The sequence below is a fragment of the Manis javanica genome, chromosome 12 (assembly GCF_040802235.1).
Source record: "Manis javanica isolate MJ-LG chromosome 12, MJ_LKY, whole genome shotgun sequence".
NCBI classification, from domain to species: domain Eukaryota; kingdom Metazoa; phylum Chordata; class Mammalia; order Pholidota; family Manidae; genus Manis; species Manis javanica.
The window spans coordinates 43,494,769-43,566,857 of NC_133167.1; positions in this window are offsets into that span (position 1 = coordinate 43,494,769).

Sequence of the window (72,089 nt, forward strand, 5' to 3'; positions counted from 1 at the left end):
AAGGCATCCTATAGTATGGGAGAATATATTCATAAATGACAGATCCAACAAAGGGTTGACATCCAAAATGTATAAAGAGCTCACACACCTCAACAAACAAAAAGCAAATAATCCAATTAAAAAATGGGCAGAGAAGCTGAATAGACAGTTCTCTAAAGAAGAAATTCAGATGGCCAACAGACACATGAAAAGATGCTCCACATCTCTTGTCATCAGAGAAATGCAAATTAAAACCACAATGAGCTATCATCTCACACCAGTAAGGATTGCTACCATCCAAAAGACAAACAACAACAAATGGTGGCGAGGTTGTGGAGAAAGGGGAACCCTCCTACACTGCTGCTGGGAATGTGAATTAGTTCAACCATTGTGGAAAGCAGTATGGAGGTTCCTCATAATGCTCAAAGTAGAAATACCATTTGACCCAGGAATTCCACTTCTAGGAATTTACCCTAAGAATGCAGCACTCCAGTTTGAAAAAGACAGATGCACCCCTATGTTTATTGCTGCACTATTTGTAATAGCCAAGATATGGAAGCAACCTAAATGTCCATTAGTAGATGAATGGATAAAGAAGATGTGGTACATATACACAATGGAATATTACTCAGCTATAAGAAAATAAAACAGATCCTACCATTTGCAACAACATGGATGGAGCTAGAGGGTATTATGCTCAGTGAAATAAGCCAGGTGGAGAAAGACAAGTACCAAATGATTTCACTCATATGTGAAGTATAAGAACAAAAGAAAACTGAAGGAACAAAACAGCAGCAGAAGCACAGAATCCAAGAATGGACTAACAGTTACCAAAGGGAAAGGGACTGGGGAGGACAGGTGGGAAGGGAGGGATAAGGGCAGGAAAAAAGAAAGGGGGCATTACGATTAGCATGTATATTGTTGGGAGGGGGACAGTGAGGGCTGTGCAACACAGAGAAGACAAGCAGGGATTTTACAGCATCTGTTGTTGGACAGTGACTGTGAACGGGTATGTGGGGGGAACTTGTTGAGGGGGGGACCCTAGTGAACATAATGTCCTTCATGTAATTGTAGATTAATGATACCAAAATAAAATTTTTAAAAAATGTAAATGGACTAAATGTTCCTATCAAAATATGTAATGTGACTGAATGGATAAAAGAACCAGACCCATCCATGTGTGACTACAAGACTTACTTCAGACCTAAACACACACACAGACTAAAACTGAAGAGATGGAAAAAGATATTAAGAATGAAAAAAATAAGTCAGAGCAGCAGCAGTTATATCAGACAAAATACACTTTAAAACAAAGACTACAATAACAAAGAATGACAATATATAATGATTATGGGCTCAATCCAGCAAGAAGACATAATGATTGTAAATATCTGTAAACCCAACAGAGAAGCACCTAAATATATAAAGCAATACTAATAGACATACAGAGAGAAACTGACAATAATATAATAATATTAGGGGATTTTAACACCCAATGTAATCGATATATCATCCAGCAGAAAATCAATATGGAGAAAGTGGCTTTGAAGAACACATTACAAATATACACAAAATATTACATCCAAAAACAGGAGATTATGCATTATTTTCAAGCGCACAGGTAACACTCTTCAGGATAGATCACATATTAGGCCACAAAACAAGTGTCAATAAATTTAAAAAGACTTAAATTTAAAATATTAAACATCTTTTCCAACCACAATGGTATGAAACTTGGAATTAACTACAAAAAAAAAACCTGAAAAAAAAACCCATAAATCTGATGCTAAATAGCATGGTAATAAACAACCAATGAGTCAATGAGGAAATCAAAGATGAAATAAAAAACACTTAGAGAATATTAAAACAGAAAACAGTGGTTCAAAATCTTTTGGATATAACAAAAGCAGTTTGAAGAGAGATTTATAGCAATACAGACCAATCTCAAGAAAAAAAATATCTCAAGTAAGCAATCTAACCCTACACCTAAAGGAACTAGAAAGAGAACAATGAAAGCCCAACGGTAATAAAACAAAGGAAAAAATAAATATCAGAGCAGAAATAAATGAAATAAAGAATAAAAATATATATAAAAGATCAATGAAACTCAGAGCTGTTTCTTTGAAAATGTAAAACTGATAAACCTATAGCTAGATTCAAGTAAAAAAGGACTTAAATAAATAAAATCAGAAATTAAAGAGAAGTTACAACTGATGTCACAGAAATTCAAAGGATTATAAAATAGTTCTATGAAAAATTATTCCAATAAGTTGGGCAACCAGAAGAAATAGATAAATACCTAGAACAAGCAATCTTTCATAACTGAGCCATGAAAAAAAAAGATCTGAAGACACCAACTACAAGCAACAAAATGACCAGTAATGAAAAAACTTCCCAACAAACAAAAGTCCAAGAACATACGATTCACATGAAAATTCTACTAAACATTTAAAGGAGAATGGATGCCATCATCATGATTCCAAAAAATTTAAGAGAAAGGAAAACTTTCAAATTCCTTCTATGCAAACACTACCCTGACCAATACTAAATAAAGGCACTACAAAAAAAGTATAGCCCAATATACCTGATAAACATAGGTGCAAAAATCCTCAACAAAACATTAGCAAACCAAATTAAAAATACATTAAAATGATCATTTAGCACAATCAATTGAGATATATTCCAGGGATGCAAGGATGATTCAATTAATTATAAATCAATCAACATGATACACCACATTAACAAAGAGAAGGATAAAAACAGTATTATCATCTCAATAGATGCAGAAAAAGCATTTGACAAAATGTCATCATCCATTCATGATAAAAACTCAACAAAACGAGTATAGAGAGAACATATATCAACACTATAAAGGCCATATATGACAAACCCACAGCTAACACCATGCTCAAGAGTGAAGAGCTAAAAGCTTGTCCTCTGAAGATATCCAATCTCACCACTCTTATTCAACATAGTACTGGAAGTCATAGCCACAACATTAAGAGAATAAAAAGAAATAAAATGCATCCAAATTGGTAAGAAAGAAATAAAATTGTCACTATTTGCAGATGATATATTACTATATATAGAAAATCCTAAACACTCCACTAAAAATCTATTAGAAATAATAAATGAATTCAGTAAAGTTTCAGGATACAAAATTGATATACAAAAATATATTCCATTTTTATATATTAATAATGAACTGGTAAAAAGAGAAATCAAGAAAACAATTCTATTTACAACTGCATCAAAATGAATAAAATACCTAGAAATAAATCTAGCCAAGGAGGTTTTAAAGACCTGTGCTCTGAAAACTTTAAGACACTGATGAAAGAGATTGAAGACAACACAAATAAATGGAATGATACAACATGCTAATGGATAGGAAAATTAATATTACTTAAATGGCCATAGTACCTGAAGGAATGTACAGATTCAATGTAATCCCTATGAAAATACCAAAAGCATTTTTCACAGAACTTGAACACATAATTCTAAAATTTGTTTGGAACCACAAAGGATCCCAAAAAGCCAAAGAAATCTTGAGAGAGAAAAACAAAACTGAAGGGATCACGCTCCATGATTTAAAACTGTACTAGGAATCAAAACAGTATTATACTGGCACAAAAATAGACACATAGATCCATGGAACATAATAAAAAGCCCAGAAATAAAACCGTGCTTGCCTTTATGGTCAATTAACATATGAGAAAAGAGGCAAGAATATATGAGGGGTAAAAGAAGGTCTGTTCAGTGGTGTTGGGAAGACTGGACAGCTACATCAAAAGAATGAAATTAAAACACTTTCTTACACCATACACAAAAAAAAACTTCAAATGGATTAAAGACCCAAATATATGACCCAAACCATTCAAACTTCTAGAGGAAACATCGACATCAAAGTTAGATCTTGAATGTTGGCATTAGTAATTTTACTGGTTATGTCTCCACACGCAAGGAAAGTAATAGAAAAAATAAACAATTGGGACTACATCAAACTAAAAAGCTTCTGTGCAGCAAAAGGAACCAACAAAATGAAAAGGCAACAGTGTACTGACTGTGAGAAGATATTTGTAAATGATATATCCAACAATGAGTTAATATCAAGAATATACAAAGAACTCATACAACTCAATACCATAAAAACAAATAACCCAGTTAAAAAACAGAGAGGATGTGAATAGGTATTTTTCAAAAGAAGATATACAGATGGCCAACAGGCACATGACGATGCCCAACGTCACTCATCATCCGGAAATATCTAATTACAATAGCTGATAAAAAAAAATAGCAAATGTTGGTGAGGATGTGGAGAAAAGGGAACTGTTGTGTGCACTGTTGATGGGAATGTAAATTGGTGCAGCCACTATGGAAAGCAGTATGGAGGCTTCTGAAAAAACTAAAAATAGAAATATCAAACAATTTAGCAATTCTTTAGATAAATTCTGGGGATTTATCCAAAGAAAACAAAACACAAGTGTGAAGCAGTATATGCACTCCTATGTTCATTGCAGCATTATTTACAACAGCCATGGAAAGGAAGCAACCTAGTCCTTTGAAAAAGGAAATCTCGCCATTTGTGATAACATGAATGGAACTGGAGGGTATTATGATAAGTGAAATAAGTCCAACAAAGAAAGTCAAATACTGTATAATTTCACTTAACTGTCAAATTGAATAAAACAAAACAAATAAACAAACAAACAAATGAAATAGGCTCCAACAGAGAACACAAATTGATGGGTGCCATAAGGGCATGGGATGAAATAGATGCAGGGGATAGAGATACAAACTTCCAATTATAAAATAAATTAGTTGTGGGGATGAAAGTACAGCATAGGGAACATAGTCAATACTGTTGGAATATCTTCATATTATTGACAGATGGTAACTAGACTTATCATGTTGAGCATTTAGTAATGCATATGATTGTCAAATCACTATCATTATATATCAAGTATATTTCAGTTAAAAACAAAAACAAAAATAATGAATTCCTACTAAATGTATTGTTTTAACTTGCTTTTGTTTAATACTATGTTTGTGATTAAATCTTCCCTTTCCACAGTACAAATAACTTTTTAAGAGTAAGCTCTCACTCTGATATCCCATAACTCCAAATGCGACAGTGTGTATTCTACCAGTACATTCTCTACGTAATCACAATATACTCATCAAAATCAGAAATGTAACATTGATACATTAACAGCACCTACTCTTTAGAAGTTATTAAAGTTTTGCCAATTATCTGAAAATGTTTCTTATAACAAATGATGCCAATATAAAAATTACTTCTTACCCTTGTGAAGTCTCTAGTCTGGTTTAGAAGGCTTGTCTAATGATTCTTCATAGATTCAGGTTATACACCTTTGCAGAAATATCTTAGAAGTAATGCTATGTTCTCATTGCACCTACCAGTGGAGCACAGTTTTGATATGTTCCATTTCTTATACCTACTTTGGCCACTTGAATAAGTTGGTCTCTGACAGTTTTTTCTACTGCAAAATTATCTTTTTTATCCTTTTAAAATTAGTAAGTATTTTGTAGGAAGTACTTTCAAACTATGTACTTATACTATTCTTTATGAAACTTTCAATATATTCATTAATGTATATAAATCAGTAATGTATTTAATCAGAGTCCTGTTTTACTTAGCTATATTCTTTCTTTTGATGCCAAATTTTTCTAATTTCGTAATGTGTCCTTGTTCAAGCTTACTTCTGCATCCTTTCTCGTGTTTCCAAATTTCTTTGAGATCCTCCTTGTTTTCTGGCAGAAGGTATTGTAGCTTTCTTTTGTAATTTCCCGGCCCCAGACTTAATATCAACCACTTTTCCATGAAGTCTGTATCTAAGCACCAGATGTGCTCAGCTGCAAGGTTCTCAGAGTAGACAGAGCTAGGGAATATATATGTTTACATCAGAAGAACATATTCATGTAAGATAGCTAAGTAGCTAGGTGGATAGATATAGAAGCATTACAAAGTTCATTCCAGTTTATTATTTCATTTCTGTATGTGTAACTTTATTTTATACAGTAAGACACTGGCTCTGATATCTTTAATTACATATTTTTTTTATCATTCCTCCTTTCCCTCTCACCTCTTATTGCTCTAGAAGCCTACACAAGACCACATAGGGATGCCTTCCTAAACTTCCTCAGGCCCTGTTGGCCCACACCAGACTGTCCCTTATTGCCGGGAAAATGCAGTGAATTCTCATATACTCCAGTTTCCTCTCTATTAACATGTCACATTAGTATAATATATTGTCAACAGTTTATGCACCGATACATTATTATTAAAGTCCACATTTCAAACTTCCTTAGTTTTTATCTAATGCCCTTTTTCTGTCCCAGATCCAGTCCCAGATACTACATTACATTATTAGTCATGTCTCCTTAAGCTCCTTTGGTTATGAGAGTTTTTCAGACTCTCATTGCTTTCAATGACCTAGACAGTTTTGATGAGTGTTTTATCATTGATCAAACATTTTGTAAACTATACACAGTGATTTTTTTTTGAGAGGGCATCTCTCATATTTATTGATCAAATGGTTGTTAACAACAATAAAATTCTGTATTGGGGACTCAATGCTCAATGCACAATCATTAATCCACCCCAAGCCTAATTCTCATCAGTCTCCAATCTTCTGAAGGATAACGAACAAGTTCTTGCATGGTGAACAAATTCTTACATAGTGAATAAGTTCTTACATGGTGAACAGTACAAGGGCATTCATCACAGAAACTTTCGGTTTTGATCATGCATTTACATAGTGATTTTTTTGTGCTTTTCTAATGATTACACAGGAGTTAGGCATTTTGTGGAGGAAGAAAGTAAAGTGCTATTTCATCACATCAAATTAAGGGAACATGATATCAACATGACTTACTAATACTGATACTGACCATAATTACCTAAGTTTGTGGATGCCAGATTTCTCCACTGTGAATTTACTCTTTCCCTACTTTCCACATTGAACTCTTTAGAAATAATTAACTATACACAGCCCAAATTAAGGAGCGGGAAGTTACATTCCACCTCCTCGAGTGATAAGAATCTACATAAATTATTTGGATTTTTCCTACACAGGTATTTCTCTATTTTTCCCAGTTTGTTTACTTATTCTGTCACTTATTTATAACAGCTAAGGACTCATGGATATTTGTTTTATACTTTGAGTTACAAATCAATACTTGTACAAATAAATGCAAGTTATTAATTGTAAAAATACAGTTTATTTATACTTTGCTCAAATTGTCTAAGTCTTGGCTGTTGGAAGCTCTTTCTGTTCACCTGCTTGTCTCTGATTCTTTGACATATATCTCCCCATCATTCAGTGTGGGTTCTTCTTCCCTCCCCTCTCCTTTCTTCCTTCCTGTCTTTTGGAAGACTTTGTTTCTTTCTAGCAGGGCAAGATCCTCCAGGAACATCTGTATTTCCTTCTCTAGTCCTAGAATCGACCCTTTCTTCAAAAACATCTGATTTCTTTTTAGTATCTGAACCAAGATTTAAGTGCTAGGTGTGCTCATTGCTTCTAGGCCTCTCAGTTGACAGAGCTTAGAAACGTATGTGTGTATAGTAATTTGTGTATACACAGATAATCTATAAATATTTCTGTACATAACCATCTATGTCTATATTAAGTGAAGTGTAAGTTGACATCTCTCCAACTATAATCCATTACCACATGGATTGTTCTTGCCTCCTCACTCATCTGTAACCTCCAGCTACAGCAGTGAGAACCCTGACTCCACCATCCACTATCTGTTAACTTAAGTTGTTCAGTCCCAGCATACATTTAGAGCAGAATGAGAATACTTAACCCACAAAGAAAAGTAATAGCATATTATAATTTCTTTCGACTTTAGTTTCACCTACTCTCTACTCAATTTCAAAGTTACTTGGTCCAGAATCCTGTTCCTCACTCCTTTCAGTGAGGTGATTTCATAAATTTACTATATCATGTGTTTCATCACATTCTGCATTCCATCCTGGTAACCTATGACATCCAAAATGATACTTTTAATTTGTACACATTAAAGTTCACTCTTCATGTTCTAAAGTTCTGTGCACTTTGTTAAATGTATGGTGTCATGTATCCACCAGTATAGTATCACATAGAATAGTTTCATAGCCCTAAACAATCCTGTGTCTCATGTATTCAACTCTCTTACAGTTCCTTGAAACCCTGACAACCACTGATCTTTTTATTGTCTCTATACTTTTACCAGTACCAGTATATCATATAATTGAAATCCTACAGTTTTTAACCTTTGCAAACTTGCTTATTTCAGACAACAATGTGGCAGTTAATGTCTCTGTATCTTCTTATTGCTGAATAATGTCCCATAATATGCATGTGCCACAGTTTGTCTATCCATTCACCTATTGAAGGACATCTGGTTACTTTCAATTTTTGGTGATTTTCAGTAAAATTGCTATACATTTTTGCATGCAGGTGTTGTGTGTACATAGGTTTTCCAATATGTTGCATAAATAGCTAAGAGCGATTATTGGATCATATGGTAAAGACTTTTTAACTTTGCAAGAAACTACCTGTCTTCCAAAGTGGTTATAGTAATTTGTGTTTGCATTGGCAGTGTTGAGCTCTGCACTGTCCTTACAATTGATATTGCCAGTTTTCTGGTGGAAAATGACATTTTAGTGGTATGTAGTGATATCTCCTTTCGGTTTTAATTTGAAATTCCTTTCTGGCAAATGATGTTGAAAATCTTTTCATATACTTATTTACCATTTGTGTATCTTATTTAGTGAGGCATCTACTCAAGATCTTTTACCCGTTTTTCAATTTTTTTCCTTATTATTGAGTTTTAGGGTTTTTTTTGTATATATTAGATACAAGTCCTTTATCAGAAATATGCTCAAAATATTTTCTGCACGTCTCTGGCATTGTCTCTTGGTCTCCTAGCATTGTCTTTCAGAGAACAGAGGTTTTTAATTTCAATAAAGTTCGTGTAATATTTTTCTTTCATGGATTATTTATATGTATATAAAATAGTATATTATAAAGGTGATATATATGTGAGGTTTTGAATACTAATATATTTCTTACCATAAAAAATTAAAAATAGAAAATTGTGTAAATTGTTTTCATTTTCCAAATATGATTTATTTTCTTTCTGTATGAGTATTTCTCACTTTATCTTTCCTCCTTTCTCAGTGACACCTTTCCCTTATAACTATAAATTTCAGTTTGGGATATTGTTGTGATAGTCTCCAGAAGTGACGAGTTCCTGAAGATGTCTCTGGTTTGGGTCTCTCTTTCTGCATTTGCACATGATATCTTGGTGGCTGGAAACTTAAAAATGATTCTTCTAATCACCTTGAACTACAGTACAATGATAGAAATTTGACAGATGGTCTAAATGGATTATGTACTCTCTCTGTAAATGAAATTACAGAGAGGTTGGCCTATTTACATGCACAGGAATACAATGGAATGTGTCCATGTATATCTTACTAACTTTGGAATGATTTTTAGAAACTTCCAGAATAAGCTGAAATTTTTTTTTAAGAACACTATGTTTAATAGGCTCTCCCCTACCCAAAGACCACCCCACAAACCTCATTACAGTCAATGTCCATTAGCATAGTAAGATGTTGTAGAATCACTATTTGTCTTCTCTGTGTTGCAAAGCCCTCCCCTTTCCCCCACCCGCCTCATTATACATGCTAATTATAATACCCCCTTTCTTCTCCCCCACTCTTATCCCACCTGACCCTCCCATTCTTCCTAGTCTCTTTCCCTTTGGTAACTGTTAGTCCATTCTTAGATTCAGTGATTCTGCTGCTGTTTTGTTCCTTCAGTTTTTCTTTTGTTCTTATACTCCACAGATGAATGAAATCATTTGGTATTTGTCTTTCTACGCTTGGCTTATTTCACTGAGCATAATACCCTCTAGCTCCATCCATGTTGTTGCAAATGGTACGATTTGTTTTCTTCTTATGGCTGAATAATATTCCATTGTGTACATGTACCATATCTTCTTTATCCATTCATCTACTGATGGACACTTAGGTTGCTTCCATTTCTTGGCTATCGTACATAGTGCTGCGATAAACATAGGGGTGCATCTGTCTTTTTCAAACTGGAGTGCTGCATCCTTAGCGTAAATTCCTAGAAGTGGAATTTCTGGGTCAAATGATAAGTCCATTTTGAGTATTTTGAGGAACCTCCATATTGCTTTCGAAAATGGTTGAACTAATTTACATTCCCACCAGCAGTGTAGGAGGGTTCCTCTTTCTCTGCAACCTCGCCAACATTTGTTGTTGTTTGTCTTTTGGATGGCGGCGATCCTTACTGGTGTGAGGTGATATTTCATTGTGGTTTTAATTTCATTTCTCTGATAACAAGCAATATGGAGCACTTTTCCATGTGTTTGTTGGTCATCTGAATTTCTTCTTTGGAGAACTGTCTGTTCAGCTCCTCTGCCCATTTTTTAACTGGGTTATTTCTTTTTGTTTGTTGAGGAGCATGAGCTCTTTATATATTTTGGATGTCAAGCCTTTATTGGATCTGTTAATTATGAAAATATTCTCCCATAATGTAGGGTACCTTTTTGTTCCATTGATGGTATCCTTTGCTGTACAGGAGCTTTTCAACTTGATAAAGTCCCACTTGTTCATTTTTGCATTTCTTTTCGTTGCCCAGGGAGATATATTCATGAAGAAGTCACTAATGTTCACATCCAAGAGATTTTTGCCTATGTTATTCTCTAAGACTTTTATGGTTTCATGACTTATATTCAGGTCTTTGATCCATTGCAAATTTACTTTTGTGTATGGGGTTAGACAGTGATCCAGTTTCATTCTCTTACATGTAGCTGTCCAGTTTTGCCAGCACCATCTGTTGAAGAGACTGTCATTTTCCCATTGTATGTCCATGGCTCCTTTATCGTATATTAATTGACCATATATATTTGGGTTAATGTCTGGAGTCTCTAATCTTTTCCACGGGTCTGTGGCTCTGTTCTTGTAACAATCCAAAATTGTCTTGATTACTATGGCTTTGTAGTAGAGCTTGAAGTTGGGGAGTGAGATCACCCCCACTTTACTCTTCTTTCTCAGGATTGCTTTGGCTATTTGGAATCTTTGGTGTTTCCATATGAATTTTTGAACTATTTGTTCCAGTTAATTGAAGAATGTTTTTGGTAATTTGATAGGGAATTGCATCAAATCTGTATATTGCTTTGGGCATGATGGCCATTTTGATGATATTAGTTCTTCCTAGCCAAGAGCATGGGATGAGTTTCCATTTTTCAGTTTCCTCTTTAATTTCTCTTAAGAGTGTCTTATAGTTTTCAGGGTATAGGTCTTTCACTTCTTTGGTTAGGTTTATTCCTAGGTATTTTATTCTTTTTGATGCAATTGTGAATGGAATTGTTTTCCTGATTTCTCTTTCTATTGGCTCATTGTTAGTGTATAGGAAAGCCACAGATTTCTGTGTGTTAGTTTTGTATCCTGCAACTTTGCTGTATTCCGATATCAGTTCTAGTAGTTTTGGAGTGGAGTCATTAGGGTTTTTTATGTACAATATCATGTCATCTGCAAATAGTGACAGTTTAACTTCTTCTTTACCAATCTGGATTCCTTGTATTTCTTTGTTTTGTCTAATTGCTGTGGCTAGGACCTCCAGTACTATGTTGATTAACAGTGGGGATAGTGGGCATCCCTGTCTTGTACCCGATTGCAGAGGAAAAGCTTTCAGCTTCTCACTGTTCAGTATGATGTTGGCTTTGGGTTTATCATATATGGCCTTTATTATGTTGAGGTACTTGTCCTCTATACCCATTTTGTTGAGAGTTTTTATCATGAATGGATGTTGAATTTCATCGAATGCTTTTTCAGCATCTATGGAGATGATCATGTGTTTTTTGTCTTTCTTTTTGTTGATGTGGTGGATGATGTTGATGGATTTTCGAATGTTGTACCATCCTTGCATCCCTAGGATGAATCCTACTTGGTCATGGTGTATGATCGTTTTGATGTATTTTTGAATTCGGTTTGCTAATATTTTGTTGAGTATTTTTGCATCTATGTTCATCAGGGATATTGGTCTGTTGTTTTCTTTTTTGGTGGAGTCTTTGCCTGGTTTTGGTATTAAGGTGATGTTGGCTTCATAGAATGAGTTTGGGAGTATTCCCTCCTCTTCTATTTTTGGAAAACGTCAAGGAGAATGGTATTATATCTTCTCTGTATGTCTGATAAAATTCCGAGTTAAATCCGTCTGGCCCAGGGGTTTCGTTCTTGGGTAGTTTTTTGATTACCACTTCAAATTCTTTGATGATAATTGTTTGTTTAGATTTGTGTTTCTTCCTTCGTCAGTCTTGGAAGGTTGTATTTTTCTAGGACGTTGTCCATTTTTTCTAGGTTTTCCAGCTTCTTAGCATGTAGGTTTTCATAGTAGCCTCTAATAATTCTTTGTATTTCTGTTGGGTCCGTTGTGATGTTTCCTTTCTCATTCCTGATTCTGTTGATGTGTGTTGACTTCTCTTTTCCTCTTAATAAGTCTGGCTAGAGACTTATCTATTTTATTTATTTTCTCAAAGGACCAGCTCTTGGTTTCATTGATTTTTGCTATTGTTTTATTCTTCTCAATTTTGTTTATTTCTTCTCTGATCTTTATTATGTTCCTCCTTCTGCTGATCTTAGGCCTCATTTGTTCTTCTTTTTCCAATTTTGATAACTGTGACATCAGACTATTAATTTGGGTTTTTTCTTCCTTCTTTAAATATGCCTGGATTGCTATATACTTTCCTCTTAAGACTGCTTTCACTGCATCCCACAGAAGTTGGGGTTTTGTGTTGTTGTTGTCATTTATTTCCATATATTGCTGGATCTCCATTTTAATTTGGTCGTTGATCCATTGACTATTTAGAAGCGTGTTGTTAAGCCTCCATGTGTTTGTGAGCCTTTTTGCTTCCATTGTACAATTTATTTCTAGTTTTATGCCTTTGTGGTCTGAAAAGTTGGTTGGTAGGATTTCAATCTTTTGGAATTTACTGAGGCTCTTTTTGTGGCCTAGTATGTGGTCTATTCTGGAGAATGTTCCATGTGCACTTGAGAAGAATATGTTTCCTGTTGCTTTTGGATGTAGAGTTCTGTAGATGTCTATTAGGTCCATCTGTTCTAGTGTGTTGTTCAGTGCCTCTGTGTCCTTACTTATTTTCTGTCTGGTGGATCTGCCCTTTGGAGTGAATGGTGTGTTGAAGTCTCCTAAAATGAATGCATTGCAGTCTATTTCCTCCTTTAGTTCTTTTAGTATTTGTTTCACATAAGCTGTTCCTCCTGTGTTGTGTGCATATATATTTATAATGGTTATGTCCTCTTGTTGGACTGAGCCCTTTATCATTATGTAAGGTCCTTCTTTATCACTTGTTACTTTATTTTTTTTAAGTCTATTTTGTCTGATACTAGTACTGCAACACCTGCTTTTTTCTCCCTATTGTTTGCATGAAATATCTTTTTCCATCCTTTGACTTTTAGTCTGTGCATGTGTTTGGGTTTGAGGTGAGTCTCTTGTAAGCAGCATATGGATGGGTCTTGCTTTTTTATCCATTCTATTACTCTGTGTCTTTTGATTGGTGCATTCAGTCCATTTACATTTAGGGTGATTATCGATAGGTATGTACTTATTGCCATTTTAGGTTTTAGATTCATGGTTACCAAAGGTTCCAGGTTACTTTCCTTACTATCTAAGAGTCTTACTTAACTCACTTAGTATTCTTTTACAAACACAATCTAAAGGTTCTTTTCTATTTCTCCTCTTTTTTCTTCCTCCTTCATTCTTTATATATTATGTATCAGATTCTATACTTTTTCTCTATGTCTTGATTGGCTTTGGTGATATTCAATTTAATTTTGCATTTGCCTCGCAATCAGCTGCTCCACCCTCCCTACCATGGTTTTACTACCTCTGGTGACAGCTATCCAACCCTAGGAACACTTCCATCTATAGCAGTCCCTCCAAAATAGACTGCAGAGATGGTTTGTGGGAGGTAAACTCTCTCAGCTTTTGCTTATCTGGAGATTGTTTAATCCCCCCTTCAAATTTAAATGATAATCTCGCTGGATAAAGTAATCTTGGTTCCAGGTCCTTCTGCTTCATGGCATTAAATACATCATGCCACTCCCTTCTGGCCTGTAAGGTTTCTGCTGAGAGGTCTGATGTTAGTCTGATGGACTTTCCTTTATATGTGATCTTATTTCTGCCTCTGGATGCTTTTAACAGTCTGTCCTTATCCTTGATCTTTCCCATTTTAATTACTATGTGTCTTGGTGTTGTCTTCCTTGGGTCCCTTGTGTAGGGGGATCTGTGGATCTCCATGGCTTGAGAGACTATCTCCTTCCCCAGATTAGGGAAGTTTTCAACAACTACCTCCTCAAAGATACTTTCTATCCCTTTTTCTCTCTCTTCTTCTTCTGGTTTCCCTATAATGAGAATATTGTTCCACTTGGATCGGTCACACTGTTCTCTCAATATTCTTTCATTTTTAGAGATCCTTTTTTCTCTCTGTGCCTCAGCTTCGTTGTATTCCTCTTCTCTAGTTTCTATTTCATTTATTGTCTCCTCCACTGTATACACCCTGCTTTTAATACCCTCCATCATGTTCTTTAATGATTGGATCTCTGACCTGAATTCATTCCTGAGTTCTTGGATGTCTTTCCGTACCTCCATTAGGATGTTGATTATTTTTATTTTGAACTCCCTTTCAGGAGGAGTCATGAGGTCCATATCATTTAAATCTTTCTCGGGAGTTATATTAACAATTTTACTCTGGACAAGGTTCCTTTGGTGTTTCATGTTTGTATATGGCGCTCTCTAGTGTCCAGAAGCTCTATTCTGGAGTTGCTGAGCCCCTGAAGCAATGTCGGAGGTCACAGGGGAGCGGTACTGGTGCCTGGGAGGAGGAAAGAGCTGTTCCCCGCCTCCTGGCTGCTGTGCCTCTCTCCACTGCCTGAGCCAGTGGGCCAGTCACACTGGTATAAGTTTTTGTCCCAGAGCAGCCAGATATGGATCCCTGCTTTCCACAAGCAGCTGGAATCCCAGTCTCCCCAGGAACTCTGCCTGTATTAACTTTCCAACCCGGTAGTCATGCAAGTCTCATGAGAGCACCATGAAATGTAGGTTTGTGCTACCAGCGCAGATTTCCAAAGCTGGGTATTCAGCAGTCCCAAGCCTTCCACTCCCTCCCTGCTCTGTTTCTCTTCCTCCCACCGGTTAGCTGGGGTGGTGGTGGGGCTCGGGTCCCATGGAGACACAACTCTGGTACGTTACCCCATTCACTGCTCTTTTCTCCAGGTGTGTGCAGTCTGAGGCCGTCCTCTTTCCTGTTGCTCTCTCAGGATTAGTTGCACTAATTAAATTTTCTAATTGTATCCAGTTTTAGGAGGAGGCCTCTGTCTCTCCTCTCACGCTGCCATCTTTCAGCTTCTTTTCTGGAATATTATTGATATATGATTATGTCAGAAGAATCAAATTTGTTTAGCTTTATGTTTAAGTTGGCATGAGAAACATTTTTTTATATAATATTAAAATTAAGTATGAGCTTCTTTATGAACTTTAGTGCTAACTTTAGTAATTTTGTTACTGTTTTCTCCACAAAAAGAAACATTGGCTTATTATGCATTTTAAAAAAATATAAATTGTAGTTTAGAATCAAAGTTTCAGGTATAATAAGTTGAAGTTGAAAGCATCATTTTAGGCATGATGTCTTAGATAATATGTCCCCTTTCCTACATTATCCTCTCAGTTAAGGCTGCCTTATGACCTAACGTGAAAACTGCAGGTGTACTTGACAATTTAATAATGCTAAGCAACATGCATGTCTCCCATATCAAGTTGATAGCACACAAAAAAATATGTAACCCCTGTAATGCTTATGATGTAAAATGATAGCAGTGATAAAAATTGTTTATAATTTGGGTAGTTATGTTGAAGAATACTAAGCCAACAAGCATATAATCTTTCTTTTTTTCCTTTGGGTACATGAATCTTCTAAAAAATATTTCTAAGGTTAGTTTGTACAAGGAGGCAACACATTATTTTTGCATACTTTTAATAGAGTATATAGTGCCCATAAATGATGAGAATAAGCCAAAATTTAGAAAACTCCCCAAAACATGGTTGAACAGTCGCATCTTCAACATCTGAAATTACTATTCATGGGTAAAATCTATTTTGTTGTCACATTGGTGGGCATAAAAATATCCAGTCACACCCTTCTCTGATAATAGACCCTTTCTATTTGAAAGACTGTTATAAAGTCAAACTGTAACTACCCCAATTTCATTAATCTTTATCAATTTCATTTTCAAATATAAAATACTGGATTTAAGAGAAAAAAAATTGAAAGATACAATTCAATTCAGCAAATATGTATTCAGTGATGACTTTTTGACAGGTACAATAGCAAACACTAAGACTTCAGTTGAATGTGGTATTATCTAACTCTACTTTCCAATAAGTGATTCACTGGCAACTTGAACAAAGTGTTTTAAAATCACAGAAAAGAAAACAATCATTCTTTCAGATTCATCAGGAATTTTCATTTTGAACTGCATCTTAAAAGATGAGTAGGGTTTGGTCACACAAAGAAGTGAACAGAGTTATAGAATTCCATCTGAATGTCTCTCATACTCATTTTTCATTGCCCTCTACTCTCTTATTCCAGGTGTTTATCATCTATCATTTAGATTTCTGTGCATCTCTAATTCAGTATCAGTCCTGCTACAAGGGTGTAAAATACACAGTCACCACGGAGGAACAGTTATTATAACAGGTCACATTTCTTTTTGTTGGTGTGTTCACTTGATATTTGTTTATTTCTCCAGCTATAGTGCTAAGTCCTTTGAAAGCATAAGAGGGTATGCATTTTCCTAATTTTTTCCTCTTAGTACAGCATTAGACATTCAACTCTTGACTACTTGATTGTTAACTCCAAACAGGTAATAGGCTGTCTTTTCAAGGGCCTTCAGGAGTATATCCTACCCCAAACATAAATATCCACAAGAAACTCAGCCCTCTTGTTTGACTTCAGAATAGTTTCTAAGAAATATGATTATCCTTTGAATAATGCTACACAAACCTAAAGACTATTGTTCAAATACAACATTCTGCTTCTTTATCTTCTCATCCCAGCTAAGAATTCAGTTTTAATTCAGTTAAAAATTCAGAATTAAAATTTAATTATTTAGATCAGATTCAGTTTTTGGTACTTGAAAGCTTCAGTTTAATTAATTCCTTGAGTTGTATATAGAAAGAGTCTTGAGCTGTGAAGAAGCACAGGGTTCTAATGGAGGCTCTAGTGCAAACCAACACCTTTGGGCAAGTCACTGAACATTTCTAAAACAGACCACATCTTCTACAGGACGGTTTGTCAAAGCTAAATCAATTTCTAATAAGAGTAGGGCAAATGAATTAGATAGGGAATTACTCTTTCTCTCTTTTTTCTGCTCTGTACAAAACTGGACTCTGAAAACAAGGGGTAGACATGGGGGAGAATTTGTTCTCAGTTCACATTATAGGATTTGTTCTAAATTTCTTCCAGTTGTAAAACAACTAATTATGATTTGCATATAAGCTTCAAGTCAACTACTTTTAGTAGACATTCCTCCTCTTAAAAATGATTGACACAAATTTCATATTTTCAGTTATTTCTACCTCAAGTTTGTTAAGATTCATTCAAAGGTATTTTAATGCATATTTGGAAAAAGAAAGATAAAGCAAAATGTGTCTTTACACCATTAAAGCAACATTTTAGTACTTGAAAATTCCTCAATAATTTTTACGGTATCCTGTTTTTTTTTTCTGAGAAGGCATCTCTGATATTTATTGATCAAATGGTTGTGAACAACAATAAAATTCTGTATAGGAGAGTCAACGCTCAATGTACAATCATTAACCCACCCCCAGCCTAATTCTCATCAGTCTCCAATCTTCTGAAGCATAACGAACAAGTTCTTACATGGTGAACAAATTCTTACATAGTGAATAAGTTCTTACATGGTGAACAGTAGAAGTGCAGTCATCACAAAAACTTTCGGTTTTGATCACTCATTATGAACTATAAAAAATCGGGTCAAATATGAATATTTGTTTGACTTTTATACTTGATTAATATGTGAATCCCACATTTCTCCCTTTATTATTATTATTATTTTTTTTAATAAAATGCTGAAGTGATAGATAGATGTAAGATAAAGGAAGAAAACATAGTTTAGTGTTGTAAGAGAGCAAATGTAGATGATCAGGTGTGTGCCTGTAGACTAAGTGTTAATCCAAGCTAGACAAGGGCAATAAAACATTCACAGATGCAGGAGATTGCTCTCAAAATAGGGGGGGTGAGGTTCTAAGCCTCACCTCTGTTGATCCCCAATTTCTCACCTGATGGCCCCCCTGCGACTGTGCCTATCTTAGGTTGTTCCTCCCTTGAGGAATGTTACCCGTCTCTGGCTAACCAGTCATCTTCCAGGGACATACAGGGAAATGTAAAGTTGGCAAGTGAGAGAGAAGCCATATTGTTTGAAAAGGTTAGCTTTTTACTTCTTTACAGATTTATGCCCTGTGGCTTCTATGCCCAGCATTTGTCTTGAGGTATCTTTACCACTTGGAGGAATTATGATACTCAGTGAATTCGACTTGAGGCACGAATTCTATTTAAGGGTTGTAATTAGGAAGGAAGAGAAAAGCTATAGAGGTAGCAGATGGAAGAAAACATGGGAAGATTGATTATTTCTTTGCATATCTTCTTGTACGGTAACTTAAGCATGTATAGGCTTTAAACTACTAATTAAATTGTGCACACACATTAACATAATAGGAATACAGTTACATAACCAAAGCAGATCTATAATTACCAGCCATCTCCAGTGAATCCAAGAAAACCAGTTAGGCACCCTAGGCATTTGTGAAAATTTGTCTATGATATAATATTGTCCAACTGTACTTGAACACTCTGAGAGAAATCAGACAAATTAAAACAACCCATTCCTGGGAACTGTTCACATCCCATATGTTCTTTTAACAGTAGATAGTCTGTAGTCGTAAGATTTTGGAGAGCTACAACTTGCACTTCTCCTAATTCTTGGTTGAGTTCCAACAGCATAGATTCAGTCAAATTTGTTGTTTTACTGAAAGCACAGGCCAGCTTAGATATCTCCTCATTCTTCATTCCAATGGCAAGTCCTGGGAACCGGTGGGATGGATGCAGCTACAACTGCAGCATCCCCTGGATCTTTGTTGAGGTTTTTTGATGATCATCTTCTGGTATGACTCTTCCAGAGAGTGCTGATGTTGGAAGTTCTTTTTCGTATCGCATCTTAGTTCATTTTCTGGGTAGCCAAATTAGGCTTTGATCCTCTGTATAAACACAAACAGACCCTTTGCCCACACTTTGATATGCCCTTTATACCATTGTGTAGAACCCATTGGAGGTCACCATACAGGAACTGCATTTTTTTTAAGAGAAAGGAATATTATCACAAAAGTGTACCTCCATAGCTGATCATCTGACACCCTTTAAGTGATCAAAATTAAGGATATTGAAAGCATGCATTAATCATTGATTTACAGTTAGTTTTATCTTATCAGGGAGTAATCCCACTTCTCTTTCATTCTTTTTTTTTTGTTACTTTTAATCTACACTTACATGAAGAATATTATGTTTACTAGGCTCTCCCCTATACCAGGCCCTCCCCATAAACGCCACTACAGTCACTGTCAATCAGCACAGCAAAATGCCATAGAATCACTACTTGTCTTCTCTGTCTTGTAAAGCCCTCCACTTTCTCCCACCCCCCTATGCATGCTAATCTTAATAACCCTCTTCTTCTTCCCCCCACTTATCCCTCCCTACCCACCAATCCTCTCCAGTCCCTTTCACTTTGGTACCTGTTAGTCCATTCTTGGGTTCTGTGATTCCGCTGCTGGCTTGTTCTTTCAGTGTTTCCTTTGTTCTTATACTTTACAGATGAGTGAAATCATTTGGTATTTCTCTTTCTCTGCTTGGCTTATTTCACTGAGCATAATACCTTCCAGGTCCATCCATTTTGCTCCAAATGGCAGGATTTACCCTCTTCTTATGGCTGAGTAGTATTCCATTGTGTATATGTACCACATTGTCTTTATCCATTCATCTACCGATGGACTTTTAGGTTGCTTCCAATTCTTGGCTATTGTAAATAGTGCTGCGATAAAAATAGGGGGGCACCTGTCTTTCTCATACTTGATTGCTGCATTCTTATCTTAGGGTAAATTCCTAGGAGTGGAATTCCTGGGTCAAATGGTAAGTCTGTTTTGAGTATTTTGATGAACCTCCGTACTGCTTTCCACAATGGTTGAACTAATTTACATTCCCACCAGCAGTGTAGGAGGGTTCCCCTTTCTCCACAGCCTTCACAACATTTGTTGGTATTTGTCTTTTGGATGGCAGCCATCCTTACTGGTATGAGGAGATACCTCATTGTAGTTTTAATTTGCATTTCTCTGATAATTAGTGATGTGGAGCATCTTTTCATGTGTATGTTGGCCATCTGTATTTCTTTTTTAGAGAACTGTCTGTTCAGTTCCTCTGCCCACTTTTTAATTGCATTATTTGATTTTTGTTTGTTGAGGCATGTGAGCTCTTTATATATTTTGGACGTCAAGCCTTTATCAGATCTGTCATTTACAAATATATTCTCCCATACTGTAGTGTTCCTTTTTGTTCTATTGATGGTGTCTTTCGCTGTACAGAAGCTTTTCAGCTTAATGTAGTCCCACTTGTTCATTTTTGCTGTTGTTTTACTTTCCCGGGGAGATATGTTCAAGAAGAGGTCACTCGTGTTTATGTCTAAGAGGTTTTTGCCTATGTTTTTTTCCATGAGTTTAATGGTTTCATGACTTACATTCAGGTCTTTGATCCATTTTGAATTTACTTTTGTATATGGGGTTAGACAATGGTCCAGTTTCCTTCTTCTACATGTAGCTGTCCAGTTTTGCCAGCACCGTCTGTTGAAGAGACTGTCATTTCCCCATTGTATGTCCATGGCTCCTTTATCAAATATTAATTAACCATATATGTTTGAGTTAATGTCTGGAGTCTCTAATCTGTTCCACAGGTCTGTGGCTCTGTTCTTGTGCCATTACCAAATTGTCTTGATTACTATGGCTTTTTAGTAGAGGTTGAAGTTGTGGAGTGAGATCCCTGCCACTTTATCCTTCTTTCTCAGGATTGTTTTGGCTATTCGGGGTCTTTGGTGTTTCCATATGAATTTTTGAACTATTTGTTCCAGTTCGTTGAAGAATGTTGTTGGTAATTTGATAGGGATTGCATCAAATCTGTATATTGCTTTAGGCAAGATGCCCATTTTGACTATATTGATTCTTCCTACCCACGAGCATGGGATGAGTTTTCATTTGCTAGAGTCCCCTTTAATTTCTCTTAAGAATGACTTCTAGTTTTCAGAGTATAGGTCATTCAGTTCTTTGGTTAAATTTATTCCTAGGTATTTTATTCTTTTTCATGCAATTGTGAATGGAATTGTTTTCCTGATTTCTCTTTCTATTGGTTCATTGTTAGTGTATAGGAAAGCTACAGATTTCTGTGTGTTAATTTTGTATCCTGCAACTTTGCTGTATTCCAATATCAGTTCTTGTAGTTTTGGGGTGGAGTCTTTAGGGTGTTTTATGTACAATATCATGTCATCTGCAAATAGTGACAGTTTAACTTCTTCTTTACAAATCTGGATTCCTTGTATTTCTTTGTTTCGTCTGATTGCCATGGCTAGGACCTCCAGTACTATGTTAAATAGCAGTGAGGAGAGTGGGCATCCCTGTCTAGTTCCCGATCTCAGAGGAAAACCTTTCAGCTTCTCGCTGTTCAGAATAATGTTGGCTGTGGGTTTATGATATATGGTCTTTATTATGTTGAGGTACTTGCCATCTATTCCCATTTTGCTGAGAGTTTTTATCATGAATGGATGTTGAATTTTGTCAAATGCTTTTTCAGCATCTATGGAGATGACCATGTGGTTTTTGTCTTTCTTTTTGTTGATGTGGTGGATGATGTTGATGGATTTTCGAATGTTGTACCATCCTTGCATCCCTGGGATGAATCCCACTTGGTCATGGTTTATGATCCTTTTGATATACTTTTGAATTCAATTTGCTAATATTTTATCGAGTATTTTTGCATCTACATTCATCAGGGATATTGGTCTGTAATTTTCTTTTTTGGTGGGGTCTTTGCCTGGTTTTGGTATTAGGGTGATGTTGGCTTCATAGAATGAGTTTGGGAGTTTCCCTTCTCTTCTATTTTTTGGAAAACTTTAAGGAGAATGGGTATTATGTCTTCCCTGTGTGTCTGATAAAATTCCGAGGTAAATCCGTCCGGCCCGGGTGCTTTGTTCTTGGGTAGTTTTTTGATTACCATTTCAATTTCTTTGCTCGTAATTGGTTTGTTTAACTTTTGTGTTTCTTCCTTGGTCAGTCTTGGAAGGTTGTATTTTTCTAGGAAGTTGTCCATTTCTTCTAGGTTTTCCAGCTTGTTGGCATATAGGTTTTCATAATAGTCTTTAATAATTCTTTGTATTTCTGTGGATTCTGTTGTGATTTTTCCATTCTCATTTCTGATTCTGTTGATTTGTGTTGATTCTCTTTTTCTCTCAATAAGTTTGGCTAGAGGCTTATCTATTTTGTTTATTTTCTCCAATAACCAGCTCTTGGTTTCATTGATTTTTGCTACTGTTTTATTCGTCTCAATTTTATTTATTCCTTCTCCAATCTTTATTATGTCCCTCCTTCTGCTGACTTTAGGCCTCATTTGTTCTTCTTTTTCCAATTTTGATAATTGTGATGTTAGACTTTTCATTTGGGATTGTTCTTCCTTCTTCAGGTGTGCCTGGATCGCTATATACTTTCCTCTTAGGACTGCTGTCGCTGCGTCCCACAGAAGTTGGGGCTTTGTGTTGTTGTTGTCATTTGTTTGTATATATTCCTTGATCTCTGTTTTAATTTGTTCGTTGATCCATTGATTATTTAGAAACATGTTGTTAAGCCTCCATGTGTTTGTGAGCCTTTTTGTTTTATTGGTAGAATTTATTTCTACTTTTATACCTTTGTGGTCTAAAAAATTGGTTGGTAGAATTTCAATATTTTGGATTTTGCTGATGCTCTTTTTGTGTGCTAGTATGTGGTCTATTCTTGAGAATGTCCCATGTGTACTTGAGGAGAATGTAAATCCTGTTGCTTTTGGATGTAGCGTTCTATAGATGTCTATTGTTTCCATCTGCTCTACTGTGTTGTTCAGTGCTTCTGTGTCCTTACTTCTTTTCTTCCCTGTGGATCTATCCTTTGGGGTGAGTGGTGTGTTGAAGTCTCCTAAAATGAATGCATTGCAGTCTATTTCCCTCTTTAGTTCTGTTAGTGTTTGTTTCACATATGCTGGTGCTCCTGTGTTGGGTGCATATATATTTAGAATGGTTATATCCTCTTGTCGGACTGAGCCTTTTATCATTATGTAGTGTCCTTCTTTATCTCTTGTTACTTTCTTTGTTTTGAAGTCTATTTTGTCTGACATTAGTACTGCAACCCCCGCTTTCTTCTCGCTGTTGTTTGCCTGAAATATGTTTCTCCTTCCCTTGACTTTTAGTCTGTACATGTCTTTGGGTTTGAGGTGAGTTTCTTGTAAGCAGCATATAGATCGGTCTTGCTTTTTTATCCATTCAATTACTCTTTGTCTTTTGATTGGTGCATTCAGTACATTTACATTTAGGTTGACTATTGAAAGATATGTACTTATTGCCATTGCAGGCTTTAAATTCGTGCTTACTAATAGTTCAAAGTTAGCCTCTTTAGTATCTTACCACATAACTTAGCTTGCTTATTGAGCTGTTATATACACTGTCTAGAGATTCTTTTCTCCTCTCCCTCCTTATTCCTCCTCCTCCATTCTTCATATGTTGGGTGTTTTGTTCTGTGCGCTTTCTAGGAGTGCTGCCATCTAGAGCAGACCATGTAAGATGCCCTGTAGAGGTAGTTTGTGGGAAGCAAATTCCCTCAGCTTTTGCTCGTCTAGGAATTGTTTAATCCCACCATCATATTTAAATGATAGTCATGCTGGATACAGTATCCTTGGTTCAAGGCCCTTCTGTTTCATTGCATTAAATATATCAAGCCATTCTCTTCTGGCCTGTAGGGTTTCTGACAAGAAGTCTGATATTAACCTGATAGGTTTTCCTTTATAGGTGACCTTTTTCTCTCTAGCTGCCTTTAAAACTCTTTCCTTGTCCTTGATCTTTGCCATTTTAATTATTATGTGTCTTGGTGTTGTCCTCCTTGGATCCTTTCTGTTGGGGGTTCTGTGTATTTCCATGGTCTGTTCAATTATTTCCTCCCCCAGTTTGGGGAAGTTTTCAGCAATTATTTCTTCCAAAATACTTTCCGTCCCATTTGCTCTCCTTCTTCTGGTACCCCTATAATACAGATATTGTTCCTTTTGGATTGGTCCCACAGTTCTCTTAATATTATTTCATTCCTGGAGATCCTTTTATCTCTCTCTGTGTCAGCTTCTATGCGTTCCTGTTCTCTGGTTTCAATTCCATCAATGGCCCCTTGCATCTTATCCATTCTGCTTACAAATCCTTCAAGAGTTTGTTTCATTTCTGTAACCTCCTTTCTGGCGTCTGTGATCTCCCTCTGGATTTCATCCCATTTCTGTTGCTTATTTCTCTGCATCTCTGTCAGCATGTTTATTGTTTTTTATTTTGAATTCTTTGTCAGGAAAACATTTTAGGTCTGTCTCCTTCTCTGGTGTCTCTGTGATCTTGGTTTGCCTGTAATTTTGTCTTTTCATGGTGATAAGAATAGTTTGTAGAGCTGGGACTAGTGACAGCTGGAAGAACTTCCCTTCTTGATGGTTTGTGGCCTTCCTTTCCTGGGAGAATAGCGACCTCTAGTGGCTTGTGCTGGGTAGCTGCATGCACACAGGGCTTCTGCTTCCTGCCCGGCTGCTATGGAGTTTATCTCCGCTTTTGCTTTTGGCATGGCCTGGCTCGGGCTGCTGCTCCAAAGTGGTGGAGTTGCGTTGGAGGGGGAGCGGCTGGGAGGCTATTTATCTCTATAAGGGGCCTCCATGCTCCCTGAAGTCCATGGGATTAGGGTTCCCAGAGATCCCCGGATTCCCTACCTCTGGACTAAGTGTCCCACCCTGCCCCTTTAAGACTTCTAAAAAGCACCCGCCAAAACAAATCAATGACCACAAAAAAAAAAAAAAGTTGTCGATCATTTTTCTTTATTCTCCGGCACCAGCCTCAGGCATCCGCTCACCAGTCTTGCTGCCCTGTTTCCCTAGTGTTGGGATCCCTATCCCTTTAAGACTTCCAAAAAGCGCTCACCAATACAAAACAACAAAACAACAACAAAAAAAAAAACAAAAAATGGCTGCTTGCTTTGCTTTTGTTCTCCAGCACCAGCCTCCGATACCCACTTGCTGGTCTTGCTGCCCTGTTTCCCTAGTATTGGGGTCCCTGTCCCTTTAAGACTTCTGAAAAGCACTCACCACAACAAAACAACAGAAAAAAAAAAAAAAGATGGCCGCTCACTATTCTTTTGTCCTCCAGCGCCAGCCTCCAGTACCCGCTCACTGTTCTTGCTGCCCTTTTTCCCTAGTATCCAGGGCCCCGCGCATGCACTGTGTCTGTTCTCTGGTCCGGATGGCTGGGGCTGGGTGTTCAGCAGTCCTGGGCTCCTTCTCCCTCCCACTCAGACCTCTCTCCTCCTGCTGGGAGCTGGGGGCAGGGGCACTGGGGGCAGGGGCGCTCGGGACCTGCCGGGCCGGGGTTTGTATCTTACCCCCTTTCTGAGGTGCTCAGTTCTCGTAGGTGTGGATGTGGTCTGGATGTTGTCCTGTGTCCTCTGGTCTCTATTTTAGGAAGAGTTGTCTTTGTTATATTTTCATAGATATATGTGGTTTTGGGAGGAGATTTCCGCTGCTCTACTCATGTCGCCATCTTGGCTCCGATCTGCCTACGGTATCCTTTTGAACTCTCATATTTATTTATTTAAAATTCTTAAGACAATTTGACAAGTTTAAGGAAAAAAGAAAGAATAAAAATATCTGGGAATAGGGAAAAATATTTGAAAAAGAGAGGGGGGAAAATAGTAATAGACTGACTAGCATTTCAATACACAGGGACTTGTTATCAATGTGGGCCTAATAATCAAACTTTACTGTGGAAAAAAGCAAATATATTTAGACATGAATAATATACTCCAGATATTTTGGAAAGTGGCCCTCATCCAATTGTTACTGATGGCTATTTTATTAAAAGCATAGGTCTCTAAAATATTTCCTGATTCATGATTAATTCCATTTAAATGGTTCTGTTGGTTTTACATGTGTTTAATGTAATTGATATTTCCCTATGCTGTTGTCTAAAATACACAGATGTCTAGCATCCCTAACATAAATTCCCTTAACAGTAAAACAAAGAGACATCCAAAGGGTATAAATTGAAACTATTCAGAATCCTCAGTCTCCTTATATCTTCAGTATGTTTGCTCTCCCAGGAAGTAGAGACATAAATGTGACCACTGGTGAAAGCACATATATAGTAGTCAAGTAATTTGCCTCAGTGAAGATATCTGTTTCAGTTTAATAGTGGATTCTTATTTAGACAAGTGTGACAGTGCATAGAATGTACAAATAATAATTAAACACAAATAAATTTGCACTAATATTTGAAATTCTTGCTTGGGAATAATCTATGAACTAGCCCTTTCTCAATGAGATCACTATACCTGTCAAAGGAAAGCACTGAAGTTTTGGAATCCATGATTATTTATAAGCACTTTCAGCTCTTCCCTAAATCAAGTCAGTTTCCATGGAAACAGGAATTATCTGTTGAAGTCTGACCTTTTCTTTGCTTGGTTTAGTTTTGACAGCTATATGAGCACTGTTTTAGAAAGCACATGTAACCCAGAAGCATTCAAAAGATACACAAAGTAGGAAAGAATTGAAAAAACTAAGCTTTAAAGAGGAAGTTAAGGTTATGTAATTTTTTAATGTAACTTTTCATTTTCTCAAGAGCATGTAAATTTTATTTTAAGACAGTGTTGCCTTGTAATGTTTAAAAGTAAGAGCTGGAATAAGGTAGAGAACTATTTTTACTGTAATTATTACAGGTAAATAGTGTTACACAAGTAAATATTAGAAGATAAAGGCTTGCATAAGAAAACATCTCTCAACATATAATGGATACACACTAAAAGTGTATAAGCAAATATACACAGTGTATCTCACACATATATTACCAAAATAATGAAATTATTATAAAGCTAGAAAGTGCATATCATTACTCTATTTTTCAGTTGCAAAAAGATCAAACAAGCTAAATGATTTCACAATGTCACATATTAAGCATTTAAATGTAGGGTTTACATCCTGGGGATTCTAAAGCACAAGTTCTTTTAATTTCAACCTTTAAAATTATGAATGAATGAAGTAATATCAAGTGGTATAAAAAATTTTAATATTTAGAATAATCTTCTAAACTCAGCTAATTATTATATTTGATAAATTATGGCTATATTTCTATCTACTTTTGTATCTGGAAAGTTTATTTTTAAAATAAAATGTTTTTATTAATGTTCATATTTGTGAAATCAAGTTATTTACAGGAAGATATTGAATTCCATATACTAGTTTTAACTTCCAAAGTAAATAAAAGGATATAACAGCCATTTGAATATGAAGGAAAATGTTTCATGAGAAGAAAAAGTAGCTATCTTTCTGATATGACCACCTCAAACATAAGGACAATGAACCAAAATAAAATTAATTGTGAATCAAAGGTAAGATAAATGAATTTCCAACATTGTTTGACAAAATAACTTAAAGAACCTTGAAGGACATGCAATGTAATTTCATTTATTTTGAATAAATATTTTTTAAAGTCATTAATTTTATAAAACATGAAATATTAAATATAACTTCTTTATTTTAATAATTTTAAATTATCTTTTCATGTTTATGATAAAATTTAGAAACCATATTGACAAATTCCCTATCTTTTCCAAGTCTGTTTTATGTTTTTATATTTTCTGATTTTATAACTTAAATGAATATATTTATGTATCATTTTTCACAAAGCTGAGAAACATATAAAAGAAAATAAAGCTATAGGTTTAATTTCTGCAGTTATAGAACATACTTTGCTTTTTTCTCTGAAATGAATAAATTTATGTTTTTAAAGTTTTCTTCTATTTTCTTCCTCTTAAATTTGACAACTTAGTCCTTAAAGAAAGTAGATTCTAGTGCTACAGGTTTGAAAAATGTCATCACAGTAAAAGTACAAGCTAATGGGTTATTTTAGTGAGGCCTTGGTTAAAATACATAATGACAAGTCTAAGCTAAATGGGAAAATAATTTGTAGTTAAACTGAGATAAATTTATCGAGCCTATTTTGATTCAGAAAAATGTAGAGTAGGCTATAGGAAATAACTTTATCAAAATATTTTAACAAGAAAGAATGGAAAAAAAATCCATTACAGTTCTCAGCATTTAGAGATTATACTTCATACTCGTAAAACTGCTCTAGAAAGGAACCAAGACTCCCAGGAGAAATTCCTGATTCCAGGAGTGAGGCATGGCTAGTATACAAATAAAGGCAGTTCTTCAACAAGAGAAAGTGATGACAATAATATAAATCCACATGAAAAATAAAAATCCTAGTAGATGAAATTATAAAGGTAATTATAAGGGCTATATAATACATGTTTCTTACTTTCTTTTCTTAACTAATTTAAAGAGTAATTGCATACATATATGTATATAATTGGATTGGTTAGTTACATATCTATATCTATATATAACATATATAGATATATGTTTGATAATAACAGAGTAGGTAGGTAGGAGTAAAGTTGTATTGGATTAAGAAATGACATAATGGTATCTTTAATAAAAGGAAGAAATGAAAGAAATAATAAATGGTAAATAAACTATACAAATATATGCTTGCTCTCCTTTCTTCTCTCAGCTTCTTTAAAAGACATACAGTTGTAGAAAGTAATAATTTTAACAGTGCATATTTGAGTTCATAACATATACATTGACCTAGTTTCTATAACAATAACAGCATAGAAAGGAAGGTGAATGGAATTATATAGAGATAAGTTTTGGTATTTCACTGGAATTATGTTAGTATAAATCTGCAGTATATTTTGATGTTAAGATCAAGTCGCTAGGAGAATCATTAAGATGATCATGGAAAAAATATAAATAAAATTATTAAAGAAATTAAAATTTCATACTGAAAATATCTACTAAATTAAACAGAAATTGGGTAAAGAGTAATGGAGGATCAAGAAAGATGTGAGACATATAGACACAAAAAGCAACATGCAGAGATTAGATTTGTGAAGGAAAAACAAGATCCAATTATATATTGTATTAAGCAGACAAACTTTAAATTCAAATACACAAATAGGCTGAAAGTAAATGAATGAAAAAAAAGAGATTATGCAAAAAGCACCATAAGAGAGCTACAGTGGCTGAACAGACACCAGGAAAACAGAATTTAAACAGGAAATGTTACCGATACCTACTTGATATTTCATAACAAAAACCTCAGTCCATCAAGAACAAACACTCATGGCTCTACCAAGAAAGTCCCAAAATACACAAAGCAAAAACTGACAGAATCAAAGAGTGAATAGTCATTTCAACAATAATAACTGGAAACTTCCATACCTTGCTTTTGATATTGTATAAACAACTAGGCAAAAGATCAACAAGGATACAGAAATTCTGAACTCTAAACACCAACTAGACCAACAGTCATCTATAGTAAGTTCAACACAGTAACAGCAGAGCATCTTCTTAAGTGCTTATGGGACATTCTCCTGGATAGATACAAGCCTCAATAAATTTAAATTGATTGAAATCATACAAAATATGTTCTCCAACCACAATGGTATGAAATTAGAAATCAAAAACAAAAAGAAGTTTGGGAAGTTTGCATACATAAGGAAATTAAAAAACACATTCCTACATGGTTAGTATGTTAAGAAAACAATCACAGGGAAATTAGAAAATAATTGGAAATGAATGAAAATGCAAACAATACACAAAAACCTATGGAATAGAGAGCTAAAGCTCTGCTCAGAGGGAAATTTATAACTGTAAATGCTGTACTAAAAAAATCAAATCAATAAACAACCTTTGAATCTTGATACTGGAAAAAAGAAGAGCAAATTAAATTCAAAGAAAGTGGAATAAAGGGAATGATAAAGATTAGAATGGGAATACCTAAAATAGAGAATAGAAATACAATTCTATTTAATTGTTGACCAAACCAAAAGTTGATCTTTAAAAAGATCAGCAAAATGAGAAAAATTTTAGCTGTAAAATAGATAATATAATTAGTGACCCCAATTACCAATACTTAACAAACTTGCAAATAATAGAAAAGAAGAGAACATTTCCCAACTTATTCTATGAGGCCAGTATTACTGTGATACCAAACTTAGGCAAATAAATCACAAGAAAAGAAAATTACAGACCAATATACTTCTTGAATGTGTGTGTGTGTGTGTGTGTGTGTGTGTGTGTGTATCCTCAATAAAATACTATAAAATTGAATCCAGCAAAATATATAAAGGATTTTACACCATAACTAATTTGGAGTTAGTCAGGCAATGCAGTCTTGTCTTAACATATGAAAATTGATCAATGTAATGTATCACATTAGTAGAATAAAAGACAATCTACATGTGATCATCTTAATAAGAACAGAAAAAGTATTCTACAAAACCAATGGTCTCTCCTGCGAAAACACTTTACACATAGAAATAGAAGTGAACTTTCTCAATCTGTGATAGGACCTCTATTTAGAAAACATATAACATCATTCTTAATGGCAAAAGACAATGTTTTATCCCCAAGATCAGGAAAAAACAAAAATGCTCTCTCTTTCCACTTCCATTTGTTCTGGAAATTCCATCTACGACAATGGGCAAGAAAAGAAATGAAATACATCCTTTTGGAAAAGAAGTAAAACTGCCTCTATTTATAAAATATATGGTCTTATCTATAGAAAATATTAAAAAACCTATTTTTAAAACTACTTAAAAAATAAGTGAGTTCAAGAAAGTACACGGACACAATAGCCAAGAAATGGAAGTAACAAGTGTCCCCCAGTAGATGAATGGATAAAGAAGATGTGGTACATATACACAATGGAATATTATTCAGCCATAAGAAAAAAACAAACTCTACCATTTGCAACAACATGGATGGAGCTAGAGGGTATTATGCTCAGTGAAATAAGCCAGTGGAAGAAAGACAAGTATCAAATGATTTCACTCATCTGTGGAGTATAAGAACAAAACAAAAACTGAAGGAACAAAACAGCAGCAGACTCACAGAACCCAAGAATGGACTAATAGTTACCAAAGGGAAGGGGACTGGGGAGGATGGGTGGGAAGGGAGGGATAAGGAGGAAAAAGAGGCATTACCATTAGCACAGGTAATGTAGTGGGTTGGGACATGGAAAAGGCAGTATATACAGAGAAGACAAGTAATGATTCTATAGCATCTTACTATGTTGATAGACAGTGGCTATAATGGGGTATGTGGGGGAGACTTGAAAATAGGGGGAGTCTAGTAACCATAATGTTGTTCAAGTAACTGTACATTAACGATACCAAAAGAAAAAAGGAAAAAAAGAAATACACATAAAAAAAGCAATTCTAGCTTTGTTACAAGAAACTTAATTTGCTCTTCACAAAAGAAAATTGTACCTAAAGAATATAAAACAAAGGAAATAATTTAAAAATTTAGAAAATAGACAACAGCAAAAACTGAAAAAGACAAATGCAGTTCTTAGAAAAGATTGGTAAAATTAAAATATGCCCACCATCATGGATGAGACAATGAAAAATACAAAACTTACATCCTGACCCAAGGAGGACAACACCAAGACACACAATAATTAAAATGGCTAAGATCAAGGAAAAGACAGAGTTTTAAAGGCAGCTAGAGAGAGGAAAAAGGTCACCTACAAAGGAAAACCCATCAGGCCATTATCAGACTTCTCAACAGAAACCTTACAGGCCAGAAGAGAATGGCATGATATATTTAATGCAATGAAATAGAAGAGCCTTGAACCAAGAATACTGTATCCAGCACGATTATCATTTAAATATGAAGGAGGGATTAAACAATTCCCAGACAAGCAAAAGTGGAGGAAATTTGCCTCCCACAAACAACCTCTAGAGAGTATTTCAGAGGGCCTGCTCTAGATTGGAAGCATTCCTAAGGCTAAACAGATGTCACCAGATAAAATAAAATCACAGCAAAGAAAGCAGACCAACATAACTAAAGGCAAAACATAAAATCAACTACCCACAAAACCAGTTAAAGGAAACACAAAAGAGCACAGAATAAAACACCCAACATATAAAGAATGGAGGAGGAGGAATAACAAGGGAGAGAAATAAAGAATCACCAGACAATACTATAATAGCTCAATAAGCGAGTTAAGTTAGACAATAAGATAATAAAGAAGCTAATCTTGAACCTTTGGTAACCACGAATCTAAAGCCTGCAATGGCAATAAGTACATATCTTTCAATAATCACCCTAAATGTAAATGGACTGAATGCACCAATCAAAAGACACAGAGTAATAGAATGGATAAAAAAGCAAGACCTATCTCTATGCTGCTTACAAGAGACTCACCTCAAACCCAAAGACAGAAAGTAAGTAAGGACACAGAGGCAATGAACAACACACTAGAAAAGATGGACCTAGTAGACATCTATAGAACTCTACATCCAAAAGCAACAGGATATACATTCTTCTCAAGTTCACATGGAACATTCTCCAGAATAGACCACACACTAGGCCACAAAAAGAGCCTCAGTAAACTCCAAAAGATTGAAATTCTACCAACCAGCTTTTCAGACCACAAAGGAATAAAACTAGAAATAAATTGTACAAAGAAAACAAAAAGGCTCAACAAACACATGGAGGCTTAACAACATGCTCCTGAATAATCAATGGATCAATGACCAAATTAAAATAGAGATCAAGCAATATATGGAAACAAATAACAACAACACAAAGCCCCAACTTCTGTGGGACGCAGCAAAAGCAGTCTTAAGACAAAAGTATATAGCAATCCAGGCATATTTAAAGAAGGAAGAACAATCCTAAATGAATAGTCTAATGTCACAATTATCGAAATTGGAAAAAGAAAAACAAATGAGGCCTAAAGTCAGCAGAAGGAGGGACATAATAAAGATCAGAGAAGAAATAAATAAAATTGAGAAGAATAAAACAATAGAAAAAATCAATGAAACCAAGAGCTGGTACTTTGAGAAAATAAACAAAATAGATAAGCCTCTAGCCAGACTTATTAAAAGAAAAAGAGAATCAAAAAACATCAACAGAATCAGAAACGAGAAAGGAAAAATCATGACGGACCCCAGAGAAATACAAAGAAGTATTAGAGAGTACTATGAAAACCTATATGCTAACAAGCTGAAAAACCTAGAAGAAATGGACAACTTCCTAGAAAAATACAACCTTCCAAGCCTGACCAAGGAAGAAACACTAAATCTAAACAAACCAATCACCAGCAAAGAAATTGAAGTGGAAATAAAAAAACTACCCAGGAACAAAACCCCTGGGCCAGATGGATTTACCTCGGAATTTTATGAAACATAGAGAGAAAACATAATACCCATTCTCCTTAAAGTTTATCAAAAAATAGAAGAGGAGGGAATACTCCCAAATTCATTCTATAAAGCGAACATCACCCTAATACCAAAACCAGGCAAAGACCCCACCAAAAAAGAAAATTACAGACCAATATCCCTGATGAACATAGATACAAAAATACTCAACAAAATATTAGCAAACTGAATTCAAATATACGTCAAAAGGATCATACACCATGACCAAGTGGGATTCATCCCACGGATGCAAGGATGGTACAACATTCAAAAATCCATCAACATCATCCACCACATAAACAGAAAGAAAGACAAAAACCACATGATCATCTCCATAGATGCTGAAAAAGCATTTGACAAAATTCAACATCCATTCGTGATAAAAACTCTCAGCAAAATGGGTATACAGGGCAGGTAATTCAACATAATAAAGGCCATATATGATAAACCCACAGCCAACATTATACTGAACAGCGAGAAGCTGAAAGCTTTTCCTCTGAGATCGGGAACAAGACAGAGATGCCCACTCTCCCCACTGTTATTTAATATAGTACTGGAGGTCCTAGCCATGGCAATCAGACAAAACAAAGAAATAAAAGGAATCCGGATCAGTAAAGAAGAAGTTAAACTGTCACTATCTGCAGATGACATGATATTGTACATAAAAAACCCTAAAGACTCCACTCCAAAACTACAAGAACTGATATCGGAATACAGAAAAGTTGTAAGATACAAAATTTACACACAGAACTCTGTGGCTTTCCTATACACTAACATGAAATAAGGGAAAGAGAAATCAGGAAGACAATTCCATTCACAATAGCATCAAAAAGAATAAAATACCTGGGAATTAACCCTACCAAGGAAGTGAAAGACCTATACCCTGAAAACTATAAGACACTCTTAAGAGAAATTAAAGAGGACACTAGCAAATGGAAACTCATCCCATGCTCTTGGTTAGGAAGAATTAATATCCTCAAAATGGCCATCCTGCCCAAGGCAATATACAGATTTGATGCAATCCCTATCAAATTACCAACAACATTCTTCAACGAACAGGAACAAATAGTTCAACAATTCATATGGAAACACCAAAGACTCTGAATAGCCAAAGCAATCCTGAGAAAGAAGAATAAAGTGGGGGGGATCTCATTCCCCAACTTCAAGCTCTACTACAAAGCCATAGTAATCAAGACAATTTGGTATTGGGACAAGAACAGAGCCACAGACCAGTGGAAAAGATTAGAGACTCCAGACATTAACCCAAATATATATGGTCAATTAATATTAAATAAAGGAGCTATGGACATACAATGGGAAAATGACAGTCTCTTCAACAGATGGTTCTGGCAAAACTGTACAGCTACATGTAAGAGAATGAAACTGGATCACTGTCTAACCCCATACACAAAAGTAAATTTGCAATGGATCAAAGACCTGAATATAAGTCATGAAACCATAAAAGTCTTAGAGAATAACATAGGCATAAATCTCTTGGATGTGAACATTAGTGACTTCTTCATGAACATATCTCCCTGGGCAAGAGAAATGAAAGCAAAAATTAACAAGTGGGACTATATCAAGCTGAAAAGCTTCTGTACAGCAAAGGACACCATCAATAGAACAAAAAGATGCCCTACACAGTATGGGAGAATATATTCATAAATGACAGATCTGATAAAGGCTTGACATCCAAAATACATAAAGAGCTCATGCCCCTCAACAAACAAAAAGCAAACAATCCAATTAAAAAATGGGCAGAGGAGCTGAGCAGACAGTTCTCCAAAGAAGAAATTCAGATGGCCAACGGACACATGAAAAGATGCTCCACATCGCTAGTCATCAGAGAAATGCAAATTAAAACCACAATGAGATATCCTCTCACACCAGTAAGGATCACCACCATCCAAAAGACAAACAAAAACAAATGTCGGAGAGGTTGCGGAGAAAGGGGAACCCTCCTACACTGCTGCTGGGAATGTGAATTAGTTCAACTATTGTGGAAAGCAGTATGGAGGTTCCTCAAAAAGCTCAAAATAGACATACCATTTGACCCAGGAATTCCACTTCTAGGAATTTACCCTAAGAATGCAGCACTCCAGTTTGAAAAAGACAGATGCACCCCTATGTTTATTGCTGCACTATTTGTAATAGCCAAGATATGGAAGCAACCTAAATGTCCATCAGTAGATGAATGGATAAAGAAGATGTGGTACATATACACAATGGAATATTATTCAGCCATAAGAAGAAAACAGATCCTACCATTTGCAACAACATGGATAGAGCTAGAGAGCATTATGCTCAGTGAAATAAACCAGGTGGAGAAAGACAAGTATCAAATGATTTCGCTCATCTGTGGAGTATAAGAACAAAGAGAAACCGAAGGAACAAAACAGCAGCAGAATCACAGAACCCAAGAATGGACTAACAGTTACGAAAGGGAAAGGGACTGGGGAGAATGGATGGGAAGGGAGGGATAAGTGTGGGGAAAAAGGAAGGGAGCAGTACAATTAGCATGTATAATGTTGGTAGGGGGCACAGGGAGGGCTGTGCAACACAGTGAAGACAATTAGTGATTCTACAGCATCTTACTATGCTGATGGTCAGTGACTGTAATGGGGTCAGGTGGGTGACTTGGTGAACAGGGGAGCCTAGTAAACATAATATTCTTCATGTAATTATAGATTAATGATAAAAAAGTTACATCCTGCTCAGAAATTAAAAGGAAGCTATCATCACAGATACCTGAATATTAAAAAGGTAGTAGGAGGATATTATGAACACCTTTATTCCAATAAATCTTATAATTTTAATGGTCAGGTTATTGGAATAAGCAAATTTTCCATATGGACTCTGGAATAAAGAGAAATAATGATCAATTTTGACCCCTCCATATTGTACCATTCCATGAGGAGAGCAACTGGCCACATGGTAGAAGATGGATAACACTGAATGAATCCCTTATCACTGAAAGGGCAACAACTCACTCTGCACAGGATATATTCTGTCTGTGAGCCTCCCTTTCTAATCAGCAGTGCTTCAGCCAGCACCATCATCCAGGGGTTCACAGAGATACAAACTACCAGTATGGGATCCCACATACTATCACCTTGGGCCAAGGGATCTACCCTAAGGGCAAGAGATGTGATGGTGGGCATGTAATTATGATATTCACTGGCCCTAATACACACCAAATCACCCAGAACCTGCTGGCCTAATAATAATGAACAATCTCTTGAAACTGCTGCTGAGTATCAGCTTGACTTGACACCCTGAGAGGATGGTTCACTATCATTCTGTGTATAGTACATACTTTAAACCAATATTCATTCTGTAGTTCTGTTTCTCAATATGTAGAGTGCATTGTACAGAAAACAAGGGTTGGAAATGGGGGTGACCCTGCTCTCTAATACTCTTGGTAAAGTAGTTGGAGAATATGTTTCCTTTCCCTGTACTGTTAGGCTCTATGCTCCTTGAGGATTTCATTGATGGTACATTTCCACCAGGGGATTCAGCAATAGCCCCACTAAGTTTAAAGCTATCATGGCTTCCTCTTTACCTTGGGCTCTTTGTAACTGTTAATTTGCAAGCAAAGAAAATAATTAACAAACAAAACAAAAAGGTTCATTGACTCTTATCATCATGAGCAGTAGGTCTGCTATTACGTAATGGGGACAAGAAGAAAAACACCGACTGTTTAAGTGACAAACCAGGATGTCACTTTTTATTACATTTAAAATTTGATCTTTAAATAAGCAGGGACAACAACAATGGATAGATACAGACATGATAATTGGGGGGATTCAGCACCTTAGGAATGACTGGTTTTCTCTACCAGAAAAGACACCCAAACCAACATAAATTTTCCTTGAAAGATTGGGAATCTAGAATTTGTGGTAGAGACAGGAGTATCAGTACACCCTGGTTTAAGAACAGGGGTATTATATATTCCTAACATTCATCTTGAAACTTTTCCCAGATATCATGTCTTAAGAATCCTGGAGAAACTGTGCCCAGATGGAATAAACTAATGTGAGAAATATGACTTACACTTTGGAAGCAGTACCTATAGCAAATACTATTGGTGTCCAACCCCCTAGCCCTTTGCTGCCACAGCAGCCATCTCCTAGCTGCAATGAATAGGCATCAGACAGGCTTTCCTGTTCTCTGGAAAACTGTTTGTGCCAAGGAAGACTTAGAAATATATGCCTTTATCTGTAAGTGGCTTACAGACACTAACTGATAAGGGGTATGAAGAACTGTGCCTCTTGTTTTGAGGTAAGATAACTATGATTCAGAGCTTCACATCCGATCAATCTAAGAGTGGATATCATCTAAAATATATCTGATAGGCATCTTGTCCCAGTTCTAGCCAGCTTCCCTCCCTTACAGATTCCTCCTAAGGACATTTCTTCAATAAATTACATGTACCAAAACTCCTTGTCAGGTTCTATTTCTAGAGTATCTGGACTAGAATACCCATTATTAAAAAAGATTGGGTCCCTCAGGTTTAAACAAATTACAACATTTTGTGCAGTAAAGAAACAGTTTAAACAAGTGGAAATAAAATGATGCAAAAAGATACACCAGATAAATACGAACCAAAAAAAAAAAAAGGATGTTTCTGTAACAACATTAAACCCAAATGAAAAGCCAATAGACATGAACAGATAAATGGTGTTATATCTACACAATGCTCACTGACAATAAAATAGTTGTCAAATAGAACTGTCTATGAATAAAGAATCAGGATAAGAATAGCTGATTCCACATTTTTTTGGTAAATGATCTTAGCACTAATTCTTTTCTTTTACAGACTATTTACTCCACTTTCCACTATGCAAATTTGGGAATTTTCATACATCTCTAAGCACATACTAAAAGCATATAGTAGAATCTAGCCATATTTTGTGATTCATGAGTATGTTAAGATAATCATTTCATTCCAGAATATAATGTGAGATTTAGACAACACTTTTTCTTACTAATTGTTTCAGTTTAGGCTAATTATCTAATTCTTTGAGACTTACTTTAATAATATTTATAATGGAAAAGAAATTCAAATTGCAAGGTATTCAAAACATGTGTAATCTCTTAGAGGTATGTATTAATTTCTCAATAAATGATACATACTCATCATACTCATTCTCTGTTGCTCTTCAGCAACAAGAAGGTGGGGGGACAAGCAGGACCAGCCTGTTGTCCCCGGGGCTGAGCAAGAGGGCAAGTGTCGGACACCCTCCCCTGAGATCCGGGGAAAAACAAAACCACACCAAGCCGGGAGATGCGTCAGCCTCAAGGGCACAGCAAAACTCAGCTTTATTCCATCAGAGGCTTAGTTATATAGGGGAAGATAAGGAAGTAACAGAAACCAATGGGAATTGATTATCTCATCTGTCACTAGGGTCTTTAGGCGGGTTTCGGGTTAGGTGGGGAGGCGGAGTTAGGGCCAAGAGCGCGCGCGCGCGCGCGCGGGAAGTTAGTTAGGCCAGGAATGCAGAAGTAAGGAGGGAGGATGGAAACCTCCAGTCTGCGGCCGTCACAGGCCTAAAAGAGGCAAAAGGTCCCAACAATTCTCCTCTTCCTATTCTCGTTCAGAGTAAAAATAATCTTCATATTACATAATTTTTATTCTAAAATTTTAATATTCTGGAGTGATTTTTTAAGAGAGCAATAAAAAAGAAGCAACTGAATTTTATTTCAAAAAGAATTTCAGCATTTGAAATTATCTTAAATATTATTGTTACCACTCTAGAAGCTGATTGACATATGAAAGGACAGAATCACACATATGAATGAAATAGGACAACTCTGGATTACACAAAACAGAAGATATAGCAAAGATAATATGTACATTTTATTGTAATATTTTCAGGAAGAAAATAAATTATTTTCACATGTCAACAAGAACACAAAGGGGTATCTCTGGTCAAAACCTATTATAATCCTGATATCTCCAAACTCTTCAGAGAATGATTGAGAGGGAATATAACTTCATATTCTAAATGAGATGGAATTAAGTAAACTAATGGAATAGAATTCCTCATGTGGTAAAAAATGCATGATTCCATTTTGGAAAAATCCTCTTAGGAAACAATGTTTCCCACTGCCAATGCCCCCTGTCAAAAATAGCAAGAACAACAAATACCAGCCCTCCAGGTAATTCTAATAATCAACAGTACCAGAATTTTGATCAAGCACTTAATTCATACCATAAGGAATAACTTAAGCCCCCCAAATACCAAACTTCTGTGTTGGAAATAACTAATGGCTACTACCCATAGTTCGTGTGTATGTGTGTGTGTGTGTGTGTGTGTGTGTGTGTGTCTTAGGATAAACTTTATAAATTTTTTGAAATTTTAAGCAAACTAGAACTGTTAAAAAATACAAAAAATACTCACATACTCATGTTTGGAAGTAAATGAAAATGCTACTTAACTCATACCACCATTTCTTCAAGTGCTTTGATATAATATTTACAGGTTTTATTTTTACCATACATGTTTTATATTATAAATGTTCTTACAGCAACACTGCTGTATTTGCCTCCATTCTGGAAATAATTTACTGTTATTGTTAACTTTAAATCCGGAAGAAAGGAAAAATAGGTATTTACACCATGGTGGTATAGAAAGCAGAATGGGTTTTAATAATAAAAATCTGAGCTTCAATTGTGGTTTTATGACTTATAAGCTCATTGATCTTAGGGAAATTTAATTAAGCTTTTTAAAAATCCTAGTTTTCCCATGTGTATAATGTATATAATTAAATGTGTAGCATTACTGAGTAAAGAAAAAATGTAAAGCATCTATCAGTAGTTTGCAAATAGTTGACACTCAGCAACTATTGGTCCTTTTCTTCCTCTTTGACTCTATAATCAAAATATGACACCTTATTGGAAAGAGACAGAATTATTGATATATTTGTTATGCTATATTTAGAAAGTAAATTCTTTAGAAATATGTGAGATGGTGTAGTAGAAGAAGAAAATCCACCCCCCAATTTTCTTAGTCAAACCCCTCTTCTAAGAAACTTGTATATATAATTGCCTTTTTCAAATATCCAATTAGCTCTTTCTAAGACATTTCCTACTTAATACAACTAAGCTGAACTGTTGATTTCTCCCCTCTCCCATGTCACTTAATAAAAACTTTTTTCTACAGACTTTTCCAATTTAGTAAATGGCCCCAACATCCACCCAGTCATACAAGTCAGTCCTGGGACATTTTAACATTTCCTTTCCTTCCCCCCACATCTAATCTATTCAATAAAAGTAATTTCATTCTACTTCACAAAAGTATGTGTCATCCATTTCTGTTCTTCATTTCTGGCACAGATCACCATCATTTTTCATCTGGAGTACTGCACTAATCTCCTGACTGGTCTCCTCGCTAATTATCTTGTCACTTCCCATTTCATTTTCCATGCAGCAACTAAGGTGATCATTTTTTTAAAAAAAAATTGCTGTATTTTTTTTTTGCTTAAAACTGTCCAGTGGCTTCCTTTTCCACTTAAAAATTATATCTATGCTTCTATCCCTGACCTACCAGGCATCCCATGTTCCAGCCGCACCCTGGCTCTCCAAACTCTTCTCATAATAGGCCTTTTCCTTACTGATTGTTTCACCCACAAGGGTCTCTCAGTCAGCTGATAACTCTGAAGAGTTAACTGATGGAACTTCATTGCTATCTTATTTTAAGAAATTGCCATGGCCTCTAAAACCTTCAGCAATCACCACCCTGATCAGTCAGCAGCAGTCAAAGACAAAACCCTCCACCAGCAAAAGGATTATGACTCCCTGAAAGCTTAGATGATGGTTACCATTTTTTAGCAATAAAGTATTTTTAAATTAAGGTATGTATATTCTTTTTGCAGACATAATACTATTGCACACTTAAAAGACTACAAGATAATGTAACACAACTTTTATAAGCCTTGGAAAACCAAAAAATTAATTTGATTGGCTTTATTGTAATGATCTGAAACCAAAACCACAGTCTCTGAGCCTGTACAGTTAGTGGTGAAATAAAAGGGATAGGTCTGGGGTTAAGTGAGAAACACTGAAGCTGGTTCTTTAGGAGAGAAGAAATAGTGTACTGTACAGGAAATTGTGTAAATGATCACTCACTGTTGGGCAGTATAAAAGAATAAAAGTAGCCCATAAATTGATTCTGGATGAAACTAACACATCTTCAGAAATACCACTGGGAATTAAGGTATGATGACATTGACAGTTTTCAGAAGGAACGTGTTCAGTTTTGTTCACCAAAATCATTGGCCAGTAAAAGCTTATTTAGAAAGGATTCAGAACTTCAAAACTAATACCATTATGCATCAAGTGCAGTACTGGATAGCCAGAACTTACAAACTATTTAACTGTTTGCAAAAACCATGTTATGGTTTTCCCTGAAAATTATATTTGGTGCCTAGAATCCTGGAAAAGATATTGGAAGAGAAATGTCCTCCAGAGCTCTACCAAACTCTGACTCTGAGCAAAGGAGACATTTTGAGAGTACATGGCTATATCACCATTACTGGGGCGTACCAACATCACATGCCTCTGATAGCATGCGCTGAGAATGACACACCACACCAATGGCACTACTACCAAACATGTAACGTGAATCTAATCATAAGACCAATCCCGACTGAGTAAAAATCTACTAAATGCCTGTCTTCCACTCTTCAAAGCTGTTAGTTCAAGAAAATTAAGATTATCTGAGAAATGGTTTCATATTAAAGAAGAATAAACAAATATGAAAACTAAATAAATTGTGCACTGCTGGATTGGTTCTTGAATCAAGAAAAAAGAGTTATAAAGGATGTCACTGAGATAACTGATGACATTTAAATATGGAATGTGGACTATACTACAGAAATGTATCAATGCTAAAATTTCCTGATTTTGATCATTGTACTGTGGTTATGTAGGAGAATTTCTTCATTTGTCCATAAAACAATCATAATGAAGTATTTAGTGGCAAAGAAGCACAGAATCCCCAACCTTTCTCAAATGTTCAGGAAAAATTATATTTTTCTGTATATAAGCAAAGTCAAAATATTATGAATTTAGTAAGTGATATTTGCAATTTCTCTGCATTATTCTTGCACCTCTCTGTTGAAATTAGAGTAAAAATTTTATTATAAAAGAAATTAACTTAAGAGATGGTGGTGTGAGAGGAGAGACAGAGGCTTCCCCCTAAACCTGGATACAATTAGAAAATTTAATTGGTGAAACTAATCCTGAGAGAGCAACAGGAAAGAGGATGGCATTAGACTGACTACACCTGGAGAAAAGAGCAGATCTCACCAAACGCAGTAACGTACCAGAGTTGTGGCTCCATGGGACCTGAGTCCCTCCCACACCCCAGCTCACCGGTGGGAGAAAGAGAAATAGAGCAGGGAGGGAGTAGAAAGCTTGGGACTTCTGAGTACCTAGCTCCAGAGATCTGCTCTGGGAGCACAAACCTACATTTCATGGTGCTTTCATGAGACTCGCATGACTACCAGGTTGGATAGTTAATACAGGCAGAGTTCCTAGGGAGACTGGAATTCTGGCCGCTTGTGGAAAGCAGGGATCCATATCTGGCTGCTCTGGGACAAAAACATATCTGTGTGACCGGCCCACTGGCTCAGGCAGTGGAGACAGGCACAGCAGCCAGGAGGCTGGGAACAGCTCTTTCCTACCCCCAGGCACCAGTACTGCTCCCCTGTGACCCCCGACATTGCTTCAGGGACACAGCAGCTCAAGCACAGAGCTTCTGGACACTAGAGTGTGCCACATACAAACATGAAATGCCAAAGGAACCTTGTCTAGAGTAAAATTACTAATACAACACCCAAGAAAGATTTAAATGATATGGACCTTGCGACTCTTCCTGAAAGGAGTTCAAAATAAAAATCATCAACATTCTAATGGAGGTACGGAAAGATATCCAAAAACTCAGGAATGAATTCAGGTCGGAGATGCAATTGTTGAAGAACATGATGGAGGATATTAAAAGCAGGTTGGATACGGTGGAGGAGACAATAAATGAAATAGAAACTAGAGAAGAGGAATACAAAGAAGCTGAGGCACAGAGAGAAAAAAAGGATCTCTAAAAATGAAAGAATATTGAGAGAACTGTGTGACCAATCCAAGTGGAACAATATTTGCATTATAGGGATACCAGAAGAAGAAGAGAGAGAGAAAGGGATAGATAGTGTCTTGAGGAGGTAGTTGCTATAAACTTCCCCAATCTGGGAAGGACATAGTCTCTTAGGTCATGGAGATCCACAGATCTCCCAACACAAGGGACCCAGAGAAGACAACACCAAGACACATAGTAATTAAAATGGGAAAGATCAAGGATAAGGACAGACTGTTAAAAGCAGCCAGAGGCAGAAATAAGATCACATACAAAGGAAAGCCCATCAGGCTAACATCAGATTTCTCAGCAGAAACCTTACAGGCCAGAAGGGAGTGGCATGATGTATTTAACACTGTGAAGCAGAAGGGCCTGGAACCAAGATTACTTTATCTGGCAAGATTATCATTTAAATATGAAGGAGGGATTAAACAATTTCCAGATAAGCAAAAGCTGAGAGAGTTCACCTCCCACAAACCATCTCTGCCCTCTATTCTGGAGGGACTGCTATAGATGGAAGTGTTCCTAGGGTTGGATAGCTGTCACCAGAGGTAGTAAAACCATGGTAGGGAAGGTGGAGCAGCTGATTGTGAGACAAATGCAAAATTAATTGAGTATCCCCAAAGTCAATCAAGAGATAGACAAAAAGTACAGAATTTGATACCTAATATATAAAGAATGAAGGAGGAAGAAAAATGAGGAGAAATAGAAAAGAACCTTTAGATTGTCTTTGTAACAGCATACTAAGTGAGATAAGTTAGACTCTTAGATAGTAAGGAAAGTAACCTGGAACCTTTGGTAACCATGAATATAAAGCCTGAAATGGCAATAAGTACATACCTACCGATAATCACCCTAAATGTAAATGGACTGAATGCACGAATCAAAAGACACAGAGTAATAGAATGGATAAAAAAGCAAGACCCATCCATATGCTGATTACAAGAGACTCACCTCAAACCCAAAGACATGCACAGACTAAAAGTCAAGGGATGGAAAAAGATATTTCATGCAAACAATAGGGAGAAAAAAGCATGTCTTGTAATACTAGTAACAGACAAAATAGATTTCAATACAAAGAAAGTAACAAGAGATAAAGAAGGACATTATATTATGATTTCCCTATGGCCCAATTGACATGACAGATCACAGGAGTATTAATAGATAATAAATGGTAATTATACAACAATAGGTTTTCTACTAGGAAACAAAAATGAATCAGTATCTTACACTATGCATAAAAATAGATTCTGGGTCAATTAAAGCCTTAAATGTGAAAAACAAACCCTTTAAAACTTTAAAGAACGTTAGATTGTAGAAGAAAATCATTATTTCAGCATGATACAAAATGCACAAACCATAAAGAATAAATATTTCTTCTCTTTACTAAGAGACATCATGAAGATAGTAAAAAGACAAGTCACACAAACTGAGAAAGAATATTTAATATGTATGACCAAAATGGTTCAGCATCTTTTAAATGAACAAGAAAAAGACTAATAGTGCAATAGAAAATGAACAAAAATACACAGTATATTATGATAATTAAAATGGAGATCCAGCAATATATGGAAATACATGACAACAACACAAAGCCCCAACTTCTGTGGCATGCAGCGAAAGCAGTCTTAAGCGGAAAGTATACAGTAATCCAGGCATATTTAAAGAAGGAAGAACAAATGAGGCCTAAAGTCACCAGAAAGATGGAAATAATAAAGATCAGAGAAGAAATAAATAAAATTGAGAAGAATAAAACAATAGAAAAAATCAATGAAACCAAGAGCTGGTTCTTTGAGAAAATAAAGAAAATAGATAAGCCTCTAGCCAGACTTATTGAGAGGAAAAGACAGTCAACACACATCAAAAGAATCAGAAACAAGAAAGGAAAAATCACGACGGACCCAACAGAAATACAAAGAATTATTGGAGACTACTATAAAAACCTATATGCCAGCAAGCTGGAAAACCTAGAAGAAATGGACAAATACCTAGAAAACTACAACCTTCCAAGCCTGACAAAGGAAGAAACACAAAATCTAATCAAAACAATTACCAGCAAAGAAATTGAAGCAGTAATCAAAAAATTAACCAAGAACAAAACCCCCGGGCCAGATAGATTTACCTCAGAATTTTATCAGACATACAGAGAAGATACAATACTCATTCTCCATAAAGTTTTCCAAAAAATAGAAGAGGAGGGAATACTCTCAAACTCATTCTATGAAGTCAACATCACCCTAATACCAAAACCAGGCAAAGACCCCACCAAAAAAGAAAATTACAGACCAATATCCCTGATGAACATAGATGCAAAAATACTTGATAAAATATTAGCAAACTGAATTCAAAACTACATCAAAAGGATCATACACCACGACCAAGTGGGATTCATCCCAGGGATGCAAGGATGTTACAACATCCGAAAACCCATCAACATCATCCACCATATAAGCAAAAAGAAAGACAAAAACCACATGATCATCTCCATAGATGCTGCATTTGACAAAATTCAACATCCATTCATGATAAAAACTCTCAGCAAAATGGGTATAGAGGGCAAGTACCTCAACATAATAAAGGCCATATACGATAAGCCCACAGCCAACATCATACTGAACAGTGAGAAGCTGAAAGCTTTTCCTCTGAGATTGGGAAGAAGAGAGAGATGCCCACTCTCCCCACTGTTATTTAACATAGTACTGGAGGTCCTAGCCACAGCAATTAGACAAAACAAAGAAATACAAGGAATCCAGATTGGTAAAGAAGAACTTAAACTGTCACTATCTGCAGATGACATGATATTGTACATAAAAAGCCCTAAAGACTCCACTCCAAAACTACTAGAACTGATATCAGAATACAGCAAAGTTGTAGGACACAAAATTAACACACAGAACTCTGTGGCTTTCCTATACACTAAAAATGAACTAATAGAAAGAGAAATCAGGAAAACAATTCCATTCACAATAGTATCAAAAAGAATAACAGACCTAGGAATAAACCTAATCAAAGAAGTAAAAGATCTATACCCTGAAAACTACAAGACACTCTTAAGAGAAATTAAAGAGGATACTATAAAATGGAAACTCATCCCATGCTCTTGGCTAGGAAGAATTAATATAATCAAAATGGCCATCCTGCCCAAAGCAATATACAGATTTGATGCAATCCCTATCAAATTACCAGCAGCATTCTTCAATTAACTGCAACAAATAGTTCAACAATTCATATGGAAACACCAAAGACTCTGAATAGCCAAAGCAATCCTGAGAAAGAAGAATAAAGTAGGGGTGATCTCCACTTCAAGCTTCAAGCTCTACTACAAAGCCATAGTAATCAAGACAATTTGGTAATGGCACAAGAACAGAGCCACAGATCAGTGGAACAGATTAGAGACTCCAGACATTAACCCAAACATATATGGTCAATTAATATTCGCTAAAGGAGCCATGGACATACAATGGGGAAATGACAGTCTCTTCAACAGATGGTGCTGGCAAAACTGGACAGCTAGATATAAGAGAATGAAACTGGATCACTGCCTAACCCCATACACAAAAGTAAATTTGAAATGGATTAAAGACCAGAATGTAAATCATGAAACCATAAAACTCTTAGAAAAAAACATAGGCAAAAATCTCTTGGACATAAACATTAGCGACTTCTTCGAAAATATCTCCCCAGGCAAGGAAAACAAAAGCAAAAATGACCAAGTGGGACTATATCAAGCTGAAAAGCTTGTGTACAGCAAAGGGTACCATCAATAGAACAAAAAGGTTCTACCCTACAGTATGGGAGAATATATTTGTAAATGACAGATCCAATAAAGGCTTGACATCCAAAATACATAAAGAGCTCAAGCACCTCAACAAACAAAAAGCAAATAATCCAATTAAAAAATGGGCAGAGGAGCTGAACAGACAGTTCTCCAAAGAAGAAATTGAGATGGCCAACAGACACATGAAAAGATGCTCCACATCGCTTGTCATCAGAGAAATGCAAATTAAAACCACAATGAAATATCACCTCACACCAGTAAGGATGGCTACCATCCAAAAGACAAACAACAACAAATGTTGGCAAGGTTGTGGAGAAAGGGGAACCCTCCTACACTGCTGGTGGGAATGTAAATTAGTTCAACCATTGTGAAAAGCAGTATGTAGGTTTCTCAAAATGCTCAAAATAGACTTACCATTTGATCCAGGAATTCCACTTCTAGGAATTTACCCTAAGAATGCAGCAGCCCAGTTCGAAAAAGACAGATGCACCCCTATGTTTATCTCGGCACTATTTACAATAGCCAAGAAATGGAAACAACCTAAGTGTCCATCAGTGGATGAATGGATGAAGAAGATGTGGTACATATACACAATGGAATATTATTCAGCCATAAGAAGAAAACAGATCCTACCATTTGCAGCAACATGGATGGAGCTAGAGGGTATTATGCTCAGTGAAATAAGCCAAGCGGGGAAAGACAAATACCAAATGATTTCACTCATCTGTGGAGTATAAGAACAAAGGAATAACTGAAGGAACAAAACAGCAGCAGAATCACAGAACCCAAGAATGGACTAACAGTTACCAGAAGTGAAAGAGACTGGGGAGAATGGGAGGGTAGGAAGGGATATGGGTGGGGAAGAAGAAAGCGGGTATTATGATTAGCATTTATAATGTGGGGGGTGGAGTAAAGGGGAGGGTTGTGCAACACAGAGAAGATAAGTAGTGATTCTACAACATCTTACTATGCTGATGGATAGTGACTCTAATGGGGTTTGTGGGGTGGACTTGGGGTAGGGGAGAGCCTAGTAAACATAATGTTCTTCATGTAATTGTAGATTAATGATAACAAAATTTTTTAAAAAATAAAAATAAATAAAAATAAAAGAAATTAACTTAAGTATTGAATAGTTTAATGATCTTCAGAACAATATGGTGCTATCAATTTTCAATAATTAAGCTTTTTTTTTCAAAAAAGATTTCTTCATGAAAGAGGGGACAAATATCTGGTATTTATTAAAACAGCTTAATTTTTGTTAACAATGAAACCTCAATCAGAAGCTTGTGTATTTTGTCAGTTTTACAATTATTTGCTTTTACTTCCTTTCTATACTAAAATAGTATGTAAATGTTGACATGAAGCAAGGATTTTAATTCATTGTCTTGTTCATATTTACCTCTCACACTTCCTCTGTACATGACTTTATCTGCCATAATTTTATCAATAATGAAAATATATAGATTTTAATAAACAATTGAATTAAATTTCTAGAAGTTTTGGCTTAGGTTAGGTTTTGTTTCCAACCCCATATTCTTGGCCTTTATAACCCCAGAATTCCCGTTGATACAGGTATCTGTTATTAATCAAATATTTTATCTGTTCACATTGCTATTTTATAAAATAGATGAAAACCTTTCCTATTAAAATGTCAGAAAATTTGGTTAGAACCAAATCTGCTCATCAAGACAAAGAAATCTGAATAATGTTGACGTGTCTAATCAGCTTTACAAAGAGTAATTAGCCAATAAATATAAAGATTGATTAAGCTCTTGGTCAAATTCATATCTGAAAAAGTAATATCTGTATAAGCACGTGTGATTATATTGCAAAACACATATTTAGTTATAAATAATCTTTATGGCAATTTAAAAGGAAAATGGCATTATGTAGGATCTAATGACTATGCTAAGAAAATCAGGCTTCATGATGCTCATTTTAAAGTGTATACAAACATTGAAACATTATGTTATACCCCTGCAACTAATATAATGTTATATGTCAATTCTGCCTCAATTTAAAAAAAGAAAAAGGAACATCAGGCTTCAGGGTCTGTTCTGACTGTACATGTTTATGTGTATTTGTAAGATTTGGCCCACCAATGTTGTGTATCGACTTTCAAGAAATGTTGTTCATAATAAATTTTCTAAGACAAAATTTTTTTTATATATTTCATCATTTAAATGACTGAATAAATTATGTACTTTTCTTTCATGTTCCTTATTACCTTTGGAGTATATCTGTTAGGCTTCTAAATACTATGTTTTGCTAATATGCTGAGCAGAAATTTAAAAAGTAATCAACTAAATCTGCAAGAAAGCTCCCATATTTATGGACTACTTTCATATGTAAAAAGATAATTTTTGTTCATGTATGTCTCACAAAATATGATTTTCTCTTTTTGAAGCAGAGTAAAAGTTTTATATAAATTTACTTAAAGAGAGAAAAAGTGCAGCAGGCAACCTCAGTGAGGAAAGGTGCCCCGACAGGTTGGAGAGAGTTTGAGATTAAAAGGTTACACACTTAGAAAGTCTGGGCGACCTCAGAGAAAGGAGCGTCCTGAAAGTTTGGGGGTTCCCCCTTTTCAGGATTCCTCAGGAATGTGACTAAAGCCTGGAGGTGCAGACCTGTTAAGTGGTCTTTTTTACAATTAATAAGCCTACATTAATATAAGGGTAGTAGGTATGGGGTAGTACATAAACTAAGATGCAGTCTCAAGATATTTCATCAGATATCAAACCATTTGTAAAATTCTGTAACTGTAGGTATACTTGCCGAGAGATATCAGGATGAACAAAAATATAATCTAAATTAAGTCTCATTTAAAAACATTAATGAAAACTTTCCTCACATCGAGGTTTGCTATGGAAAACACATTTTAGCAATAGTTACTCCAGGGCCAAATATGATAACTCCTATGACTCCTTAATTAAAAAGTTGATACAGGTTCCCTTTCCATTACCTCACCAACAGAAATACACTGTATCTTTCCTAAAGGACCATTTAAATTTCCAAAATTAAAATTAGAAAAATATCAAACATCTGAGTGAAATTTTTGTATAAATTCTGACTGCCTTTATTTCATATTTATGATAATATTAGTTTATTAATTTAATTGTGTGCATTAGCCTATATTTAAAAATTTAGTTTGGACTTATAGTAAGAGAACATGTTCCCTATCTTTTTTATTTCTTTAAAGATTAAAAAAAATTCTAAGTGTTTTGTAGTTTTAAGTTTCATGAGTCTTGAGGAGAAAATTGGTTCGGGCATCATCTGATGTATGGATATTCTGAGAATAACCATATCTCACGCCCGACAATCAGAGTCAATCGAGGAGTTACAGTGATAAATTTCCAGCTCTTGCTCCTATCTGCTCATGGAGGACAGCCACACTACTGCAAAATCCGAAGCTGCCATGTCATCCTCTCCTTTCTGGCTACCTCACTGAGTTTATATGTAGTCAGTCAGTTAAAGACACATCATTTTTGTCATCATATTGGTGTCTGCCACAGCAATAAAAAGGTGCACTGCAAAGCCTCCTACTGTTATTTTCTGTTGCATTACCCATGCCATGAATCTCAGGCTGTGATTATCTTGTTTGTGTTCCTTTCCTGTTGATTGTCTCTTCCACTATAATACAAGATCAATGATATATTTTCTCTCTAGCTCATGGGTATATCCCTGTATCTTAGTATAGTAATAGGTGTTCAATAAATAGGTTTATAATAATAATAATAATAGCAGTAGTAAAGTTATCTAATGGTTCTCCATTGCCTAAAAATAAACTGCAAATTCTTTAATATCAAATAAGCTTCTTACAGGTTGACCTTTTGGCCCCTCTCAGGTTATAGCCCTTCCTTGAAAAGGTCATTAAACTAAACACAGTTTCCAAGTCACCCCTGCACTTCTGTACCTTCAGATCCTTGACCAGGGTTAGCTCCACTGGGAATATTCTTCCTAACTCCACTTCAGAAGCTGTTTTATGTATCTTTCAAAGTTCAAAGCAAAAGTCTCCTATTTTTTTGAAGACTCAAGACAGAGATATATCACTCTTCACATTGTGACCTCTTGATATATTTTATTTATCTTTTTATGGCCAATTAGCATATATATATATATATATATGTATATTCTTCTCTCTTCACTACAGTGTGAGTTCTTTGAGCCCAGAGACCATGTGTTCTCACCTGACTGTATGCAGGACCTAACCTAGCACCTAATATATAACATATATGTTAAGTGAAAACTTAAATTTCAATAAGCAGTTTAATTTTTCCCCTAGAATAGATACCACTTATTGATACTGTTAAAATTTCTCCAAGTTCCCAAAATCATAGAACATAATGAAAGGGAATATTCAATTTATTTTAATTCTTAGTAACACAGGTAACTTTTATGGTGGGTTTTCATATTTGTGAGTATCATGCTTGTAAAGGTGGCAATGGCCAAGGACAATAATCGTTTATTTATCACATACCATCTGGGATATTTTGCATTTCAAACACTACAACAGTGTTTGAGTTGCAGGTAAAGGTTAAAACCACTTGAGAAATCATTTAGGTAACCATACTAACAGAACTGAGCTGAAAGAAAGCAGGCTATTTAAAATGCTCGTTCATAATTCCGTAGATGAATAACACAGGTTTTTGATGTAGTATTTCAGTTTCTTTGGGTTTTTCATTAAGGTCAAAGTTGCTAAGAAAGTAGATCTTAAATGTTCTCACCACACACATGCACACACACACACACACACACACACACACACACACAAAGTAATCATGTGAGGTGTTAGAGGCATTAACTAATCCTTTAATGGTAATCACTTCATAATGTGTAAGTGTATCAAATCATCATTTGTATACCTTAAACATACACAATCTTACATGTTAATATCTCAATAAAGCTGGGAAAAAATATATGATATGTAAGATATCTTGATAATTATATTTAAGAAGTTGAGGAGAGCCATGTATTTTGGGGTATGTGTGGGGAACATTGAAACTTCCGGGTCCTACCTATTTTTTTTCACTGGAGAAAAAAAATTGAGCTAAATTAGCAGAGTTCTTTTCATGAATATTTTTAGTTCTTTGAAAAAATTTCCTTTACATTCTCAGTAGGCCTATCAAGTAGACGACATTCATCAGGAAGTCCTTATTGACAACTTTTTTCTTAGCGACTGACAAAGTTCTCCTGTAGTATACTAGTTAATTTAGAAACTGTTTCGGGAATACATCACTTCATCTCCACAGTAAAAGGTACTGAAATGTCTGACTGCTTTATAAATGTCAGGTTCACTCCAAATCACCTCTTTGGCTGACATAAAATATTCTGGATAAAAAAAAAAACAATATATGAAAATCTAAATGGATTTCCAGATAATAATAAAAAATATATATGTATCTATGTACCCCCATTAAAAATAAACTCTCCTGTTTTACTGATTACTAATAGGACAATTGATTATTAAACTGCCTATTGTGAGTTGAATTGTTTCCTACCAAAAAGATATATTGAAGGTATATGACCAGGTACCTATGGCTATGACCTCATTTGGAAATAGCATTTTTATAAATGTAAGCAAGTAAGATGAAGTCATACTGAATTAGGGTGGGCCCTAAATTCAGTGACTGTTATCCTTACAAAGAAAGATATTCAGTGACACAGAAACATTAGATAATGCCATGTGACAATGAAGGGAGAGATTATAGAGATGCATACACAAACTGAGGAACAGTAAAAATTGCTGGCAACCACCTAAACTGGAAGAGCCAAGGAATATTCTTCCCATGAGCTCCAGAGGAAGCATGACCCTGCCAACACATTCATCTCAGATTTCTAGCCTAAAGGACCACGAGAGAATAAATTTTTGTTGTCCTAAGCAACTTATTTTGTGGTAATTTGTTACAGTAGCTCTAGAAAACTAATACAGTATCATGATACAAAATAAATACTATTAATATATTGGTCTGTCTTTTCAATTTCTTTAAAATATTGAACAAGTAATTTTAATAGCAATTATTTGCACTCAACTCTCTTTATAAAGGCCAAAATCTGTTGTCTGTTTATTATGTTTGTTATGATTAATACCTCATGGAAATTCTCATAAATATGCACCTTATATCAATTCTTTGGGATAACTACTAAGTCAAAGAAACTGCTTATTATAATAGAATTGCATAAATGTCACCAAATTGCTGCACCACAAGAATGTGCCCGTTTCTATACATCATGCCACACTAGAATTGATCAGTCTTCTGCACCTCCGCTAGTCTGAGTTGAAAGGCAACAACTTATTAATAACATTTATTTATTATGGAGTTTCACTTTTTAAAGTAAGTTTGCTGGACATTTATAATTAGTCCTCACCTGATCACATATTTAATTTTTTTTCAAACAAATTGCCTATTTTTGCTGATACCTTGTATTCTGGACTCTTCAGACATGAATATTTATCTTTGTCATCATGGAAAGTTAGTTTCTGTAAGCCTTAATATTTCATTTTTGTTGAGGTAGTGCTAATGAACTGAGTATCTTTGATTACAGATCTTGCTCTATTTACAGTGGTGTTACGTCCTGATAAACCCATCATAAATTGAAAACATCATACCAAAAATTAAGCCTCAGTATTCTTCTCTGTAAATGGTAATGAGAAAATATACCTCTTGAGGATGTCATGAATAGAACATATGCAGAGAATTATTACCCAGTACAGAACAGGTCTTGGAATATCATAAATACCATCTGTGAGACAGAAGAACCATCAGTGATGTAATAAGTGTATCAGCCTATTAAGAAAACATTTGGCTTATTGTAAAGAGTTCACTAATTATAAGTTTACTAGAAAGTAAGAAATATTCCATGTATAAGGCATTGCTTCTGTCCCTGTTATATTTAGGTTTCTCTTTGATCCTAGTGAACAGTGTGCCAATTCATGCCTTTGTTCACCTTTATTAACTCATCTAGAATGCCACCTATTTCATCTTCTATGTAGCCCATTATTTTGAAAATTCCAATGAATAGTGCTCAGATTCCTCCCTTTAATATTTTCTATAGCCATTCCATTATTTCAATCCCATTGATTTCAATTATCCTAATCCAGAAATTTTACAATCTCCCATGGCCTTCCTTTTCCTTCTCTACCTCTACTTCACCCATCAACAATCTATTTCTTATCTTTTCTATAACAAAATACTACAAAACATCTTTATGGCAAAGTTGGAATTCTCCTTCATATCTAAGGCATAATGTGTAGAAAGATGTATCTAATCTGTTTTCTACTGTTTTTCAATATGAGCCTTCCACTCTAAATTCAACTGCTAATTTTGCACCAAACAAGCTAATCTAATCTTTTTCTCCAGTGGCATTTTGTCTCTTTATTGATGACTATATTGCACAGTTAAGCAACAAAAGCTTTGGGTATTTGAAAAGAACTTACATCAGTTATTTGCTTCCAACTGGTTAGATCTTCTCTTCAGTTCTTCAATTTCTACTGACCATTTTCCCCATCTTCCTCATGATCATGAGGAAGTTACTTGGTTTCCTGCCTGCCTGCCTTCCCTTTCCCTCCCCCACTCCGTCCTTTCTCCCTCCTCCCTTCCTTCCTTTTTGTGGAAAGAATACATAACGAGATATACTTTATTTATAGAGTTAAGTGTACAAATCAGTACTGTTATTTATAGGAACAATGTGGTACAGTAGAGCTCTAGAATTTGTTAATCTTGCAAAACTGAAATTGTAAGACCCTTATTCATCCTAAGCAAAAAAAGCCAGGTGGAGAAAGACAAAACCACATGATTTCACTTACTCAAGGAGTTTAAAAACAAAACAAAATGCACAAAGTAGTGGTAGACTCTTAGACACTGAGAAGTGCTGGTGGTTACCATGGGGGAAGGGTTGGAATGAGTGGGTGGAGAGGGTGACAGGGCTAGAGGGGCACAAAAATTCTCAATCATAATATAAATTGGTCACAGGGATGGTAGTACAGTATGGAGAATATAGCCAATGATTCTGTAACATTTTGCTTTGCTGACAGATAGTAACTGCACTACTTGGGGTGAGGATTTAATCATGTGGGTAATTGGTGAACCACTGTGCTGTGTGTTTGAAACTAATACAAGATTGCATATCAACTATACTTCAATTAAAAAGGAAAATGAAAAAATATATAAACCTATTGATTAGAAATTAAATGTATTTCTCTTCAATCTCCAAATAAGCAACATTCTTCTGTACCCTTCAGACCCTGGACCCACCATTCTATTCTTTGTTTCTCTAAACATTTTTCATGCCATTTTCCTCAATCTGAAATTACTGTTTCTTGCAATATAAGTGGTAAAATTGATGTTCTTAGAGTCTCTTAGATTTAGTTGACTGATTTAAGGGGGGGAGGTCAATTTTAGGGATACAAAGTAATTAGAATTCTGGGTGGCTCCAGAAAACAAGGCAGTAGGAATTGTGTTTTTAGGGATTGTCATTAGAATAACTGAACTCCAACTGTTTTCTGTCCTAAGTCACTCCGCTCAAGGTAGAGTTTCAAAGGCTGATGGGCCCATCTGCTTTCATGTGCCAATCCTCTTGCTCTGGTGAAGTAGGTGAGCAAAGCATTCTGATGGAAACCACCACTGAGGTCATTTGTAAAAAGGCTCATCACCAAAGAATATTACTAAAGGAGAGGAAAGGAATGTTACCCAGGTAAAGACAACCAGGACCTGATTTAGCAGACCCAGAACCCTCCAGCTTTTCTGCCTGCAGCTAGGTACCTAAATCAGTGTGGCCTTCCAAGCAGGCCCAGCTATCTTCAAACCTAGGGGAAGAGGATAGAAAAGTGCTGCTTTCACTTCAGATATAAGCTGGGTGTTCTAATTCTTAACTATTTGGGTAAAATTTTGCTCTCTGTTTGATTTCTATCAGTTGTTTACCAGTAAGAATATTGAGGAAAGAGAAATTGACAAATAAATACATACAGGTATATATACATACAGACATATGATATAAATTGATCATCTGCTTGGCAAAGAATAGTGATTTCATTACTCATTGTACTTTTCTGTATTTTCTTAATTATCCTCAGTAAGATATGTTTTTTTTACTTTTATATACTGTGGCACAGGAAAGAATTTCCTAAACTTTTGTATGTGTGTACATGTATATATATATATATATCACATACTGTTCCTGGAGATATTAATAGGTATAAAATAAAAAAGGATTCCATCATTGAAAATATTTATGACAGGCTGCATATTCTAATAACCTCCTGGAGATTCACAATTTATACTAACCTATTAAAGTCCCTATGTGTCCCTGATGAAAAGCTTTGCAAGTCAGATAGAACTGAATTTAACTCTACATGTTTTTTAATGTATGTGACTTTGTCCTATTTATGCTATTAAACTTCTGTTTTCTCAGCAATTAAAAGGTAACAGTAGTACATTCAGTTTAAATGATAAGAGCACAAACAATCCTTTGGACTTGGGTTCACACCTTAGTGTCTTGAATTTTATCTCTGTATGATTACCCTTACAGCTTAATTTTCCTCATGTATAAAACAGATGATACTACTAAGGTAATTCTCAAAGTGTTAGGAGGATTAAATTAGACAATAATTATGTACATATTTTAACACACTGCCTGGCACACAATGAGTGTATTATTTGGGGTCAATTATGATTGCCATCACTATTGAGCTATCTGAAGTACCAAGTGAATAATAAAAGTGAGCTTTACATAGTGAATAAGTTCTTACATGGTGAACAGTGCAAGGGCAGTCATATCACAGAAGTTTTCGGTTTTGATCACGCATCATGAACTATAAATAATCAAGTCAGATATGATTATTTGTTTGATTTTTATACTTGATTTATATGTGAATCCCACATTTCTCCCTTATTAATGTTATTATTATTATTATTATTATTATTATTATTATTATTATTATTATTATTTTAGTAAAATGCTGAAGTGGAAGGTAGATGCAAGATAAAGGTAGAAAACATAATTTAGTGCTGTAAGAGGGCAAATGTAGATGATCAGGTGTGTGCCTATAGACTAAGTATTAATCCAAGCTAGACAAGGGAAACAAAACATCCACGGATGCAGAAGATTTCTCTCAAAATAGGGGGAGTGAGGTTCTAAGCCTCCCCTCTGTTGATCCCCAATTTCTTTCCTGATGGCCCCCCTGTGACTGTGCATGTCTTAGGTTGTTCCTCCCTTGAGGAATCTTACCCGTCTCTGGCTAACCAGTCATCTTCCAGGGCTATACAGGGAAACGTAACGTTGGTAAGTGAGAGAGAAGCAATAATCTTTGAAAAGGTTAGCTTTTTACTTCTTTGCAGATTTATGCCTTGTGGCTTCTGTGCCCAGCATTTGCCTTGAGGTATCTTTACTACTTGGAAGAATTATGATACTTGGTAATTTTCGATATGAGGCACGAATTCTACTAAAGGGTTGTAATTAGGAAGGAAGAAGAAAAGCTATAGAAGTAGCAGACGGAAGAAAACATGGGAGGATTGATTATTTCTTTGACATATCTTCTTGTAGAGTAATGTAAGCATGTATAGGTTTTAAACTACTAATTAAATTGTGCACACACATTAACATAATCGGAATACAACTACATAACCAAAGCAGACCTACAATTACCGGCCATATCCAGTGAAACCAAGAAAATCAGTTAGATACCCTAGGCATTTGTGAAAACTTATCAATGATATGATGGATATTGTCTAACTGAATTTGAATAGTTTGAGAAAAATCACACAAATTAAAATAATACATTCCTGGGAACTGTTCACATCCCATATGTCGCACGATTTTGGAGCACTGCAACTTGCACTTCTCCTAATTCTTGGTTGAGTTCCGACAGTATAGATCCAGTCAAATTTGTTGTTTTACTGTATGTACAGACCAGCTTAGATATCTCCTTCTTCATTCCAATGGCAAGTCCAGGAACTGGTGGGATGAATGCCGCTACAACTGCAGCAGCGCCAGGATAGTTGTTGAAGTTTTTTGATGATCATCTTCTGGAATGACTCTTCCAGAAGATGCTGATGTTGGAAGTTCTTCTTAATATTGTATCTTAATTCATTTTCTGTGTAGCCAAATTAGGCTTTGATCCTCTGTATAGACACAAACAAACCCTTTGCCCACACTTTGATATGACCTTTATACTATTGTGAAGAACCTATTGGAGACCACCATACAGGAACTGCTTCTTTTTTTAGAGAAAGGAATATTATCAGAAAAATGTACTTCCTTAGCCGACCACCTGACACCCTTTAAAAGATCAAAATTAAGGATATGTAAAGCATGCATTACTCGTTGATTTGCAGTTAGTTTGCTCCTATCATGGAGTAATCCTCCATTTCTTTCTCTTTTTTTTTTTGTTATCATTAATCTACAATTACATGAAGAATATTATGTTTACTAGGCTCTCCTCGAAAACCAAGTCCCCCCCACAAACCCCATTACGGTCACCGTCCATCCGCATAGCAAAATGTTGTAGAACCACTACTTGTCTTTTCTGTGTTGCACAGCCCTCCCCTTTCTCCCACCCCCCACATTATGCATGCTAATCATAACACCCCCTTTCTTCTTCCCCCCCTTATCCTTCCCTACCCACCCATCCTTCCCAGTCCCTTTCCCTTTGGTACCTGTTAGTCCATTCTTGGGTTCTGTGATTCTGCTGCTGTTTTGTTCTTTCAGTTTTTCCTTTGTTTTTATACTCCAAAGATGAGTGAAATCATTTGGTTTTTGTCTTTTTCCGCTTGGCTTATTTCACTGAGCATAATACCCTCTAGCTCCATCCATTTTGTTGCAAATGGTAGAATCTGTTTTCTTCTTATGGCTGAATAATATTCCATTGTGTATATGTACCACATCTTCTTTATCCATTCATCTACCGATGGACATTTAGGTTGCTTCCAATTCTTGGCTATTGTAAATAGTGCTGCGATAAACATAGGGGTGCATCTGTCTTTTTCAAACCCGGCTGCTGTATTCTTAGGGGAAATTCCTAGGAGTGGAATTCCTGGGTCAAATGGTAAGTCTATTTTGAGTATTTTGAGGAACCTCCATACTGCTTTCCACAATGGTTGAACTAATTTACATTCCAACCAGCAGTGTAGGAGGGTTCCCCTTTCTCCACAACCTTGCCAACATTTGTTGTTGTTTGTCTTTTGGATGGCAGCCATCCTTACTGGTGTGAGGTGATACCTCATTGTAGTTTTAATTTGCATTTCTCTGATGACAAGCGATGTGGAGCATCTTTTCATGTGTCTGTTGGCCATCTCAATTTCTTCTTTGGAGAACTGTCTGTTCAGCTCCTCTGCCCATTTTTTAATTGGATTATTTGTTTTATGTTTGTTGCAGTGCATGAGCTTTTTATATATTTTGGATGTCAAGCCTTTATCGGATCTGTCATTTACAAATATATTCTTCCATACTGTAGGGTACCTTTTTGTTCTATTGATGGTGTCTTTTGCTGTACAGAAGCTCTTCAGCTTGATATAGTCCCACTTGCTCATTTTTGCTGTTGTTTTCCTTGCCCAGAGAGATATGTTCAAGAAGAGGTCACTCATGCTATGTGTAAGAGATTTTTGCCTGTTTTTTTCTACAAGTTTTATGGTTTCATGACTTACATTCAGGTCTTTAATCCATTTTGAATTTACTTTTGTGTATGGGGTTAGACAGTGGTCCAGTTTCATTCTATTACATGTAGCTGTACAGTTTTGCCAGTACCATCTGCTGAAGAGACTGTCATTTCCCCATTGTATGTCCATGGCTCCTTTATTGAATATTAATTGACCATATATGTTTGGGTTAATGTCTGGAGTCTCTAATCTTTTCCACTGGTCTGTGGCTCTGTTCTTGTGCCAGTACCAAATTGTCTTGATTACTATGGCTTTGTAGTAGAGCTTGAAGTTGGGGAGTGAGATCCCCGCCACTTTATTCTTCTTTCTCAGGATTGCTTTGGCTTTTCGGAGTCTGGTGTTTCCATAAGAATTTTTGAACTATTTGTCCCAGTTTGTTAAAGAATGTTGCTGGTAATTTGATAGGGATTGCATCAAATCTGTATATTGCTTTGGGCAGGATGGCCATTTTGATTATATTAATTCTTCCTAGCCAAGAGCATGGGAAGAGTTTCCATTTGTTAGTGTCTGCTTTAATTTCTCTTAAGAGTGTCTTGTAGTTTACAGGGTATAGGTCTTTCATTTCATTGGTTAGGTTTATTCCTAGGTATTATATTCTTTTTGATGCAATTCTGAATGGAGTTGTTTTCCTGATTTCTCTTTCTATTGTTTCATTGTTAGTGTATAGGAAAGCTACAGATTTCTGTGTGTTAATTTTGTATCCTGCGACTTTGCTATATTCCGATATCAGTTCTAGTAGTTTTGGAGTGGAGTCATTAGGGTTTTTTTTGTACAATATCATGTCATCTGCAAATAGTGACAGTTTAACTTCTTCTTTACCAATCTGGATTCCTTGTATTTCTTTGTTTTGTCTAGGCTTCGACCTCCAGTACTATGTTAAATAACAGTGGGGAGAGTGAGCATCCCTGTCTAGTTCCCGATCACAGAGGAAAAGCTTTCAGCTTCTCGCTGTTCTTTATGATGTTGGCTGTGGGTTTATCATATACGGCCTTTATTATGTTGAGGTACTTGCCCTCTATTCCCATTTTGCTGAGAGTTTTTATCATGAATGGATGTTGAATTTTGTCAAATGCTTTTTCAGCATCTATGGAGATGATCATGTGGTTTCTGTCCTTTTTCTTTACGTGGTAGATGATGTTGATGGATTTTTGAATGTTGTACCATCCTTGCATCCATGGGATGAATCCCACTTGGTCATGGTGTATGATCCTTTTGATTTATTTTTGAATTCGGTTTGCTAATATTTTATTGAGCATTTTTGCATCTACATTCATCAGGGATATTGGTCTGTAATTTTCTTTTTTGGTGGGGTCTTTGCCTGGTTTTGGTATTAGGGTGATGTTGGCCTCATAGAATGAGTTTAGGAGTATTCCCTCCTCTTCTATTTTTTGTAAAACATTAAGGAGAATAGGTATTATGTCTTCTCTGTATGTCTGATTAAATTCCAAGGTAAATCCATCTGGCCCAGGGGTTTTGTTCTTGGGTAGCTTTTTTATTACCGTTTCAATTTCTTTGCTCATAATTGGTTTGTTTAACTTTTGTGTTTCTTCCTTGGTCAGTCTTGGAAGGTTGTATTTTTCTAGAAAGTTGTCCATTTCTTCTAGGTTTTCCAGCTTGTTAGGATATAGGTTTTCATAGTAGTCTTTAATAATTCTTTCTAATTCTGTGGAGTCTGTCGTGATTTTTCCATTCTCATTTCTGATTCTGTTGATGTGTGTTGATTCTCTTTTTCTCTTAATAAGTTTGACTAGAGGCTTATATATTTTGTTTATTTTCTCAAAGAACCAGCTCTTGGTTTCATTGATTTTTTCTATTGCTTTATTCTTCTCCATTTTGTTTATTTCTTCTCTGATCTTTATTATGCCCCTCCTTCTGCTGACTTTAGGCCTCATTTGATCTTCTTTTTCCAGTTTCGATAATTGTGATGTTAGACTATTCATTTGGGATTGTACTTTCTTCTTTAAATGTGCCTATATCTCTACTTTCCTCTTAAGACTGCTTTCACTGTGTCCCACAGAAGTTGGGGCTTTGTGTTGTTGTTGCCATTTGTCTCCATATATTCCGTGATCTCTATTTTAATTTGTTTGTTGATCCATTGATTATTTAGGAGCATGTTGTTAAGCGTCCATATGTTTGTGAGCCTTTTTGTTTTCTTTGTAGAATTTATTTCTCGTTTTATACCCTTGTGGTCTGAAAAGTTAGTTGGTAGAATCTCAATATTTTGGAATTTTCTGAGGCTCTTTTCGTGAGCTAGTATGTGGTCTATTCTGGAGAATGTTCCATGTGCACTTGAGAAGAATGTATATCCTGTTGCTTTTGAATGTAGATTTCTATAGATGTCTATTAGGTCCATCTGTTGTAGTGTGTTGTTCAGTGCCTCCTTGTCCTTACTTATTTTCTGCCCAGTGGATCTATCCTTTGGGATGAGTGGCATGTTGAAGTCTCCTAAAATGAATGCATTGCATTCTTTTTCCTCCTTTAGTTCTGTTAGCATTTGTTTCACATATGCTGGTGCTCCTGTGTTGGGTGCATATATATTTGTAATGGTTATATCCTCTTGTCAGACTGAGCCCTTTATCATTATGTAATGTCCTTCTTTATCTCTTGTCACTTTCTTTATTTTGAAGTCTATTTTGCCAGATACTAGTACTGTAACCCCTGCTTTCTTCTTTCTGTTGTTTGCCTGAAATATGTTTTTCCATCCATTGACTTTTAGTCTATGCATGTCTTTGGATTTGAGGTGAGTCTATTGTAAGCAGCATATAGATGGGTCTTGCTTTTTTATTCATTCTGTTACTCTTTGTCTTTTGATTGGTGCATTCAGTCCATTTACATTTAGGGTGACTATTGAAAGATATGTCCTTATTGTCATTGCAGGCTTTAGATTCGTGGTCACCAAAGGTTCAAGTTTAGCTTCTTTAGTATCTTACTGCCTAACTTAGCTCGCTTATTGAGCTGTTATATACACTGTCTGGTGATTCTTTTCTTCTCTCCCTTCTTATTTCTCCTCCTCCATTCTTTATATGTTGGTTGTTTTATTCTGTGCTCTTTCGTGTTTCCTTTAACTGCTTTTAGTGGGTAGTTGATTTTATTTTTTGCCTTTAGTTAGTATTTGGTTGGTCTTCTGTCTTTGCTGTGATTTTATTTTCTCTTGTGACATCTGTTTAGTCTTAGAAGGGCTCCCATCTAGAACAGTCTCTCTAAAATACCCTATAGAGATGGTTTGTGGGAAGCAAATTCCCTCAACTTTTGCTTGTCTGGGAATTGTTTAATCCCTCCTTCATATTTAAATGATAATCATGCTGGATACAGTATCCTTGGTTCAAGGCCCTTCTGTTTCAGTGTATTAAATATATCATGCCATTCTCTTCTGGCCTGTAAGGTTTCTGTTGAGAAGTCTGATGATAGCCTGATGGGTTTTCTTTTTATAGGTGACCTTTTTCTCTCTAGCTGCCTTTAAAACTCTTTCCTTGTCCTTAATCTTTGCCATTTTAATTATTATGTGTCTTGGTGTTGTCCTCTTTGGGTCCTTTCTATTGGGAGTTCTGTTTATTTCTATGGTCTATTCGATTATTTCCTCCCTCAGTTTGGGGAACTTTTCAGCAATTATTTTTTCAAAGACATTTTCTATCCCTTTTTCCTCTCTCTTCTTCTTCTGGTACCCGTATAATACAGATATTGTTCCTTTCAGATTGGTCACACAGTTCCCTTAATATTGTTTCCTTCCTGGAGATCCTTTTATTTCTCTCTGTGTCAGCTTCTATGCATTCCTGTTCTCTGGTTTCTATTCCATCAATGGCCTCTTGCATCTTATCCATTCTGCTTATAAATCCTTCCAGAGTTTGTTTCCCTTCTGTAATCTCCTTCCTGGTGTCTGTAATCTCCCTCTGGACATCTGTAATCTCCCTCCAGACTTCATCCCTTAGCTCTTGTATATTTCTCTGCATCTCCGTCATCATGTTTATGATTTTTATTTTAAATTCTTTTTCAGGAAGACTGGTTAGGTCTGTCTCCTTCTCTGGTGTTGTCTCTGTTATCTTTGTCTGCCTGTAATTTTGCCTTTTCATGGTGATAGAGATAGTTGCAGAGCTGGCATGAGTGATGGCTGGAAGAACTTCCCTTCTTGTTGGTTTGTGGCCTTTCTCTCCTGGGAGAACAGCAACCTCTAGTGGCTTGTGCTGGGCAGCTGTGTGCAGAAAGGGCTTCTGATTCTTGCCCGGCTTCTATGGAGTTTGTCTCTGCTATTGCTGTGAGCGTAGCCTTCCTCAGGCTGCTGCTCCGATATGGTGGATCCGCGTTGGAGGGAGAATGGTTAGGAGGCTATTTATCTCTGTGAGGGGCCTCCGTGCTCCCTGCTGCCCAGGGGTTAGTGTGCCCAGAGTTCCCCAGATTCCCTGAAGCTGGACTAAGTGTCCCAGGATGCTTCTGTCTGACAGTGGGGTCCCTGTCCCTTTAAGACTTCCAAAAAGCACTTGCTTTTCTTTGTCCCAGTGTGCCAGCTGCAGGGATCTGCTCAAAGGTCTTACTGTCCTGTTTCCCTAGTTTCCCATGCATGCACTGTGTCTGCACTCTGGTGCGGAGGGCTAGGGCTGGCTATTTAGCAGTCCTGGGCTCCCTCTTCCTCCCCACTCCGACTTCTCTCCTCCTCCAGGACCTGGGGTGTGGGGCACTCAGGTCCCGCTGGTCCAGGGCTTGTATCTTACCCCTTTCATGAGGCGCTGATTTCTTGCAGGTGTGGATGTAGTCTGGCTATTGTCCTGTGTCTTCTGATCTCTCTTTTAGGAAGAGTTGTATTTGTTGTATTTTCAAAAATATATGTGGTTTTGGGAGGAGATTTCCACTGCTGTACTCACACTGCCATCTTGGCCCCGCCTGAACACTTATTTTTAGCTAGAGTGTTTGTTTTAGTCCATCTGCATTTTATATAATCAGTAATATAATTAGGTGTACATCTAATATCTTACCATTTGTTTTCTATTTTCCCCATCTGTTCTTCCTTTATTTTTCATTTCTTGCCATTTTTATATTGTTTTTATGTACTATTTTATTTTCCCTCTTTCTAAACTATTTTTTACAGTCACATGTAGCCTGGGTTCATCAAGTCTAATACATATGAGTATTTTGTCCACATCATGAACAAAGGAAGAGTATTAAAACTTTTTAACTCCATTCAATACTTTCTCATATTCTGTGCTCATGTTTTCATATACCTTAGTTCTTTACATATTTTATACTGCATATGATATTGTTATTTGCAAGTACCCACATTTTTACTTTTTAGTTCCATTCTTTTTATCCTTTTCTGAATATATGTTTTCTTCTATAAGTCTTGTTTCTACAGCTGCTCTTTAGTACTTCCCTTAATGTTGGTTCACTGGTGATATTTTTTTTTTTCAATCTTTGTTTGCCTAAAATATTCACTGTTTTTCCATATAAACAGGTTTGCCATATATAGAAATCTATGTTAGAAGTTATTTTCTTTCTTCACCTGAAGCCACATTTCAATTTTTATTTCCACTGTTTATTTTGAGAAATAATCTGTCAGTGTCAATGATGCTGCTTTGAAACTTATACTTCAAAGTCTTCATCCTTGTATTCTTTTAAGATTGTCTCTGTCTTTGGTTTTCAGCAGCTTTACTATGAAGTGTTTAGGAGTATTTAAGTGTCTAGGTGTCAGTCTGGACCTCGATATTCACCTCATTTTCTAATGTCTTAGAAAACCAGTTTTAGAAAACACCAAACAATTATCTATTTAAATAGTTCTCTGTCTTATTCCATAGCTCCTCTATTCTGATTAAAATTAAATTCAATGTCTGTCCTGACAATGAAACAAATAACAAACACATGGTTTTTTACCTGGCAATCTGTTCATAACATTTATAATATATTTTATTTCTTTTAGGACTAGAATTACTGTCAAAGTTGTACTATTTGATATAACAAAACTTTTCTTCCTATCGCAGTTAGCTGCTCCTACCTTACATCTTTGGAATTTACATTTTCAAATCTGATCTCACCAGAATATACCACGTAGAAATATGATGGTCTGTATGAATGCTCACCGATCTTTTTCCTTTCTTGATAACATTCATAAGTTGATTTGAATATACTTATTCATATAATGTTTATCAATCAACTACTATTCTATGTCTTAATTAAGTTTGCACTTAATGAAGTGCCAAGCACTATTTTATGTCTTAATTATGTTTGCACAGAATACAAATTTTGATTCTCACAAACAACAAACATTTATTGAATCTGATACATACAGTAGGAATGTCACTAGGAAGTCAAAGGAGAACAAAGCCACAGCTTCTGGTGTGAAAAAAACTCATGGTATCTGAGATTGACTCTAGAAAGTTTGTTGAAATTCTTAGATGTATTGATAAAGGTGTACAGAAATAGTAAGAAGAACAAGGTAGATGCAGGGATTAATTGGATCTTAGAAGACAAGGAAGACAACATAGAGACAAACAGAAGTATTGAAACAAAAATTGGATTTGCCAAATGGATAAGATGGAGTGGAAAGACATTCCAGACAGAGGAAATTTCCCAAGGAACAGAGAATTCACAGAACAGTGTATTTAGAAGATTTCAATTTCAAAATGCCAGGACAGAGAGATTTATCATTTTGTGTATGTAGTATGTATGGCGGGTGTTGGTGGTGTGTATATGTGTTTATAAATACTGAATGTGGCACTAGAATAATTGAAAGATACAAGTGAAATATTAGGCCAGACCATACCATTAAGTGTCTGATGTGTCTGGCTAAGAGCTTCAACCCATCTTGTAAGTGATAGGAAGTCTGACAAATTTTAAGGCAAAACGTGAAATTAATGTCTTTAGAAATACAAATTTTCTATGATGGGGCAAATCTGAAAATTGTTCCTAAAATGTTACAACGTTCCTTCCTCAAGTTTAGTGTGCAAGCTTGACAATGATGAATATTCCTTTCATTTCTATTTCAGAAAATTTAATGGTAAGATTAGTATCTCTTGCTGTTTCCATCACTTTCACGACACCAACCAGCATTCTTTTTTGAGGTAATTGTTAATAAGAGCAGTTCTCTTAACTCTTGCTCATTCTTCAGAGATAAAATTGTCAGCAAAGAAATACTAGCATTTATCAGATTTTCTATTTTAAGTGGAATGAGAATTGTAGCATTTATCTAGATTGAAGTTCTTAAATACAGTGTTGAGGCAATAGCCAGTTTTTTAACACATATCCTAAACTTTTTGAATGAGGGGTCAGTGTGCAAAGTATCTTCTTACCTGAAGAAATTTTACTTTTTCAACAGGAGGACAGAGGACTCCAGACTTCTTGAGATAAAGCATAAAGCATTGTTTTAATGACTAGCACTTCTATAATTTTCAAGGTAATACACCTGAGATTCTATCATAATCTTTAGATTGCTGTGATGAATGATATTTTCCACAATATAATATGCATTTTCTGGGAAGATAGGAGAAGGATATTAAAACCCAGATATATATTATTCTGAAAGTTTGAAATTTTAATGCTTGTTCTAGCATTTACAATATACATCTTTAATCACAGTAAACCTTTAAATATTATTGTATTGATTCACATGTATTTCAAGAAGCTTAAATAGTAATAATACCCCTTGTTTATGCTATTGTGATAAATTTTATTTCATATATATCATTAAAGCAGAATTCATTATTTTTTACTTTAAAATGTTACTTATGTTTTAAAAATACATAAATTAAGTAATCTTTTTTTACCTTAAATTTTATCTTTTTTTCTGAGATCTTTGTGTAGTTTCTAGTTTTTTGTATCACATCACTTCTATCTGAAGAATTTCCTTTAAGTATAGGTACGCTGGTAATGAATTTGTTCATTTTCTGTTTGACTAAAAATCTTTTTATTCTCCATTTTTCTGCTGTTGTTGGGGGAACTTCCATATATCTCAGTTAGATTATGTTGTTGATTGTGTTATTCAGATCTTCTGTGTACTTGTTAACTTTCTGTCTAGTAGTTCTATCAGCTGCTGAGAGCTGGGTGCTGAAGTCCCCAGTAATAACTGAGGATTTGTCAGTTTCTCCTTTCAGATGTCATTTGTATTGTATGGGTCTGTCATTTCACGTGTACACATTTATGGTCATCAAGTTTTCATGGCAGGTTAATTATTTTATCATTTTTCTCTTTGGCTCTAGTAATTTTCTTTTGTTTTGAAGTGATGTATTTTATCTGTATACTAATGTTGCCACTAAAGTATATTAATATTGCCAGTACTAATTTCTTTAAAGTTTGTGTTACATACATTTTTTTGCCTGTTAAATTTAATGTGCTTCTTCCATTGTATTTGAAATGAGTTTCCTATAGATAATATATTGTTGGATCATGTTTTATATTCTTTATGCTCACTTTTCCAATCTCTGGCTTTTAATTTGTATATTTATAACATTTACTCTTAAGGTAATTATTGCTATCTTAAAGCAAAAGTCTCATTTTTGAAAGTTGTCTTCTTTTGTTTCCTCTTTTCTCTGTTCTTTTGTTTTTTCATTTGTTTCTTATTTGTTTTTCATTTCTCTGTTTTTGTTTTCCTACTTTCCTTTGGGTTACAAATTTTAAATAATGTACTTTGACTTATTTGTAGTGTTTGGGGGTTTATTGCTTTGAATCATTTTTTAGATTGTTCTAGATATTGCAATAGACATACATAACAAAGCCTGTTGGTGCTGACGTTTTAACTTATAGTGAAACATACAAGCCATTCTTCCAATTACCATCCTTTACCTGCCCCCACACCCCAACACTGTTTAAATACCTTTGCATTAAGTATTTTCCTACATTTATAGAGTACCATATCATATGGCATTAAAATGTTTCTTTCATAAGTGATGATGGGAAAATCGGACAGCTACATGCAAAAGAATGAGACTCTATTAATGTCTTACACCATACACAAAAATTAACTCAAAATGGACTGAAAACCTCAAATAAGACCCCAAACCATAAAACTCATAGTGCAGACATAGGTAGTATACTTTTGAACACTAGCGTTAGTTTTTTTCTGGAGAGGTCTCCTCAGGCAAGGGAAACAAAAGCAAAAATCAAGACTATATCAAATTTTTTTTAAAAACCTTCTGCACAGTAAAGAAAATGATCTATAAAACAAAAAGGCAATCTACTGAATGGGAGAATATATTTGCAATAATATATCCAATAAGGAGTTAATATGCAAAAAATATAAAGAGCTCATACAACTGAACACCATAAAAACAAATACTCCAGTTTAAATGGACAGAGAACTGAACAGACACTTTTCCAAAGAACACATACAGACGGCCAACAGACACATGTAAAATGCTCAACAATCACTGCTCATCAAGGAAATGCAAATCAAAACCACAATGAGGTATCACTCACACCCGTCAGAATGGCTAATATAAAAAAGACAAGAAACAGCAAGTGTTGGCAGAATGTGGAGAAAAAGAATCCTTGCACATTGTTGGTGGGAATGCATTTGGTGCAACCAGTATGGAAAGCAGTATGGAGGTTCCTCAAAAAACTAAATTTACAAAGACCATAGAACCCAGTAATTCCATTTCTGGGAATTTTTCTGAAGAAAACACACTCATTAGTTTGAAAAGATATATGCACTAGTATGCTTATCACAGCTTTATTTATAATACCAAGATATGGAGCAACTTAAGTGCCCATTAAGAGATGAATTGGTAAAGGAGATGTGGTACATATATAAAATGGAATATTTCTGAGCCATAAAAAGTATGAAATCTTGTCATATGTGACAACATGAGAGGACCTAGATAGTATTATACTAAGTGAAATAGAGAAAGACAAATGATATGATTCTACTTATATGTAGAATCTAAAAAACAAAACAAATGAAAAAACAAAACAGAAATAGACTTATAAACTCAAAGAACAGTCTGAAGCTTACCATGGTGGGGAGGCTGAAGGGGGAAATAGTTGAATGGGATAAAGAAGTACAAAATTCCAATTATAAAACAGTGACAAGTCTGAATGTACAGCATAGGGAATATATTCAATAATATTGTACTCATCTAATAACAAGTGAAGGTCTTCTTGCCTGCATGGTATAAATTTAGTTATTTGGCCTATTCCACAATCTATTCTCCATTGGTTCTGATAAACCAGAATTACAGAAGACAACAAAGCCAAAATGAAATGGTCATCAAGGAGATATTACTATTGGAATAAGTAGGTGGATATAGTAGGTAAGATGATTCTTTTGTGAAATAAAGTATAGGGAAAGGAAAGAAGGAGAGGATATCAGAAACTGTAAATCTGAATGATACAGGAAAGGAATAGCATAATAATTAGTAGAAAGACATTGAAAAGATACACGTTTTATAAGTATGATTTAATAGAAAAGACTGGTGGTGCCGTGATCAAACTTTTCATTCCACAAATTTTCCTTGTATTTTCTATTTCACAGAATGTATAACCACTTACTCTGCTGTGTCTTGTCTGAATGAAAATCATTCACTTACCTGATCTGATGCCGGCCTGATGAATACTTTGAAATGGACAAGAAATTTTTTATTGGTAACTTTCCAGGGCAAGATTCATCAGTGTGTGTTTTAAGAGCATTAGGCCCATATGATGTTTGATAGTGAAATGAGTTTTGAAAATATTGCGAACTATTTATTGTTCTTGGGAATCAACAATACATATTAGCAGGCTAAAGACATGAAGTCCTGCAACGACTAATATCACTGAATTTTGTTAACCCACTCTTTCCTAAATATATTTGACCCTGAAAAATTAGCAATTATTAAACATTGCTAAATGATGTTAGTGTCCCTGAAAGGGGGATCTAAGAAAAACCAACTAAAAATCTCTAATGTATTTTATAGCTCTAGAATTTAAAGATTCTAAATATAAATTATTACTTACATATAAATACAAGTATATCCAAGATAAAGCTATTTTCACAGAAAATAATGCCAGAAAATCACATAAAAATTGATACTACTATATTTTAACATTAGGTGTGGGTACAAATAATACATATGATTATATAATAAAAACTATCCACTCTTCACCAAAATAACTATATTCTGGTAAATTTTCTTAAGTTTGCATGAAAATAATTTTGGTATACTAAATTTTGCTTTATTATGATTAGAAATTGCTTTTATACTAATTCTGAAAAACTTCATTTTCCACCACTTACTGGTTAGGATTTTTATTAGGATTACATTGTATCTGTATATCAACTAAAAGATTCCTTCCAATCTACCCTGAAGTATGTCTTTTTATTTTACTGGTTCCCCTTCCTCATCTATTGGACCTTTAAACGACTCCTCAAAACATCTACATCATGATCCTTGGAACCTTTACTATATAACAGAAGGGAATTAGATTGCTAATTAACTGACTTTAAAATGGGGAGATTATTCTGGATTATCTGAGTGATCCTAATGTAATCACAAGGGTCCCAAAGTGAAAGAGGGAAGCAAGGGAGTCAGAAAAGAGATATTGCAATGGAAACAGGAATAGATGCTTTGTTGCTGGAACTGGTGTCAGATTTCTGACCTAAACATAAGATGATACATTTATGTTGCTTTGGTAATTTGTTACAGCAGCGATAGGAAACAAATACTTTATTTAAAGTTTGAGATTAAAATATAAAGCACAACACTCTGAAATAAAATTATGAGCAATATGACATTTTAAACTATCAAATTATTTGACACAAATAATTTCAATATTTATATTTTCAATTGTAGATTGCTAGATAACATTCACATTTAAAATAAGCATATTTTCATAAATATCCTTACCTATG